At 52.7% G+C, this 70,569-nt stretch overlaps 2 protein-coding genes and 1 non-coding gene across 3 annotated transcripts; 2 read left to right on the forward strand and 1 right to left on the reverse strand.

The window, feature by feature from the left end:
- Positions 1–46,556: 46,556 nt before the first annotated feature.
- Positions 46,557–46,629, forward strand: TRNAK-CUU (transfer RNA lysine (anticodon CUU)). Its single transcript has one exon. It is a non-coding gene; the product is annotated as a tRNA-Lys (tRNA).
- A 393-nt stretch (positions 46,630–47,022) lies between these two features.
- On the reverse strand, positions 47,023–48,048 carry LOC142068874 (olfactory receptor 11A1-like). The gene has a single exon (XM_075119000.1). The coding sequence runs from the start codon at positions 48,046–48,048 to the stop codon at positions 47,023–47,025; it is 1,026 nt and encodes a 341-aa protein (XP_074975101.1).
- Positions 48,049–64,729: 16,681 nt separating this feature from the next.
- On the forward strand, positions 64,730–65,698 carry LOC142068875 (olfactory receptor 11A1-like). Its single transcript, XM_075119001.1, has one exon. The coding sequence runs from the start codon at positions 64,730–64,732 to the stop codon at positions 65,696–65,698; it is 969 nt and encodes a 322-aa protein (XP_074975102.1).
- Positions 65,699–70,569: the final 4,871 nt, after the last annotated feature.

The raw sequence follows: 70,569 nt of genomic DNA on the forward strand, positions 1-70,569 counted from the left end.
GCTGGTAAAGATAAGCTTAGGAGGTTTTTCATGCAGGTCCCCACATCTGTACCCTAGAGTTCAGAGTGGGGGAGGAACCGTGACATGGTGGCAGCGGTGGGATTAACCTGAAATCATTTGAGATCCAGTTGAGATTTTTTGAACTAGAAATACAGATTTTAAAAAGGAAATTTTTTTTTTTTTGAAAGAAAGTCCAGAAAGCAGCTTTGAAACTGAAAGCAGCTTGGTTTCTCTCTGCTTTGTGGCCAAGCAGAGACAAAAGGGGATTATCTTGTGAATTGCAGGTTTTTTTGCCTGGAGGCAGGGTACTTAACTCCTGCAGGGAAATCTTCCAATCCAGAGGTTTTTTTTTCTTTTCTTCCTAAAAGTAAATAGGGGGTGTGTGTTCTACCCATTTGCTTTTTCTTTGGGCTGGGTAAGCAGGTTTCCAAGTAGTTGGAGGTTTTTTGCTTTAAATTGGGCCCAGAGCAGAGACAAGGGAATTGTCTTTTTCTGTAGGCTGACAATCACTATCAGAGAATAGGTATTCTATTGCAGCACAGCAAAATTTTACAGCCAAGTTTTGTTTGTTTATTTCTAAACCTCAGGTGTAAAGTTAGTTAAAAACAGAGAGGTTAGAATGACCAAATCCTCAGCTCAACTACAGCTGGAATTAGCCAAATTTCAGGCTGAGGAAAGACAAAGGGAACATGAAAGACAGATAGAACTCATGCGGCTGGAGAAGGAGGTACAGGAGGCTGCCCACAAGAGGGAAATGGAGGCAAGGAAGCATGTGGAGGAGGAGAAGGAAAAAGAGAGGAAGCATGTGGAGGAGGAGAAGGAAAAAGAGAGGAAGCATGTGGAGGAGGTGGAGAGGATAAAGGCCCAGCAGAATATACCAACAAACCCTAGCAATCCTTCTCCAGGTACCACTTCCCATCCCAGAAAGTTCCCCACCTACAAGGCAGGTGATGATACTGAGGCCTTCTTAGAAAACTTTGAAAGGGCCTGCCTTGGGTACAACATCTCTACTGACCAATACATGGTAGAGCTGAGGCCGCAGCTCAGTGGACCCTTAGCTGAGGTGGCAGCTGAAATGCCTAAAGAACACATGAACAAGTATGAACTGTTTAAATCCAAGGCGAGAGTCAGAATGGGGATAACACCCGAGCAGTCTCGTCGGAGGTTCAGAGCCCTAAGGTGGAAACCAGACATGTCATTTACCCGACATGCCTACCACATTGTGAAACATTGGGATGCCTGGATATCAGGAGCAAGTGTTGAATCTCCAGTAAATTTGCCCTTCCTAATGCAAATGGAACAATTCTTAGAGGGTGTTCCTGAGGAAATAGAAAGATACATCCTAGACGGGAAGCCCAAAACTGTAATCGAGGCAGGAGAGATTGGAGCCAGATGGGTGGAGGTGGCAGAGAAGAAGAAAACTGGTCGCAGTTGGAGTGGAGACCAGAAGGGACCACCCCAGACCACACCCTATTACCGGGGGCCGCCCAAAGCCCCACCTACCTCCCAAAGAACCCTCCAGACCCCTTATCGTCCCACCACCCCGTTCTCCAGCAACCCTCCTCGCCCCAGTGACCCGTCAGCTGGACGATGTTTTAAATGTAACGAGCTGGGGCATGTAAAGGCCAACTGCCCCAAGAACCCCAACAGATTACAGTTCATTGCACCGGAATCACACCAGAGGTCCACAGGCCCAGATACCTCCCAGATACCCTTGGAGCGGAGGGAAACTGTGAGTGTGGGCGGGAAGAAGGTCATCGCGTGGAGGGACACCGGAGCACAAGTGTCAGCTATCCATGCTTCCTTAGTGGACCCCAATTTAATCAACCCAGAGATCCAAGTGACGATTCAACCCTTCAAGTCCAACTCTTTCAATTTGCCTACAGCCAAGTTGCCTGTCCAGTACAAGGGCTGGTCAGGAATGTGGACTTTTGCAGTCTATGATGATTATCCCATCCCCATGCTGTTGGGGGAAGACTTGGCCAATCATGTGAAGCAGGCCAAGAGGGTGGGAATGGTCACCCGCAGCCAGGCTAAACAAGCCGTGAGGCCTAGCTCTGTTCCGGAAACTTCTATCAGGACCCAGTCAGAGGTGATGGACCTGGACCCCAGGCCAATGTCTGCAACAGCAGTAGTGGATCCAGTCCCAGAGACCCAGACGGAACCAGTCCCAGAACCGGAACCAGCCGAACAACCAACACCAGACCCCGTGTCAGCACTGAATCCAGTACTTGCAACCTCAACAACAGAGGGCCCCACCGAACCTGAACTGGCAGCAGCCGATAACCCGACCCAAGAGGCTCAGCCGGAGCCTGAATCCCAACATAGTGCACCAGCGGAGAGCGGTTCACAGTCAACAGAAACAGCTCCATCCCCTATATCGCTTCCAGAGGGACCAAGCCTAGGTCCACAATCCCATGAGGAACTGATGTCTCCAGCATCAAGGAAACAGTTCCAGACCGAACAGGAAGCAGATGAAAGCCTCCAGAGAGCTTGGACGGCGGCACGGAGCAACCCACCGCCTCTCAGCTCTTCTAATCGATCCAGGTTTGTTATAGAAAGAGGACTTTTATACAAGGAAACTCTTTCTGGTGGACACAAGGAAGACTGGCATCCTCAGAGACAGTTGGTAGTTCCAACTAAATACCGGGCCAAGCTCTTGAGCTTAGCCCACGATCACCCTAGTGGCCATGCTGGGGTGAACAGGACCAAAGACCGTTTGGGGGGGTCATTCCACTGGGAGGGAATGGGCAAGGATGTTTCTACCTATGTCCAGTCTTGTGAGGTGTGCCAAAGAGTGGGAAAACCCCAAGACCAGGTCAAAGCCCCTCTCCAGCCACTCCCCATCATTGAAGTTCCATTTCAGCGAGTAGCTGTGGATATTCTGGGTCCTTTTCCGAAAAAGACACCCAGAGGAAAGCAGTACATACTGACTTTCATGGATTTTGCCACCCGATGGCCAGAAGCAGTAGCTCTAAGCAACACCAGGGCTAAAAGTGTGTGCCAGGCACTAGCAGACATTTTTGCCAGGGTAGGTTGGCCCTCCGACAGATGCAGGGACTAATTTCCTGGCAGGAACTATGAAAAACCTTTGGGAAGCTCATGGGGTAAATCACTTGGTTGCCACTCCTTACCACCATCAAACAAATGGCATGGTGGAGAAGTTTAATGGAACTTTGGGGGCCATGATACGTAAATTTGTAAATGAGCACTCCAATGATTGGGACCTAGTGTTGCAGCAGTTGCTCTTTGCCTACAGAGCTGTACCACATCCCAGTTTAGGGTTTTCCCCATTTGAACTTGTATATGGCCGTGAGGTTAAGGGGCCATTGCAGTTGGTGAAGCAGCAATGGGAGGGATTTACACCTTCTCCAGGAACTAGCATTCTGGACTTTGTAACCAACCTACAAAACACCCTCCGAACCTCTTTAGCCCTTGCTAGAGAAAACTTACAGGATGCTCAAAAAGAGCAAAAAGCCTGGTATGATAAACATGCCAGAGAGCGTTCCTTCAAAGTAGGAGACCAGGTCATGGTCTTAAAGGCGCTCCAGGCCCATAAAATGGAAGCATCGTGGGAAGGGCCATTCACGGTCCAGGAGCGCCTGGGAGCTGTTAATTATCTCATAGCATTCCCCACCTCCAACCGAAAGCCTAAGGTGTACCATATTAATTCTCTAAAGCCCTTTTATTCCAGAGAATTAAAGGTTTGTCAGTTTACAGCCCAGGGAGGAGACGACACTGAGTGGCCTGAAGGTGTTTACTACGAAGGGAAATGTGCTGGTGGTGTGGAAGAGGTGAACCTCTCCATGACCCTTGGGCGTATGCAGCGACAGCAGATCCAGGAGCTGTGCACTAGCTACGCGCCAACGTTCTCAGCCACCCCAGGACTGACTGAACGGGCATACCACTCCATTGACACAGGTAATGCTCACCCAATTAGGGTCCAACCTTACCGGGTGTCTCCTCAAGCTAAAACTGCTATAGAACGGGAGATCCAGGATATGTTACAGATGGGGGTGATCCGCCCCTCTGAAAGTGCATGGGCATCTCCAGTGGTTCTAGTTCCCAAACCAGATGGGGAAATACGTTTTTGCGTGGACTACCGTAAGCTAAATGCTGTAACTCGCCCAGACAACTATCCAATGCCACGCACAGATGAACTATTAGAGAAACTGGGATGGGCCCAGTTCATCTCTACCTTGGACTTAACCAAGGGGTACTGGCAGGTACCGCTAGATGAATCTGCCAAGGAAAGGTCAGCCTTCATCACACATCTCGGGCTGTATGAATTTAATGTACTCCCTTTCGGGCTGCGAAATGCACCCGCCACTTTCCAAAGACTTGTAGATGGTCTCCTAGCGGGATTAGGAGAATATGCAGTCGCCTACCTTGACGATGTGGCCATATTTTCGGATTCCTGGGCAGACCACCTGGAACATCTACAAAAAGTCCTTGAGCGCATAAGGGAGGCAGGACTAACTGTTAAGGCTAAGAAGTGTCAAATAGGCCTAAACAGAGTGACTTACCTTGGACACCAGGTGGGTCAAGGAACTATCAGCCCCCTACAGGCCAAAGTGGATGCTATCCAAAAGTGGCCTGTCCCAAAGTCAAAGAAACAGGTTCAATCCTTCTTAGGCTTGGCCGGTTATTACAGACGCTTTGTACCGCACTACAGCCAAATCGCTGCCCCACTGACAGACCTAACCAAAAAGAAACAGCCAAATGCTGTTCAGTGGACCGGAAAGTGTCAGAAGGCCTTTAACAAGCTTAAAGCGACACTCATGTCTGACCCTGTACTAAGGGCCCCAGACTTTGACAAACCGTTCCTAGTAACCACAGATGCGTCCGAGCATGGTGTGGGAGCAGTTTTAATGCAGAAAGGACCTGATCAAGAATTCCACCCTGTAGTGTTTCTCAGCAAAAAACTGTCTGAGAGGGAAAGCAACTGGTCAGTCACTGAAAAAGAATGTTACGCCATTGTCTACGCTCTGGAAAAGCTACGCCCATATGTTTGGGGACGGCGTTTCCACCTGCAAACCGACCATGCTGCACTGAAGTGGCTTCACACCGTCAAAGAAACTAACAAAAAACTTCTTCGGTGGAGTTTAGCTCTCCAAGATTTTGATTTCGACATCCAACACATCTCAGGAGCTTCTAACAAAGTGGCTGATGCACTCTCCCGTGAAAGTTTCCCAGAGTCAACTGGTTAAAATCGTCCTTGAGATGTGGAAAATATTGTTAGTCTTTATGTACTTGGTAGTATATTTAGAGATGCATGTGTCTTATTAACTCTGTTTTTCCTAGAGCTCCAGGAAGAAATCCCAGCCAGTGTTTCACCCTAGCTGAGATTTGGGGGGCGTGTCATAAATATAAAGGGAAGGGTAAACCCCTTTGAAATCCCTCCTGGCCAGGGGAAAGCTCCTCTCACCTGTAAAGGGTTAAGAAGCTAAAGGTAACCTCGCTGGCACCTGACCAAAATGACCAATGAGGAGACAAGATACTTTCAAAAGCTGGGAGCAGGGAGAGGAACAAAGGGTCTGGGTCTGTCTGTGTGCTGCTCTTGCCAGAGACAGAACAGGAATGGAGTCTTAGAACTTTTAGTAAGTAATCTAGCTAGGTATGTGTTAGATTATGATTTCTTTAAATGGCTGAGAAAAGAATTGTGCTGAATAGAATAACTATTTCTGTCTGTGTATCTTTTTTGTAACTTAAGGTTTTGCCTAGAGGGGTTCTCTATGTTTTTGAATCTAATTACCCTGTAAGATATCTACCATCCTGATTTTACAGGGGGGATTTCTTTATTTCTATTTACTGCTATTTTTATTAAAAGTCTTCTTGTAAAACACTGAATGCTTTTTCATTGTTCTCAGATCCAAGGGTTTGGGTCTGTGGTCACCTATGCAAATTGGTGAGGCTTTTTATCCAACATTTCCCAGGAAAGGGGGGGTGCAAGTGTTGGGAGGATTGTTCATTGTTCTTAAGATCCAAGGGTCTGGGTCTGTAGTCACCTAGGCAAATTGGTGAGGCTTTTTACCAAACCTTGTCCAGGAAGTGGGGTGCACGGTTTTGGGAAGTATTTTGGGGGGACAGACGCGTCCAAACAGCTCTTCCCCAGTAACCAGTAATTGTTTGGTGGTGGTAGCGGCCATTCCAAGGATAACGGGTGTAATATTTTGTACCTTGGGGAAGTTTTGACCTAAGCTGGTAAAGATAAGCTTAGGAGGTTTTTCATGCAGGTCCCCACATCTGTACCCTAGAGTTCAGAGTGGGGGAGGAACCGTGACAGGGACTATTTAGAAAAGCTGGACGTGCACAAGTCCATGGGGCCGGACGAGTTGCATCCGAGAGTGCTGAAGGAATTGGCGGCTGTGATTGCAGAGCCATTGGCCATTATCTTTGAAAACTTGTGGCGAACCGGGGAAGTCCCGGATGACTGGAAAAAGGCTAATGTAGTGCCAATCTTTAAAAAAGGGAAGAAGGAGGATCCTGGGAACTACAGGCCAGTCAGCCTCACCTCAGTCCCTGGAAAAAATCATGGAGCAGGTCCTCAAAGAATCAATCCTGAAGCACTTGCATGAGAGGAAAGTGATCAGGAACAGCCAGCATGGATTCACCAAGGGAAGGTCATGCCTGACTAATCTAATCGCCTTTTATGATGAGATTACTGGTTCTGTGGATGAAGGGAAAACAGTGGATGTATTGTTTCTTGACTTTAGCAAAGCTTTTGACACGGTCTCCCACAGTATTCTTGTCAGCAAGTTAAGGAAGTATGGGCTGGATGAATGCACTATAAGGTGGGTAGAAAGCTGGCTAGATTGTCGGGCTCAACGGGTAGTGATCAATGGCTCCATGTCTAGTTGGCAGCCGGTATCAAGTGGAGTGCCCCAAGGGTCGGTCCTGGGGCCGGTTTTGTTCAATATCTTCATAAATGATCTGGAGGATGGTGTGGATTGCACTCTCAGCAAATTTGCGGATGATACTAAACTGGGAGGAGTGGTAGATATGCTGGAGGGGAGGGATAGGATACAGAAGGACCTAGACAAATTGGAGGATTGGGCCAAAAGAAATCTGATGAGGTTCAATAAGGATAAGTGCAGGGTCCTGCACTTAGGATGGAAGAATCCAATGCACCGCTACAGACTAGGGGCCGAATGGCTAGGCAGCAGTTCTGCGGAAAAGGACCTAGGGGTGACAGTGGACGAGAAGCTGGATATGAGTCAGCAGTGTGCCCTTGTTGCCAAGAAGGCCAATGGCATTTTGGGATGTATAAGTAGGGGCATAGCGAGCAGATCGAGGGACGTGATCGTTCCCCTCTATTCGACATTGGTGAGGCCTCATCTGGAGTACTGTGACCAGTTTTGGGCCCCACACTACAAGAAGGATGTGGATAAATTGGAGAGAGTCCAGCGAAGGGCAACAAAAATGATTAGGGGTCTAGAACACATGACTTATGAGGAGAGGCTGAGGGAGCTGGGATTGTTTAGCCTGCAGAAGAGAAGAATGAGGGGGGATTTGATAGCTGCTTTCAACTACCTGAAAGGGGGTTCCAAAGAGGATGGCTCTAGACTGTTCTCAATGGTAGCAGATGACAGAACGAGGAGTAATGGTCTCAAGTTGCAGTGGGGGAGGTTTAGATTGGATATTAGGAAAAACTTTTTCACTAAGAGGGTGGTGAAACACTGGAATGCGTTACCTAGGGAGGTGGTAGAATCTCCTTCCTTAGAGGTTTTTAAGGTTAGGCTTGACAAAGCCCTGGCTGGGATGATTTAACTGGGAATTGGTCCTGCTTCGAGCAGGGGGTTGGACTAGATGACCTTCAGGGGTCCCTTCCAACCCTGATATTCTATGATTCTATGATTCTCTGCTCCCCTGTTTATACAGCCAAGGACAGCGTCAGCCCACGGCCCACCTCACTGCTCTGGGAGCTGATGTTGGGTTTCTCACCCTCTGTAGCCCCTACCCATGCTGTGATGGGGGCCATGGTCACACCCACGAGCTGCCCCGGGGAAGGGCAGGAGGGAGGTGGCACCATGGCCATGCCTGCGAAGAGGGAGTGATGCTGGCCCACAGCACAGACGGGAAAGTGACTCTGCCTCTGGCCGTGACCAGGGCACAAATCAAACCACCCTCGGGGCAGACGCACACGCAGACTCCTCTCCTTCATAGCACAGTATGACTGGTCCAGAGACACTGACACTGCTGATAACGAATTACCAGCTATGACTGTTAACTATTAATTACTGGCTGTCAGTCACTGATTGTGTTGTGTTGTGGCAGGGGATCAGGTCCTTACTGCGCTGGGTGCTGTGTAAACACCCAACAATTAGAAACAATTCCCAGTTGCTAGACGGGTCGGAGCGCGCTGGGAGGAACTGCAGGCACGGGCGGCAGGTTTGTATAATTTTTGGTGGTGCCCAGAACCCGCCTCTGTGCAAACTCCTCCCCCCACATGCCCAAGGCTCTGGGAGGGAGTTTGGGTGGGGGAGGAGGTCTGGGGTGCAGGCCGTAGGCTGGGGCAGGGGATTGGGGTGTAGGGTGCAGGTTCTAGGAGGGAGTTTGGGGATGGGAGGGGGTGCGCAGGGTGGGGGTGCCGGGGTGAGGGTTGTGGGGTGAGGCAGCAGATGAGGGGTTTGGGGTGTGGGAGGGACTCAGGGTGAGAGTAGGAATGTGGGGGGGTGAGTGCTCTGCCTAGGGTTGGGGGGTTTGGGGTGTTAGAGAGGCTCAGGGCTGGGGCAGAGGGTTGGAGTGCAGGGGGATGAGGGCTCTGGCTGGGATTGGGGATAAGGTGTTGGGGTGTTGGAGGGGCTCAGGGCTGGGGCAGAGGGTTAGGGTGCCAGGAAGGGGGTGAGAGCTCTGGCAGGGGCTGGAGATGAGGGGTTTGTGGTGTTGGAGGGGGCTCAGGAGGAGGGTTAGGGTGCAGGGGGATGAGGGCTCTGGCTGGGACTGGGGATAAGGTGTTTGGGGTGTTGGAGGGGCTCAGGGTTAGGGTAGAGGGTTGAGGGTGCGGTGGGGGGTGAAAGCTCTGGCTGGGGGTGGGGCAGGGGTGGGGCAGGGCTGAGGATGAGTTTGGGGTGCAGGCAGGCTGCTCCGGGACAGGGGCCAGAGAGGAGGACTCCCCCAAGCCCTTTCCCTGCCGGCAGCAGCGAGCTCTGGGGGAGGAGCCCCCCTTTCCCGACCTCCCCAGCAGCACACTCACCCTCCTCACTGTCACTGCATGTGCTCCTAGGGCCCCTCTCAGGGCCAGGAATCTCCCTGGCCTCCCCCGTGGTGGGTGCCGGGGGTGCTCCGGGCGCCTCCTCCCCTGCTGCTGCCCCTGACTGTAGCCTCACTGGGGGTAAGGGATGGGGCTGCCTCCTTGCCCAGCATGGGGCAGGAGCGGTGACTGTGGGTGGGGGAGCCCCCGGTGGTGGGGAGGGTCCCGCCGGAAAAGGGAAGGGTCTGAGGTGGAAAGGCAGGCTCAGAGTCAGTCTGCCCTGGCAGTCGAGAAGTGGGGCACATGGAGCTGCACAGAACGCTCTGCTCCGGGGCCCGGGACGTACGCTGGGGGGCTGGGTGCAGCAAGCGGGGGGCCGGGGAACACTCGGGGGAGGTACGGGGGGGGGTGGCAGGTGGGCCGGGGGGACACCCGGCCCCAAATATTGGTGGAGCTGGGCCCCTGGGCTCTGAATATTGCTGGTGCCAAGGCACCACGTGGAGATATAACTCGCTGCCCCGGGCGCTGCCATAGGGACCCCCTAACTCAGCCCTGCCAGCCGCTCTCTCACTGCAGCGGTGCCGGGGCCTGGGGTGGAAGATACGGGGGGAGAATGGAAAGTCTGCCTGTGCCCGGTACTCATCCGCCCCCGTTACTGCCGTGTCCGAGCTCCTCGCAATCTGTAACGTGTTGATCTTCATGCCACTCTTGTGACTTAACATTGGGAGCTTGGGTGCTTCTGAAAATCCCACTCGGTGCCTAAACACCTTTCAAAACATGATCCAAACTGACTCAAAGTCGCCCAGCAAGGCTGCGGCTGAGCAGAGAAGGGACCCCAGGTCTCCTGTCAGAGGCTGGAGCCCTAACAGCTGCGGGCCCCACGCGCTGGAGGAAATGAAGGGAGAGCAGTCAGTGCTCGGGCAAAGGTTGTGACACAGACACAGGGAGCGCTGCTTCCTGACCTGTAAGGATTCCAGTCTCCGTTCCGTGCAGTTCTAACGTACACCCCTTTCCTGGGGAAGCTCAGCACCCCCCACAAAATGCTGATACCCTCTCTGCTCCCACAGAAAGCCACGGAGGAGTCGCTCACGAAGCATCTCAGTACTGGGCCAGGAAGGTACATTGGAATCTGCCCCCTAGGAAAGGCTGGAGAGGCAGCTGAGAACCTGAAGGGCAGGGTCCCTGAGCAAACAACCAGCCGTCGGGGAGACAGAGGGGGACAGCCAGCCAGAGGGATATGAGAGCGGGGTCTCCTTTCTGATCCATCCGTGTCTCTAGCACCAAACCACAAAGCAACTGTCAAGGTTCCTCCCCCACTCTGAACTCTAGGGTACAGATGTGGGGACCTGCATGAAAAATCTCCTAAGCTTATCTTTACCAGCTTAGGTCAAAACTTCCCCAAGGTACAAAATATTCCACCCTTTGTCCTTGGATTGGCCGCTACCACCACCAAACTAATACTGGTTACTGGTAAAGAGCTGTTTGGACACGTCTTTCCCCCCAAAATACTTCCCAAAACCTTGCATCCCCCTTCCTGAACAAGGTTTGGTAAAAAGCCTCACCAATTTGCCTAGGTGACTACAGACCCAGACCCTTGGATCTTAAGGACAATGAACAATCCTCCCAACACTTGCACCCCCCCTTTCCTGGGAAATGTTGGATAAAAAGCCTCACCAATTTGCATAGGTGACCACAGACCCAAACCCTTGGATCTGAGAACAATGAAAAAGCATTCAGTTTTCTTACAAGAAGACTTTTAACAGAAGTAAAGAAATCACCTCTGTAAAATCAGGATGGTAGATACCTTACAGGGTAATTAGATTCAAAATATAGAGAACCCCTCTAGGCAAAACCTTAAGTTACAAAAAAGATACACAGACAGAAATAGTTATTCTATTCAGCACAGTTCTTTTCTCAGCCATTTAAAGAAATCATAATCTAACACGTACCTAGCTAGATTACTTACTAAAAGTTCTAAGACTCCATTCCTGTTCTGTCCCTGGCAAAAGCAGCATACAGGCAGACCCTTTGTTTCTCTCCCTCCTCCCAGCTTTTGAAAGTATCTTGTCTCCTCATTGGTCATTTTGGTCAGGTGCCAGTGAGGTGACCTTTAGCTTCTTAACCCTTTACAGTTGAGAGGAGCTTTCCCCTGGCCAGGAGGGATTTCAAAGGGGTTTACCCTTCCCTTTATATTTATGACAGCAACTGACTCTGAAGTCCTTCCTCCGGCAGAGCTCCCAGCGTGTGAGGACACTGCACGAGGGGGTGTCTCAGACCAAGGGCTGCATAGGTGTAAGGACCTGAATATCTGCCCCGAGGCTAGTGACACTCACCTTCAATCCTCAGCATGCAGCAGCGTGCTCTCCATGGCCAGGGACTGGGGCTGGTGTCAGTCAGCCTTCGTAGCTCAGTTCCTGGGCAGACCCCTGCCTGTGGCTGCTTGGACAGGCACCTCTCGCTGCCCAGGGTGATTGTTGGCATCACACTGACCGTTAGTGCCTCCTGCTCTGGGTTCTTGCCGGGTTTATCAGCGAAAGCAGCTGCCCCCTGGGCCTTGCCACTGCTGTTGGGATTTCCCTTGGGACTGCTGCCGGAGGTGCTCTGGGTTCCCTGCAGAGGGGAATTGATGCTGTGTTCCATGTTTAAACAGTGTAACTTCATAAGAACGGCCATAAGGGGTCAGACCAAAGGTCCATCTAGCTGAGTGTCCTGTCATCCAACAGTGGCTTCAATCCCTTTAATGATCAGATTGAACTCCTACATTCCACTTTCCAGACATGGGTCTCAACGTATGTTGCAAAGAGTGGCAAGTGCCCCCATCCGCATTTCACAGGTTTCATGGAGTGTGGGGGAGTCATAGAATCATAGAATCATAGAATATAAGGGTTGGAAGGGACCCCAGAAGGTCATCTAGTCCAACCCCCTGCTCGAAGCAGGACCAATTCCCAGTTAAATCATCCCAGCCAGGGCTTTGTCAAGCCTGACCTTAAAAACCTCTAAGGAAGGAGATTCTACCACCTCCCTAGGTAACGCATTCCAGTGTTTCACCACCCTCTTAGTGAAAAAGTTTTTCCTAATATCCAATCTAAACCTCCCCCACTGCAGCTTGAGACCATTACTCCTCGTTCTGTCATCTGCTACCATTGAGAACAGTCTAGAGCCATCCTCTTTGGAACCCCCTTTCAGGTAGTTGAAAGCAGCTATCAAATCCCCCCTCACTCTTCTCTTCTGCAGGCTAAACAATCCCAGCTCCCTCAGCCTCTCCTCATAACTCATGTGTTCCAGACCCCTAATCATTTTTGTTGCCCTTCGCTGGACTCTCTCCAATTTATCCACATCCTTCTTGAAGTGTGGGGCCCAAAACTGGACACAGTACTCCAGATGAGGCCTCACCAATGTCGAATAGAGGGGAACGATCACGTCCCTCGATCTGCTCGCTATGCCCCTACTTATACATCCCAAAATGCCATTGGCCTTCTTGGCAACAAGGGCACACTGCTGACTCATATCCAGCTTCTCGTCCACTGTCACCCCTAGGTCCTTTTCCGCAGAACTGCTGCCTAGCCATTCGGCCCCTAGTCTGTAGCTGTGCATTGGGTTCTTCCGTCCTAAGTGCAGGACCCTGCACTTATCCTTATTGAACCTCATCAGATTTCTTTTGGCCCAATCCTCCAATTTGTCTAGGTCCTTCTGTATCCTATCCCTCCCCTCCAGCGTATCTACCACTCCTCCCAGTTTAGTATCATCCGCAAATTTGCTGAGAGTGCAATCCACACCATCCTCCAGATCATTTATGAAGATATTGAACAAAACCGGCCCCAGGACCGACCCTTGGGGCACTCCACTTGATACCGGCTGCCAACTAGACATGGAGCCATTGATAACTACCCGTTGAGCCCGACAATCTAGCCAGCTTTCTACCCACCTTGTAGTGCATTCATCCAGCCCATACTTCCTTAACTTGCTGACAAGAATACTGTGGGAGACCGTGTCAAAAGCTTTGCTAAAGTCAAGAAACAATACATCCACTGCTTTCCCTTCATCCACAGAACCAGTAATCTCATCATAGAAGGCGATTAGATTAGTCAGGCATGACCTTCCCTTGGTGAATCCATGCTGGCTGTTCCTGATCACTTTCCTCTCATGCAAGTGCTTCAGGATTGATTCTTTGAGTCCAGGCCCTGCACCCCTCTTCCTGGGATTCACTGAGACTCTCAGCCAGCCAGTGAAATGGAAGGTTTATTGGACCACAGGAACACAGTCTCAAACAGAGCTTGTGGGTACAGCCAGGACCCCTCAGTCAAGTCCTTCTGGGGGAGCAGGGAGCTTAGACCCCAGCCCTGGGGTTCCCTGCGTCCCTCCACCCAGCACCAAACTGAAACTAACCCGCCCCAGCAGGCTCTCTCCTGCAGCCTCTGTCCACATTCCTGGGCAGAGTTGTTACCTCCCCCTCCCCTCCTGGCTCAGGTGACAGGCTCTCAGGTCTCCCATCCCCAGGGCACATTCCCAGGTCAACACTCCCCCCTCCCTGCTGCGTCACATCGTCACATCTCTCCCCCCTTCGAGACTGAACTGAGCGGGGTCACTGTGACCAGTGACCTGGGGAAGTTCGGGGCCCCCTCTCTGGGACAGCGCATCCGCTATCAGGTTGGCACTTCCCTTCACGTGGCCCACGTCCATGTCGTAATCCTGCAGGAGCAGGCTCCATCTCAGGAGCTTGGCGTTGGCTCCTTTCATCTGGTGCAGCCAGGTCAGGGGAGAGTGGTCAGTGTAGATGGTGAAGTGTCGCCCAAAGAGATAGGGCTCTAATTTCTTGAGGGCCCACACCGTGGCCAGGCACTCCTTCTCGATGGCCGGGTAGTGTTGCTCCCAGGGTAGCAACTTCTTGCTCAGGTACACGATGGGGTGTCTCTCCCCCTTTTCATCTTCCTGCATTAGCACCGCCCCCAGTCCCGTGTCTGAGGCGTCGGTGAACACCACAAAGGGCTTGTCAAAGTCTGGGTTTGCCAGAACTGAGCCACTGACCAGAGTCTCCTTCAGCGCCCAGAAAGCCTCCTGGCACTGCTCGGTCCAGACCACCTTGTCTGGCTTCCCCTTCTTGCATAGCTCAGTGATGGGGGTAGCTATGGTGCTAAAGTGGGGCACAAATCTTTGGTAGTATCCTGCCATCCCAATAAAGGCTTGGCCCTGGTTTTTGGTGTGGGGAGTGGGCCAATCTCTGATCACCTCCACCTTGGCTGGTTCCGGCTTTAGGCGGCCGCTCCCCACCCGATGGCCCAGGTAAGACACTTCAGCCATCCCCACCTTGCACTTCTCCACTTTTACAGTCAGCCCAGCCCCCTGGAGTCAGTCCAGCACTTGTCTAACCTGGGATACGTGGTCTTCCCAGGTCTGGCTAAAGACACAGATGTCATCAGTATACGCCACGGCAAAACTCTCCATCCCCCTCAGTAGCTGGTCCAGTAGGCGCTGGAAGGTGGCCGGCGCTCCCTTGAGGCCGAAAGGCAGGGTCAGGAACTCATAGAGCCCCAGAGGGGTGATAAAGGCCGATTTCAGCCGGGCATCTGCATCCAGCGACACTTGCCAGTAGCCCTTTGTAAGGTCCATGGTGGTAAGGTACCGAGCTCCTCCCAGCTTGTCTAGGAGCTCGTCAGGCCTGGGCATGGGGTAGGCATCAGATACAGTGATGACATTGAGCTTCCGATAGTCCACACAGAACCAGACCGACCCATTCTTTTTGGGGACCAGCACCACTGGCGAGGCCCAAGGGCTGGCAGATGGCTGGATCACCCCCAAAGCCAGCATGTCCCGGACCTCTCTTTCCGGGTCCTGAGCAGTTTTCCCTGTGACTCGGAAGGGGGAGCATCTTATTGGCGGGTGCGACCCTGTCTGCACCAGGTGGGCAGTCAGATTAGTGCGTCCAGGCTGGTTGGAAAACAGCTGTCGGTACGGATGCAGCACCCCCCTGACCTCAGCTTACTGGGCAGGAGTTAGCTGATCCGAGACGGGAATTGTTTCCAGGGGGGAACCAGCTCTGGTCCCAGGGAATAGATCTACTAAAGGGTCATCTCCCTGCTCCTCCCACTGTCCACACACGGCCAACACCACATTCCCCCTGGCATAATATGGCTTCATCATATTCACATGGTACACCTGGTGGTGGTGCGCCCAGTTCGACAGCTCCACCACATAGTTTACCTCATTGAGCTGCTTGACAACCTTGAAAGGGCCCTCCCAGGCGGCCTGTAGTTTGTTCTTTCTCACGGGGATGAGAACCATCACCTGATCCCCGGTGGCATAGGCACGGGCCCGCGCCGTGCGGTCATACCAGACCTTCTGCTTCTTCTGGGCTCTGGCCAGATTCTCCCTGGCCAGGCCCATGAGTTCAGCCAGTCTCTCTCGGAAGATCAGGACATACTCCACCACTGACTCTCCATCGGGAGTGGCCTTCCCCTCCCACTCGTCTCTCATCAGGTCCAGGGGGCCCCTCACCCTCCTTCCATATAACAGTTTGAAAGGCAAAAATCCGGTAGACTCCTGGGGCACCTCCCTGTACGCGAACAGCAGGTGAGGTAAGGACTTGTCCCAATCCTGCGGGTGCTGGTTCATAAAGGTTTTCAGCATCATCTTTAGCGTCCCATTGAACCTCTCCACCAGCCCATTGGACTGGGGTTGATAAGCTGAGGCCCAGTTGCGCCGGACCCCACATTTCTCCCACAAGCACCGGAGCAGGGCTGACATGAAGTTGGACCCTTGGTCTGTCAAGACTTCCTTGGGGAACCCCACCTGGCTGAAAATGGTCAGGAGCGCATCTGCCACGGTGTTTGCTTCAATGGAAGCTAAGGGCACTGCCTTGGGGTAGCGGGTGGCAAAATCTACCACCACCAGAATGTATTTCTTCCCCGACCGGGTCGTCTTGCTGAGAGGTCCCACGATGTCCATGGCCACCTTCTGGAAATGCTCCTCTATGATGGGCAAAGGTCTCAAAGTCGCTTTCCCCTTGTCCCGGGCCTTCCCCACCCTCTGACAGCGGTCACAGGATCAGCAATACTGCCGGACGGTGGTAAAGACCCCGGGCCAGTAAAAGTTCTGTAGCAACCTCTGCCGGGTGTGCCGTATTCCCTGGTGCACCGGATTCCCTGGTGCCCTGAGAGGGGAATGTCATGGGCCAGGTACAGTAGCTTGCTGCAATACTTCTGGGGGACCACCAGCTGCCTCCTGATCCCACACGTCTCTACTTCCCTTGTGGGAGCCCATTCTCGGTACAGGAACCCCTTCTCCCACAGGAACCTCTCCTGGCAACCTCTCCTCATGGTCCGTCCCACACTGAGGTTGGCCAGGTCCCTGAGCTTCCGCAAGGAGGGATCTTTCCTCAACTCGGCCTGGAACTCAGCGGCTGGGGAAGGGATGGGGACCGGTTCCCTCTCATTGGCCGGGTCTGAGGCCACAGCCTCTCTGAGGCGTGCCCCTCGGCGCTCCCTCCCCACCAGGGTAGGGTCCTGCACCTCCAGTGTGGTACCCTCCCCAAGGTCAGGGCGCAGTGCCCCTCGCTGGCTCTGGCTACGGGTCACAACCAGGGCGGTCTGGGGCTTGCTTGGCCAGTCCTCTAGGTCTCCCCCCATCAAAACCTCAGTGGGCAAATGGTGGTGTACCCCCACATCCTTGGGGCCCTCCTTGGTTCCCCATTTCAGGTGTACCCTTGCCATGGGCACCTTAAATGGGGTCCCGCCCACCCCTGTCAGGGTCAGGTAGGTGTTGGGCACCACCCGATCTGGGGCCACCGCCTCGGGCCGGGCCAGCGTCACCTCCGCGCCCGTATCCCAGTATCCATTGACCTTCCTCCCATCCACCTCCAGGGGAACAAGGCACTCTCTCCGGAGGGACAGCCCCGCGCCCACCCTGTAAACCGAGCACCCTGAGTCCAGAGCATCCAGCCCTCTGGCAGAGCTGGCCTGGGGTACTCTTCCCTCCTGAGCAGGTGGTAAACTGGCAGCCCCCCTTGCCTGGGTCGTCTGCCCCTCATCCAGCTGGGTCCCTACCCAGTTAACCCTGGGTAGGTTGGGTCTGCTCAGTCTGTCCCTGAGCCTGGGGCACTGGGTCCGTACTTGGCCTCTCTGGCCACAGTGATAGCAGCTCACGTCATGTTGGTCCCCTCGAGCGGGTCGGAGGGGCCCAATGCCAGGCGTTCCCCTTGGGAGGGGGTTCTCTCTATTTCCCGGGTGGGAGGTCCCATGGTGACTCTCTCTCTGCATCGGGGAGGGCCTGTTCTTTTGGGACTGCTCCCTGCTACCCCCTGACCGACTGTTCACAAACTCGTCGGCCAGCTGCCCTGCGTGCTGGGGGTTCTCTAGCTTTTTGTCCACCAACCATAGCCTCAGGTCGGAAGGGCACTGTTCATACAGTTGCTCCAGTACAATTAGGTCAAGCAGGTCCGCTTTAGCTTGGGCCCCAGCTGTTCACTTGCGGGCATATCCCTGCATCCGGTTGACCAGTTGTAGGTATGTGATCTCAGGTGTTTTACGCTGACTCCGGAACCTTCTCCGGTACATCTCGGGGGTCAGCCCAAACTCACGGAGCAGGGCCTGTTTGAACAGTTCATAGTCCGCTGCCTCCATCCCTGTCATTCGGCTGTATACCTCCACGGCTTTGGGGTCCAATAAGGGGGTGAGAAACTGGAGCCTGTCTGCAGGGTCAACCCTGTGCATCTCGCAGGCATTCTCAAAGGCCGTCAGGAAGCTATCTATGTCCTCCCCCTCCTTCCGCTGGGCCAGGAAGCACTTATCAAAGCTCCTTGCAGTCTTGGGTCCCCCCTCACTCTCCGCAGCCGGGGGCCCACTGCTCCTCAGCCTGACCAGCACCAGTTCATGCTATCTTTGTTTCTCCTTCTCCTGACGTTCATGTTGACGTTGTTTTTCATGATCCTCCAGCTCCCTCATTTTCATCTCCCTCTCCCATTCCAGCCGCATCCGCTCCAGGGATGGGGAGCTCCGCCAGGAGGATCCCCTGCTGGCTGCCGGGGTCAGGGTGCCCTCAGTATTTGCTGGGCTTCCCCCAACCCCTCCCCCAGGCATAGGTAGGAAGGGTCTCGGGATGTCCTTGGCAGCAATCTGACCCCTACCAGCCCGGTCAGGCCCCAGGGCCCACGCTGCATCCACCAGGCGGCTTCCCTCAGGGACAGGGATCGGGTCATCCAAGCGATCCCTCTCCTCCAACTGGGCAATCAGCTGTTCCTTGGTAGACCTCCCAATGCGCAGCCCCCTCTGCCTGCACAGCTCCACCAGGTCACTCTTAAGGTGTTTAGCGTACATCTCCCTGCTGGGCACTCGCAGGCTGAGCAGCTTTCCACAGTTTCCAGGAAAAACCCCTAGTGTGCCAGTCCTTCTTGAGGTCACCACTTCTTTGCCAGGGTCGAGCTGCAGACTCCTCCGCCCCTGGGACCGCTCGCTGCAATCCCCTGGGGGGACCCTATTACTGCAAAAGTCCTTCTCTCTGGTCACACACTCCCAGGTGTTAACCGCCCCCTGAAACTGTCTCTCTCTGAATCTTCAGCACGCCTGGTCCCCGTCAATCCCCCTTCGTTTTACTGTTCCCCAGTCACTTACTGCAGGAAGCGCCGTTCACGGGGTGCAGTACATCCCACCGCTACCACCAGTTGTCACGGAGTGTGGGGAAGTCCAGGCCCTGCACCCCTCTTCCTGGGATTCACTGAGACTCTCAGCCAGTCAGTAAAACAGAAGGTTTATTGGACCACAGGAACACAGTCTCAAACAGAGCTTGTGGGTACAGCCAGGACCCCTCAGTCAAGTCCTTCTGGGGGAGCAGGGAGCTTAGACCCCAGCCCTGGGGTTCCCTGCGTTCCTCCACCCAGCACCAAACTGAAACTAACCCCCCCCAGCAGGCTCTCTCCTGCAGCCTCTGTCCACATTCCTGGGCAGAGGTGTTACCTCCCCCTCCCCCTCCTGGCTCAGGTGACAGGCTCTCAGGTCTCCCATCCCCAGGGCACATTCCCAGGTCAACACTCCCTGCTCCCTGCTGCGTCAAATTGTCACAGCAGGCGAGACAACTGAGGCACTGAGAATGGAGGCAATTCCCAAAGGTAACCCAGCCTTGGCGTAGCTAGGAATACTTTCACCCAGCCACCAACTTGAGCATCAGGGCAACAATCCCATAGGGTGGATGTAGATTCCTTGCACATTGAGCGCTACCCGGCTCCATCCTTAGCTAGGCCCTGACATTCTCTGGCCACCCGGATCCATCTCTAGCTAGGCCCTGATGTGCTCTGGCCACGCAGATACATCCCTAGCTAGGCCCTGACGTGCTCTGGCCGCCCAGATACATCCCTAGCTAGGCCCCGATGTGCTCTGGCCGCCTGGATACATCCCTAGCTAGGCCCCGACGTGCTGTGGCTGCCCGGATCCATCTCTAGCTAGGCCCCGACGTGCTGTGGCTGCCCGGATCCATCTCTAGCTAGGCCCTGACGTGTTCTGGCCGCCCGGATCCATCTCTAGCTAGGCCCTGACGTGTTCTGGCCGCCCGGATCCATCTCTAGCTAGGCCCCGACGTGTTCTGGCCGCCCGGATCCATCTCTAGCTAGGCCCTGACGTGTTCTGGCCGCCGGGATCCATCTCTAGCTAGGCCCTGACGTGTTCTGGCCGCCCGGATCCATCTCTAGCTAGGCCCTGACTTCTGGCTGGATGTTCAGTGTATGTCCATCACTGGAGACCTTATCATGCCACTGAAGCTTTCGGTGACTGTGTGACTGCTGATCATACAGTGGCAGTGCTTGGTAAACCCCCTTCGGCATTTGTTGGTCATCCAGCCTAACAATATGTCTGTACCAAGAAAGCTGCCAGAACCGAACCGGTGCGGATGGAGGCAGTTGCTGGATTTGGCTACAAACATCCTCATTCCTGATTTCGTCCTGCCACTTGATACGGAGCAGCTGATGTATGTAAGGGGACTGTTGCCCCCTTACTGACATTCAGTGGGGGTGTTTTAGTTGTTAGCTCCCAGTACTAAAAAGGGGGAAGTGTCAATGGGGAATCAGGACCCTGAGACTGACAGCCCCCAGGAACAATGGGGAGAGGCCAATGCTCCAGGTCAGCCTGAATGACAGGGTGGGCAGGCTAATCAGGGGGTCAGGAGGCCAGGGAGGTCCCGTCCTCCATGGAAGCTGGAATTGCCTGGGTCGGACAGAGTGGGGCTGAGCTAAGGGGAAAGCAGGGGCCCAAGCTGAGCTGGGGAGCAGAGCTGTGCCAGATCCAGAGAGAGAGCAGACCCTGTCCTGCGAGCAGAGCTGCAGCCCAATGCCAGAGGCACAGCCCAGAGAGAGCAGACTTGCCCTGGGAGCAGAGCTGCAGCAACCAGAGCCAGAGGGGCCAAAGAAATCTGATGAGGTTCAACAAGGACAAGTGCAGAGTCCTGCACTTAGGATGGAAGAATCCCATGCACCGCTACAGACTAGGGACCGTATGGCTAGGCAGCAGTTCTGCGGAAAAGGACCTAGGGGTGACAGTGGACGAGAAGCTGGATATGAGTCAACAGTGTGCCCTTGTTGCCAAGAAGGCCAATGGCATTTTGGGATGTATATGTAGGGGCATAGCCAGCAGATCGAGGGCCGTGATCGTTCCCCTCTATTTGACATTGGTGAGGCCTCATCTGGAGTACTGTGTCCAGTTTTGGGCCCCACACTACAAGAAGGATGTGGAAAAATTGGAAAGAGTCCAGCGGAGGGCAAGAAAAATGATGAGGGGACTGGAACACATGAGTTATGAGAAGAGGCTGAGGGAACTGGGATTGTTTAGTCTGTGGAAGAGAAGAATGAGGGGGGATTTGATTGCTGCTTTCAACTCCCTGAAAGGGGGTTCCAAAGAGGATGGCTCTAGACTGTTCTCAGTGGTAGCTGATGACAGAACAAGGAGTAATGGTCTCAAGTTGCAGTGGGGGAGGTTTAGGTTGGATATTAGGAAAAACTTTTTCACTAGGAGGGTGGTGAAACACTAGAATGCGTTACCTAGGGAGGTGGTGGAATCTCCTTCCTTAGATATTTTTAAGGTCAGGCTTGACAAAGCCCTGGCTGGGATGATTTAGTTGGGGACTGGTCCTGCTTTGAGCAGGGGGTTGGACGAGATGACCTCCTGAGGTCCCTTCCAACCCTGATATTCTATGATTCTGTGATACTCTGGCAAAAATGTCTGCCAATGCCTGGCTTATGCTTTTAGCCCTGTTGTTGCTCAGAGCTACTGCTTCTGGCCATTGGGTGGCAAAATCTGTGAAGGTCAGTATGCACAGCTTTCCTCTGGGGGTCTTCTTAGGGAAAGGACCCAGAACTGAAATGGAACCTCAATGATGGGGAGTGGCTGGAGAGGGGCCTTGACCTGGTCTTGCGGCTTTCCAACCCTCTGGCACACCTCAGAAGACTGGACATAGGTAGAAATGTCCTTGCCCATCCCCTCCCAGTGGGATGACTTCCCCAAATGGTCCTTGGTCCTGTTCACCCCAGCATGGCCATTAGGTTGATCGTGGGCTAAGCTCAAGAGCTTTTCCCTATACTTAGTTGGAGCTACCAAGTGTCTCTAAGGATGCCAGTCCTCCTTGTGCCCACCAGAAAGGGTTTCCTTGCATAAGAGTCCTCCTTCTACAACAAACCTGGACCTACTGGAAGAGCTGAGAGGCGGTGGGTCGCTCCGTGCTACCGTCCAAGCTCTCTTGAGGCTTTCATCTGCTTCCTGCTCTGCCTGGAACTGCTCCCTTGATGCTGGAGACATTGGTTCCTCGCTGAGTTGTGGACTTGGGCTTGATCCCACCGGAAGCAATGCACGTGATGGGAGTGTTGCCCTTGACTGTGAATTGCTCTCTGCTGGTGCACTAGGTTGTATTTCCAGCTCCAGTTGAGCTTCTTGTGCCAGTTTAGCTGCTGCTTCAGGTACAGGCTCTGTGGCACCCCTTGGTGCTGGCTCCCCTGACTCTGGTGGGGTTGCAAGCACGGGCTCTGGTGCTGACTGCTCCACCAGTTTTGATTCTTGGGCTGGTTCTGGCTGGGTCCCAGCAACTGGATCGATAACTGCTGCCATAGACTCTGGTTTGGGGTCAGGTTGCTGGATCCCTGTAGGAGGCTCAGGAATGGAGTTAGGTGTGGAGGCCTGTTTAGCCTGGCTGCGGGTGACCAGCCCCACTCTTTTTGTTAGCCTCACATGGTTGGCTAAGTCTTCTCCCAGTAGCATGGGGATGGGATAATGGTCATAGATGTTAGGGGGCTTATTCCTTCACCCACTTACTTCCCTGGTCCTTCTCGCATGAACAGAGAGAAACAATACCCGAAGTCCAAAGGTGCAAACAATTCAATGTTTATTGGGGTGAACTTCCAGCAAGCATGATTCTAGTTTCCTTCCTTAGTGTCCTCCTTCCCAGCTCTGACACCACAGAGCCTTACACCTGTGTCCCTGTTCCCATTCCTGCCCTTAGCCAAACATGATTCCAATTTCCTTACCTCCATTCCCTGTTCCCATTTTCCCCTTTAGCCAAACATGATTCCAATTTCCTTACCCCCATTCCCTCTTCCCATTTCTCCCCCCACACCCCATTCCCTTCCTGATTGACTGCAGACTATATAGTAAAACTTGAGTTCTGCTTAGCTATACCTTAACCAGTCATTTCCCTGAAATTTAACTAGCCGATCCTAACGTATTGTAGCATGATTATTTATCCAATTATATCCCACCACCTTAATTAGTTTACACCCAGCAAAATTAATTATACAGCAGACAGGCACAATCACAGAACCAGACAGAGATTATACAGACAAACAATAGCAAAGTGGGAAGTATAATGACAAAACAATACAGAAGTGAGGATTTCACATCCCAGCCATTGATAAGTGAGTTCTTGCCGGACAGGATGCTATCAAACTAAGTTTCCTTTTACATCTTCTCAGCACTTCCCTTTCTCTGGAGGCAATAGGCATTATCAGGACAGGATTGTATTCCTAACAGCCCAATAGCACCTGATATCCATGTGACTGGTTTGGAATGTGAGGATGTGACCTGTCGCTTCCCAGCTTATGGCTGCCTCTGTTGCTTAGCCAAAGGCCTTAGCCTAAGAACAGGACCTCAGACTGTCACAGTAAGAGAAGGACCTTACACCGGCAGACAGTGATTTTGATTCTTTCTTTTATACCTCTAGAACTAGCTAAGTGATAAGAATACACCTAAATTCTTAGAGTACAGGCCTTTACAGACAGGCCTGAATATCTATATCCTAACAATAGACTGCAAAAGTCCATATTCATGATCAGCCCTTGTACTGGACAGGCAACCTGGCTGTAGGCAAGTTAAAAGAGTTGGCCTTAAAGGGTTGCACCATCACTTGGACCTCTGGGTCGATGAATTTGGGGTCTACTGGGGATTGGTGGATAGCTGACACCTGTGCTCCAGTGTCTCTCCACGCAATAATCTTCCTCCCTCCCACACTCACATTTTCCCTTCACTTTGGGGGAATTTGAGAGGCATCTGGGCCTGAAGGCTCTTGGTGGGACTCCGGGCAATGAGTTGCAGTCTGCTGCTGCTCTTGGGGCAGTTGGCCTTCACATGCCCCAGCTCATTATATTTAAAGCATCGCCCAGCTGACTGTGGGCTGGTGTGAGGTGGGTGGTTGGGACAAGAAGGCATCTGGGGTCTCCCTGGCTGTGTGGAGGGCTCCTCCTTGTGAGGGGGGGCCTTTGGCTGACTTTGTTGGTGGGATGCTGTTTTGGGTTGCCCCTTCTGGTATCCGCTCCAACTGCTACTCGCTTTCTTCTTCTCCGCCACCTCCACCCATTTGGCTGTGATCTCCCGCCCCCCACCCTGATTGCTGTTTTGGGCTTCCCATTTAGGATGTACCTTTCTATTCCTCAGGAACACCCTCTAAGAACTGATCGATTTTTATTAGGAGAGACAGATCTTCCAGACATTTAACATTTGCTCCTGATATCCAGTGATCCCAATTTTTTACAATGTGATATGCGTGTCAGGAAAATGCCACATCTGGTTTCCACCTTAGGGCTCTGAACTGCCGACGGGCATGCTCAGGTGTTAGTCCCATCCTAATTCTGGTCTTGTGTTTAAAAAGTTTGTCCTCATTCATGTGTTCTTTAGGCATTTCAGCTGCCACCTCTGCTAAGGGTCTACTGAGTTGTGACCTTAGCTCCACCATATACTGGTCTGTAGGGATGTTGTACCCAAGGCAGGCCCATTCAAAATTTTCTAAGAAGGCCTCTGTATCATCGTCTACCTTTTATGTGGGGAATTTTTTGGAATGGGGAGCGGTACCTGGGAACGGATTGTTAGGGCTCCCTGATTGATCCAGCTTAGCCCTTTCCAGCTCTGAGAGCTTCAGCTCCACTTCCAAGTGCTTCACCTCTCCCCTCTCCTCCGCTTCCGACTCCAAGCACTTTGCTCCGCTTCCACCTTCAAGCGCTTCATTTCCAAGCACTTTGCCTCTCTCCTCTCCTCCACTTCCACCTCCAAGCCCTTTGTCTCCGCTTCTGCCTGCCAGTACTTTGCCTTCACTTACGCCTCCAAGCGCTTGTCCTCCGCTTCCAAGTGCTTCATCTCTAGGAAGAAATTCCTTTCTGTTTCAGTTAGAACTCGGCCTGAGTTAAAGGCATCCTTCCATCCTGGCATCTGGATCTTGGGTTGGGGAGGGCTGACCCTTCTCTCCTGGGAAGTTCCTGGTCCCCCATCCCCTCCCTGCATTTCTGTCATGGAGCTGGATGTCTGGGCTTGATCTGGGTGTGTCTTCTTCATGGCGTGCTGCTTTGGGAAGACTGGTTTTTCTAGGGTTTTGGTGCCCAACCTCAATCTCATGCACAGGGATGCCCTACTCTAGCCTAGCTATTCTGTTGCCACGAAGTTAGAAAAAAAACAAAACTGCTTGTTGGACTCCCTGGCTTTGCAGGTTGAACCCTTTGCGTCCCTGTTCCCTCTTAGGCAGTAAAGAAAAGAAAAGAATGGAAAAAACCCCTCCCTGGCTTTCAAGCAGCAAAAAGGAAAAATGAGTTCTTTTAAAATCCTGAGGCCTGTGCTTCCGGTATGTCACCATGTCATTCCCCACTCTGGTTCTTCGAGTGAAGACCTCGGGGGCCTGCAAGGATTCTAAAAATTAATACTGGCCACTCCAGGCTTGTATTAAACTCCCAAGGTCACAGTTTCTCTCTGACCTTGGATGGCTAGATGCTGCCACCTCCCAAGTGCAAAAAAACCCCTTGGAACTCAGGAAGGCGCACTTGGGAATTCCTTCCTGTGGGGTACCCTCAAGCCCTTTCACCCTCCTGTCAGGGAAGGGCTGAGAAAGAAAACAAAGGTAATTAGCTGTTGCCCCCAGCTAATTAAACAACATGTGCACAAACCTCTTAGAACACCAAAAATCCAATCCTGTTCTTAAAAAAGGTAAATTTTTATTAAAAACAAAAAGAAAGAAAATACAACTGGAACTTAGGCTTTTGCTAGATTTAAAAAACCCACTTACAAAAATTAAACATCAAGAATAATCTTCTTGAGGTCCAGCTTAAAGGTTACAAGCAAAAGAAAAAGGATTTGGGGATAGCACAGGGGAGTCCACAAGCCAGTAAGAAATAAACCGAATCACGTCTTTCTAAACATTCCTGATCTATTTACATATCTGGGTTGTAAAATAAGTGGTTTGAGGTATGAATTGATGCTTTTTTGTACCTGGTTTCAAAGTTGCTTACAGCATTGCTTCTCTGTGTCTCTGCTCTCTGGAGAACAACAACTGCACACAAAGGGAAAGTTTTTTTTCCAATTTTAAAACGTTCTAGCCGTCCCACTGGGTCTTTTGGTCAGGTGACCACTCCCTTTCTTTGACCTAGCCAGGGAGACTTTTTAAGCCTTGGCTGGCTGGGTGTCCATAAAAGGGAGCTTCCCTCCCTTCATTTATCACAGACTCCAATGAAACGGCCCATTTTCTGGTGATCTCACCCCGCTGCTAAAACTCTCCTGCGGCAACACCAGCCTGATCACCCTGGTTCTTTATATATTTATCTTCCTTGATGCACTTTCCCCATTTCTATTAACCTTGACGTCCTATGTTGGTGTCATGTGCACCGTCCTGCGAATCCCATCCATCAGTGGGAGGCAAAAGGCCTTTTCCACCTGCTCCTCTCAGCTCAGCATTGTAGCCACTGGACTTCTGTGAATTAATTACTGCTTCAAGGGCAACAGCTGTGATTGATCTAGTGCAGCTCTTTTAGAAACACATCCAGACTTGATTTAAACATTTCACGTTGTTCCAATGGTTTACGACCCTCCTTGTTAAAAATATCCACTTTATTTCTAGTCTAAATTTGTCTAGCTTCAACTTCCAGCCATTGGCTATTGTTACGCCTTTGTCTGCTAGATTGAAGAGCCTTTTATGATTCAATTTCTGTTCTCCATGTACGTACTTATTGACTGTGATCCAGTCAACACTTAATCTTCTCTCTGTTAAGCTAAATAACTGATCTCCAGGAGTCTATCACTATCAGACATATTTTCCAATCCTTTAATCATTCTCGTGACTCTTCTCTGAACCCAATTTTTCAGCATAATGCTTCTGTCTGACCTTCAGGGGTTCTCAAACTGGGGGGTCAGGACCCCTCGGGGGTCATGAGGCTATTACATGGTAGATCGTGAGCTGTCAGCCTCTCCCACACACCCTACTTTGCCTCCGGGATTTATAATGGTGTTAAATATATAAAAACATGTTTTTAATTTATAAGGGGGGTCGCACTCAGAGGCTTGCTATGTGAAAGGGTTCACCAGTAAAAAAGTTTGAGAACCACTGCCTTAAACTCTCTAAAGCTATTCAAAATAAAAAAAATAGGTTTTTTTTCTTATTTTCCTATTAGTTTTTGAGCCTTCATTTTTAAAAATAAAAGTAGAAATATGTCATCAATATTTAACAATGAGGGCAATGAGCCATTGGAACAATTTAACAAAGTTTGTGGCCGGTTCTCCATCACTGACAATTTTAAAATCAACATGTGATTTGTTCTAAATCAAGATCTGCTTGGGGAATTATTTTGGGATATATAATGGCCTATATTATACAGCAGGTCAGACTGGATGACCACAATGGTCCTTCTGGCCTTGCGATCTGTTAATCATTTATCTCTCGCCAAAAGCACACCTTGCACACAACTTGCCCTTTTCTTTCTGCAGCATTTGCATTGAGAGAATGAGAGAGAGAGAGAGAGAGAGAGAGAGAGTACTGGTGTGGAGGGAGAAAGATTCAGGAGATGAATTAATACAAACAGAGATTGTGCTTAGATTTCTTTAAGAGAGGTAATTCTGTGGCCAAGACTTTCAATTATGGGAGCGCAAAGAACGGCTTCTAAACTGGAACTTTCCAAGTGACCTAAAGGAGCACTAAAGAAGAAAAATAAAAGAAAAGGGCTAGACAAAAATGAGCAAGTCAGCAAAAAGCCAGCCATACTCCTTAAAGTCCTTTGTGGTTTATATGTGTCTGCCATTGCCCAGCAAGGCAACTATGGAGCATTCTCAGAGTTCTTTCACCAGAAACCCTGAAAACATGAGACCCTGGTGTGACACACTGTACCTCAAAATAGTGCCCTGTAACCCCCGTGTTCATCATTCATAGATGGTTGTGATATTTTATACAGAGTATGCCATGTAAGATATCATATGAAAGGTCATGATCTGCTGAAACCTGTTGTTCTGTCCAAATATGTATGTCATTAGTGTGTATGAAATTATGAGATTTTCCTATATTGTTGTCACTGAAATATGTTGTAAGTTTGAGAGCCTCTACTGCCAGGTGGGTGTTAACCAACCACTAATCAACTCTATGACTCAGTTATACAAGTCCACCATAGTGGGGGTTTACTTGATCACTGTGACTCAGCAACACCCACCAGGACATATCTGGACAAGTGTCTTCTAGACACATGAGCTAAAGATATAAAACAGAGGACTAGGGCATCATGCTTGGGCTTTTCTCCTCCCTCATCTATGCTGGGAGCAACAAGAATGCTGGAGAGACAGAAGACTTCAACAGAGGAGACTGGACCCAGGCTTGAGCAAGAGGCCTGTGTATTGTGAACTGTAACATCCAGTGGGGTGAGAAAATTGCTTCTTCTAAATACTGCCTAGTGTAATAAGGTTTAAGATTTAGATTATGCACTTATCTTTTATTTTCTTTGGTAACTATGTCTGACCTTTTAAGCCTACTACTTATAATCACTTAAAATCTCTCTTTCTGTAGTTAATAAATCTGCTACGGGTCTGTGGCTAACCAGTTTGGAGTTGGAAAGTTGACTGGAAGGCAAAGTGGTGGCCGCGGTTTCTGAGGCGATGAGGCGTGGGATTTACCCAAAGGTGGTGGGCATATCTGAAATAACGGCTGGTTTTGAGAGATTGGTGTTCCCCACACTGATCCGGGGCCACTGATGGGACTCATGAGCCCATAGTTTGCCCTCATCAAGGAGCACGAATACATAAACCACAAAGCGTTTTCCTTCATTGTTATACGAGCTCAGTTTGCAGTTTTGTTTATTTACTAGGTAATCTGCTTTGATCTGTTTGCTATCACTTATAATCACTTAAAATCTATCCTTTTGTAGTTAATAACCTTATTTTATGTTTTAATCCAAACCAGTGTGCTTTTGACTGAGGTGTCTGGGGAAAGTCTCAGCTTGGTTATCACCAGTTTGCATGGTCCTCCTCACATTGAAGGAGTGGTGGACCGGGTATTAAATCCATATACTGGCCAGACTTGACCAGGGCAGGATGGTACTGCTTTGGGGTCCTAGACTGGTGGTTAGAGAGCCTGCATGTGACTGCAGCTGGGTGTGTCTCTACCTGGGTAAATGCTGGTGAAAGTGCAAACTTGGAGGGCTTTGCAACTTGTCACAGCAGTACAGTGGGAGAGGGAGCCCAGGCTGGTGCGTCAGGGGGCTCAGCGGCACCCTAGTTCCAGGTGGCACCCCAGGAAGAACCCGTCACAAATTTATAGAAGGGGGAGAATCCCTTCCTGACTCCTGCGGGTGCTTGGTGAAAACTCTGATGCATGAGCTTGTGGGAACACGAGACATAAATCAGAAGTGAGTCCCGGGGCTGCTGAGCCCTGCCCCCCACCACACACAGCCCTGTCTCACAGTTGCACTGAGAAATTTCTCCAGCTCTTTCTTAAAACTGATTCAGTTGTTTTCCCCCACCCCCAACTCCCATTGGGAGGCTACTCCAGAATCTCACCCCTCTGGTGGTTAGAAACCAACTTCACATTTCCAGGCTGAATTTGCTCATGGCCAGTTTATTTCCATTTGTTCTGGAGCCAGGGGTGAAAGTAACACAGGATACTTACTGGTATGGGGCCGGGGTGGCTCTGGCCCCTGGAAGGGGTGGGGCCTTGGGCGGGAGGGGAAGGGTTGGGGGGGTCAGCATTCCCCAGCCAACCTTCCAGGCTGCCTGGCCCGCGCTGCCCGGGGGTTCCCGTGTTGATTTAAAGGGTCCGGGGCTCCGGACGCTGCTGCTGCAGTGCTTTAATGTGGGCTGGGTATGGGCAGGTGCAGGTTCTTACCAGTACGCCGTATTGGCCCGTACCGGCTCACTTTCACCCGTCTGGAGCCAGCCTTGTCCTTTAGTTTCAATAGCTCTTCACCCCTCTCCCGGTATTTAACCTCCACCCAGTGTATTTATCCAGAGCACTCAGACCCCCTCTCTGCCTTCTTTTCACTAGACTAAACAAGACAGCCTCTTCCTGTTTCCTCTCAGAAGGTAGGCCTTCCATTCCCCCGATTGTCCTAAAAGCTGTTTTCAGCATCTGAGCATAACCAGGGGAAGGGCAGCCACCTCAGTGAAGTCCAGTAGGGACTCTGTTATGCCAGTCTGTGTCCCTGGGAGGCCTCAGATAATATCAGGATGGGCAGGCACCAGTAGAAACTGATAGACAGATGGATAGATACAGAGATGAGCTGCCAAAATCTTAACAACCGGTTCTCTCCGCACCCCACAAGGGGGTCGTGGCCTGCCCCCGCCCCCTGGGACTCCTGCCTCATCCAACTCCTTGCGTTCCTTGACACCCCTCCCCGGGACCCCTGCCCCATCCACCCCACTCCCCCGTCCCCTGACTGCCCACAGAACCGGGCAGGAGGGTCTTGTGGGCCACTGTAGTGGGTCCCCACCGTGCTCCACCCCTAAGTGTCAGAGGGACCTGTGGGGGGGCGAGGTGGGGAGTCCCAGCGGTGCTTACCTGAGGCGGCTCCCAGGAAGCATCCGGCAGGTCTCTCTGGCTCCTAGAGGTGGGGTAGCGTAGCTAGCGGGGGAGCAGGGGGAGCAGCTGCTCCCCCCACCGATCACATCAAAAGTGGCACCTTAGGCATCGACTCCCTGGATGCTCTGGGGCTGGAGCACCCACGGGAGAATTTGGTGGGTGCAGAGCACCCACTGGCAGCTCCTCGCCTGGCCCCAGCTCACCTCACCTGCGATCTGCCTGCTCCCCTGAACGTGCCACCCCACTCTGTTCTCCACTCCCCCCCGTGGTTTCCCGCGAATCAGCTGTTCGCGCAGGAAGCCAGGGAGGGCTGAGAAGCAAGCGGCGGCTTCGCGCTCAGGCCCAGGGAGGTGGAGGTTAGCTGGGGCGGGGAGCATTTCCCCTGCACGCCCCCCCCCACGGGTTACCTCCTGCTGCGCGGGCAGCCCTCCTCACACCCTCCCGCCTCAGCTCCCCTCCGCTCCGCCTCCGCGGACAACCGGTTCTAAAAGGGCTTCTAAATTTAACAACTGGTTCCAGCGAACCGAGGCAAACCGGCTCCAGCTCACCAGTGGATGGATAGACACACAATGAAGATATTGCACAATTAAATGTTGCATGGAAGCCAACAGAGAGGGGTTCTCCCAACAAAAAGCAAAATATTCACACTGGGGAGACCAGTCAGAGTTAACTAGTGCCTGATGTTTTCTCCAGTAAACAGCGACTCTCTGATGTTAGTCCCCAGTGTATTAAGAGGAGGAGGCCCATTAAATATAAGCAGGTTGTAGTGGAAATGAGAGCACGCAGGGAAGATCAGCAGTACTGCTGCCAACGCGATTCTTCGCTTAGCAAAAGGGATGAAGTAGCACAAGCGGGTCTGTTTGCTTTGTACAATAGTTTGTTTAAAACAAAACAAAAGGGTGGGGGAATATCAAGGGGGGAAATGTTCCTGCTGGCTCCTGAACATCTGGGAAGGTTAATTATGTACAAGACACATTCAGCGCCAAGGTACCATTCTTCAGCCAGTACACGGTCCCTTTGGCATTTGTCCATAGTTAAATCCTGGAATGTCTCTAACCTGCTGGCTCACTCACTGCCTCAGTCACCATGCAGAGATCAGGGACTGAACTTAGTGAGGAAAATGCACCACCTACCAAAGGGCTGATTTTGCCACTATAATTTCCCATATTCATTCTATCTATTGTGACAGGGTCGGGCCAGATGGCTATAGGAGAGTAATTTTTTTTTTTATAAAGCAGAAAAAAATTAATTTGCATAACACTCTTACACAAATCCCCAAAGAAGATAAAACAAAACTATGCAACAAAACAAAAGCAAATGCAATGTATAACACAGCAGCCTTCAGGGGAGAGAAGTGTTCAGGCTTGCCTGGGCCCAGAGCAGGGGCGCTTCCTCAACACTCATGGTCTTCCACCCTCCTGAGTTACCTGGTGGCCTAGAGCGGGGGGACTTCCTCGACGCTCATGGTCTTCAACGCCCTCGAGTTACCTAGTGCCACGCCCAGTGTTACCCACTATTCCTCTCCTGAGAGTGCCCAAGAAGATGGGGAAGGCTGCGGGATGGGCAGTTTGGGGGGGGGCGTGCACCCACGTGTGAAAGAGCTCCTCCTAGGTGATGGTGATGATGGTATCCACAGCGGCAACGGCTGGGGCTAGGGTATCTCGCTCTTCCCCTCAATCAAAGGGTCAGACAGAGGGAACCGGAAGGGATCACTGAGCAGAGAACCTCGGACAGCACCCACCGCTCCTTGAAGGCATCAAGGGAGTCGGTGGACGCCGCCCAGAGGAACTCTGCCCGGCTACGTGAGTGTACTAAGGATTGGAAAACGGCCCTACAGTCGCAGGAAGCTTCATTGGCTAACCTCCTCTCTCCGGTTTTATAGATGGCTGTTTTAGCTAGGGCTAGGAGGAGGTTAACCAGGAGATCCTGCGACTTTGTGGGGACACGGATGGGGAGTGTGTAAATGAAAAGGTGAGGGGAAAAATGCAGCCAAAAGCATATTAAAATATTTGTGAGGAGCCGGAAAAGGGGCTGCAGCCTGGCGCACACTAAATATACATGTGTCAGGGTTTCCCTCACATTGCAAAAAGGGCAAGTATCTGGGATGGGGGTGAACCATTTCAAAAACACGTCCGTGCTCACAGCTCTGTGAAGGAGCCGCCAACTGATGTCCCCAACGGGTCTCGGGACCAAGGTGGAATACAGGTTGGCCCACCGGGGCTGCTCACCCTGCAAAGGTGGAAGGAGGTCCCGCCACTTTGTATGGGGGCGGGACATCAGGGTGAGGGCGTGAAGGGTGTGAAGCGTGAGTGTGTATAGATGTTTCCTTGGCGCAGTTTGGAAGCTGACCGGCTGCAGTTCATGCAGCCGGCTCGCAGTGAAAGGGTGAGGGGTTTGTTGGGATCTATGGGGTAGGGATCCAATTGAAAGGTCCGAGACAGTAGGAACTCCACAGTCAGCCTGTCCATGCTCGGAGATTTATTGGTGGACATGCAACGGAGGGCTTCCGAGAACTCGGCCCAGGTGAGAGGCAGCTCTAGTCGGTCTCGGTCGCCAACGCTGACCGTGGGGAGTTCCTCCCAGAGCACCCTGCAAGCGCCAGGATTGGTCGGATCCGGGGAGAGAAGGCTTGTGTAGAAGTCACAGGCCCTCCCACACATCTCCACTTGATCTGTGAGGGGGGTGCCGTCTTCTGCTAGAAGGCAGGTGACGTGTTTCTTGGCCCCCCTCGTTTTCTCCAGGGCATAGAAGAAAGGGGAGCCACGATGCATCTCCCGAAGGAGGCGGATGCGGGATTGAACAAAGGCATCTCGGGCGTGATGGTCCTCGAGGGCCCGGAGCTTCTCCCGCTTCTCCCGGCATGCTCCGCAGAGGAACGGGTCCTCAGGGCTGGCGGCCAGACTCTTGGCGCACAGCTTCCCGAGATCCCACCATCGCCGCGCCGCTTCCCTAGATCCCACCATCGCCGCGCCGAGGGAAAGGCACGCCGCTGCTCTCGCCAGGCCAGCCAGAACTCCCGGAAGGACGTCACGAAGCCCTCATCCTCCAACAGGCTGTTGTTAAAGTGCCAATAGGCCGGCCCCGGCCTCTCTGCACAGAGGGAGGCTGTTATGGTGGCTAAATGATGGTCGAAAAATGGGGCCAGCCGGATGTTGGAGGATTGGGCTTGTGAAAGATGGAAACGGGATAAATAAGTATGGTCCAACCGAGAGTAGTGTGAGCGATGGGCCTCCATCCGGACAAAGGTGAACGTGGAAGTGTCATCTGGGTGGTGGTCACGCCAGACGTCTACTAGGGAGTGATGTTCGATTATTTCTCGGAGAATGTTCGCAGTGGCTGGGCTCAGCTCGGCCCCTGAGCGGTCCCGTTCCTCGAGGGTGGTGTTAAAGTCCCCTCCCAGGACTAGGCACTCGTGAGAATCTAGGGTGCTGAGGAAGTCGGACACCCGCTGATAGAATTGTGGCTGTTTCGGGCTCGTTGTCGAGGCATAGAATTAACAAAATTGACCACGAGCCCCTCCATACGGACTCGGAGATTCAGCAGGTGGCCCAGCACGGCCTCAGTGACCCTTAGCACCTCGGGCTGTAGGTTGGGGGAGAACAGGGTCGCCACTCCAGCTTGTCACATGGTGAAGTGGCTAAAGTCGACCCCGTCCCCCCACTCCAGCCGCCAGCTGTCCTCGGCGGTCAGATCCGTATGGGTCTCCTGCAGGAAAACTACAGAGTACCCCCCTTCCCGAAGGTAAGAGAGCACCTGGGACCTGCGGAGAGCCATCCTACAGCCTCTGGTGTTCAAAGTTGCGGCAATGAGAGGCGTCATGCGGAGGGCTAGGGGGGTGGGGGGTTCTTATTGGTGGGGGTGTTTGCGGCCCCTGGCGGGTTGTGCAGCAATCCGTGACCCATCCCGTAAGTGAGTAAATCATTACGGAAGCCGCGGGCCCACCCGTAGGCCGCAGCACAGCGCCTTCCTTGCCCTCTACCCTCCTTTATAAGGGCCCTTGTGGCCTGGAGGATTTGATCAAAGTCCCCCCATAGATGGAGAGCCAGCTGTACCCTGTTGCGGGCACCACGGATGTTTTGTAAAAACTTCCGCAATGCATTTCGTAGCTCATGGGGGGGTGGGGTTGCGATTTCCAGGTTGTTCCCTGGTGGGGCTCGTGATGCGGGCTCGTGGTCCGCTGAGGCGGGCAGGCAGGGTGAGGACCACCGACGGGGCGTCTGACAGGCTAACATTATTAGGTCCATCTCATGCCTTGGGGTAGAAGGGGATGGTGGAGGGAAAATTGCAGCTCCTAATGGGTCGTGGCAGGAGAATGCAAAGGCTGCTTCCTGGGGTGAATCCGCAAGAAACGGGAAAGAAATAACCCCAGGGGTGGTAATAACATCGCAGGAGGAGGTGGATTGGGCAGGGACAAGGGTGGGGGCAGGGGCATAGGCAAGGCTCTGGTCTTCGGGAGGCAAGCAGCTGAAAAGTGGTGCCTCCTGAGCAGATTTGAGGGTTGAGGTGTGGGGAGAGGGTCTCCCAGCGATGCTAGTCGCAGGCTCTGTGGTGGATTTGGCGGCCATGGCATCAGGTGGTGGACCACCTTCTGTAGGGTGCCCGCCCGGTTAGGGGGAGAGAGCATGGGGAAAGGGGGACTGGGGTGAGGTTGCCCAGATCGAGGCCAGCCGGCAGTAGGTCATCCTCTCCCTGGGTGACCGGGGTCAAACCTAGGGCCTCAATCTCCTCATACATGGAGGAGAGGTCGTCTTCTGCTACCCCGGGGCCCCCTCCTCTGGGGCCCGCCTCGACGGTCGCTTCGGGGTTCGCGGGGGGTTCGGGTGGTATCCGGGTAGAAAGGACTTCCTCAGGGGTCTCGGAGGGGAGGGTCTCCCGTGGAGGGGAGATTCTACCTTCCAATGCCATTCTGTCTTCCCCTCCCAATACCGGCGGATGGATCTGACTCATGGGCATAGCGGAAGGCTCAGTATCAGTGCCTCCCTTCCTGGTCTTCCGGGGGGCCTCCGCATTGGATGGGTGCAGCGGAGCTCGAGCCTTCCGCTTGCCTCGCTTCCCCTGGACTAGGGTCCAGCCCTCCATAGCATTGTCTGCGGGTTGGTTAGCAGGGGTCGTGTCGGGGGGCGGAGGCAATGGTTCAGGGGTTCGGGGGGGGGTAACGGTGAGGCAGCATGGGGGGCGGGGGTTCTCCTTGGGGCGGGCCCTCTCCTATACCCGGTAATATCTTTGCTGCACCCTCCTCCGTAGGCTCTGCTGGATTGTTGATAGCAAGGGTGGGACTCCCTTGCTCGTCTGGGCGTTGTAGGGGAGGTTGGGCCCGGAAGGGAGCAGCGGTGGATTGGGCAGGAGGAGAGGTGGTTTCAAGTGCTGGGCGGCCAGGGGCGTCGGCAACGATGGAGCCGACGTCGTGCCGGGTCTTGGGGGTCTCAGATGCCCCTCCCCTCTGGGTCAAAGGGCAGTCTCTTCGGACATGCCCCGCTGAGCGGCAGAGGTAGCATCGGGCTTCTCCCGTGGAGTAAAAGACCCGATAGCGGGCTCCCTCATAGGGACTAGGAAGGACCCCTCGAGTGACTCTCCGTCACGCTCTGCCGCCGGCGGTAGAAGCTGCACTTGCCGGCGGAACAAGAGGACGTGACGGATGGTGGGGTCCTTGCAGCCCAACGGGAGAGGGCTGATGACAGAAACAAGTTTCCCCAGGGTGGAGAGAGCGGGTAACAGGGCGGCATTGGGTAGAAAGGGAGGGACAGAGGTGAGGACTAGGCGAACGCCCAGGTCCTCTAGCGGCTCCAGGGGGACAAACACCACCCCCACCGCCAGGCCCCTCTCCACTGCCTCCTGGGCGGCAGCCTCCGATGCTAAGAAAAAGACGACCTTCCCGTACATTTTGGAGGCCGCCACGATAGCCGTGGGTCCTACCACCCTCGCCAATGCCTGCATGTATATCTCCACGTGGGGCGAGGCGGGGACCAGGAGGCAATGGACGCTGTGCTTCCTGGTCATGGTGGGAAAGGGGCCTTGGCCGCTATTGATGGTAGCAGAGGCGGTGGGTGGGCAAGATGAAGAGACGGCAGGCAGGGGGAGGGCTGCCACTGCCCGGGCATACATCCTGGGGGCCGGGGGAGGGACGCTCGCAGAGCTGGTGGAGGGAACAGCGGGGAGGGACGCCATGGTGGATGACGAGGCCACAGCGGCGGGGGCAACCCCTGCCATGGAGGGCCTGGTGGTTTTAGCGGGGTCCTTTCCTTTCTTCACACCCTGGCCTTTCCGGCCAACTGTGGGGGGTTTCCTAGAATCTGGGGGGGCGGTGAGCGTAGCAGCGACAGTAATCGCCCTGGTGCCTCCTGCTGCCAATGCCCCAGCGGGGGCGGTGGCAGGTGTTTTGGCAGCAGTGGTGGGGGGGGTTTGGGGGTTGGGGAGGGGGTAGGTGGGGGAGGGGAAACTGAGGTTGTTAGAGGGGTCTCACCCCTCTCATTCCCCGCCATTGTGAGCAGGGAGAGACGGGGAGATACCAGAAGGAGGAGGGGGGAGGGGGAAGCAGATTAACCACTCCTCCCTCCTGGGCTGCAGGCGGGGGGGGGGGGGGGGGTGCCAAATGGGTCGGACTGAATGGGGGGAGGAAAACCGGAATTGGGGTCCGGTAATAGGGGCAAACTGTGGGGTAAACAGTCTGGGGTGGTGGTGGGGGGGACGTGGACCCACGCGCGTTTGTGCAAAGAGTCTTGTTTGGTCGGCTGTTGAGTCTGGTCCGAAACGGCAAAATTCAAAGCAAACAGCTGAATCCAAAGGCAGATGGCAAGTTGCCAGCAGGGATGGACGGCGGGGGGGGGGGGCCGTGACGGTTGTAATTGTGTTGGGGGGGGCACCAATGGATCGGGGGGGCAGCTCCGTGCTACACCCCCTGTGCCCCTACAAATGCAATTAAGACACAGTCAAACTCCCCCCACACGAGTGTATAATTCAAAAATTACTCAGTCTTACGGCCCCCTCCACGATGGTTAGTAGCTTCCCTTGGTGATTTTTCCTGTCAGCTGTCTTCTCTTCTGGCTTTATAATATAATATAATGTTGCAGAGATAAGAAGATTCCTCTCGGCCATAAACATACAGCAGAACGGCTGGGTCTGCGGGCTTCCACTCCCCTCCTCCGGGTAGTGGGTCGGCAGTCCTCCGCCCCCCCCCCGGGGGTTTCAGCTGGAGCAAATAGCAGTGTCCGAGAGCAGGCGTCGGGGGAGGGGGGGGGAGGGCTGGCAGCAAGCTGGCAACCGACCAGCACTCAAACGGCAGCAAAAAAACAGCAAAAAACCCCCAAACAAAACGAAGAAAAAGCGTCTGGCCCAGTCGAGGGGGGAACTAAAGCAGGGTCAAAAAGTAAGAAAAATCCAGGGCAGGGGGCAAGCAAGTGAAGGACCTCCAGCAGCAAGTGAAGGAGGTCCCTTTTCCCTGGGTAAGGGAGCAGGGAAGGGTCCAGAACAATCAGGAACCTTCTGGAGACAATTAAGACAGAGAGGCTGATTAGAACACCTGCAGCCAATCAAGAAGCTGCTAGAATCAATTAAGGCAGGCTAATCAGGGCACCTGGGTTTAAAAAAGGAGCTCACTTCCGTTTGTGGTGCGTGTGTGCGGAGCTGAGAGTGAGAACGCGGACTGTTGGAGGACTGAGGTGTACAAGCATTATCAGACACCAGGAGGAAGGTCCTATAGTGAGGGTAAAGAAGGTGTTGGGAGGAGGCCATGAGGGAGTAGCCCAGGGAGTTGTAGCTGTCACACAGCTGTTCCAGGAGGCACTCTAGACAGCTGCATTCCACAGGGCCCTGGGCTGGAACCCGGAGTAGAGGGCGGGCCCGGGTTCCCCCCAAACCTCCCAACTCCTGGTCAGACACAGGAGGAGTTGACCTGCACTGTGGGTTCACGAAAACGTTCAAACTGAGGGCTACCGTGAAGCTCCAAGGCAAGCAAACCCGCCAATAAGCGGAAGACCCACCAAGGTAGAGGAGGAACTTTGTCACAAAAACCTTTTAAAATTCTGCTGTGCTTCTGGTTCAAAATGATCTCAAAATGATCCCACCTCTCTGCCACCATGTCAAGGTTCCTTCCCCACTCTGAACTCTAGGGTACAGATGTGGGGACCTGCATGAAAGACCCCCTAAGCTTATTCTTACCAGCTTAGGTTAAAAACTTCCCCAAGGTACAAACTTTGCCTTGTCCTTGAACAGTATGCTGCCACCACCAAGCGTTTTAAAAAAAGAACAGGGAAAGAGCCCACTTGGAGACGTCTTCCCCGAAAATATCCCCCCAAGCCCTACATCCCCTTTCCTGGGGAAGGCTTGATAAGAATCTTCACCAATTTGTACACGTGAACACAGACCCAAACCCTTGGATCTTAAGAACAGTGAAAAATCAATCATGTTCTTAAAAGAAGAATTTTAATTAAAGAAAAGGTAAAAGAATCACCTCTGTAAAATCAGGATGGTAAATACTTTACAGGGTAATCAGATTCAAAACATAGAGAATCCCTCTAGGCAAAACCTCAAGTTACAAAAAGACACAAAAACAGGAATATCCATTCCCTCCAGCACAGCTTTTTTTTACCAGCCATTAAACAAAAGAAAATCAAATGCATTTTCTAGCTACATTACTTACTAACTTAACAGGAGTTGGAAGGCTTGCATTTCTGATCTGTTCCCAGCAAAAGCATCACACAGACAGACAGAACCCTTTGTTCCTCACCCTTCTCCAGATTTGAAAGTATCTTTTCTCCTTATTGGTCATTTTGGGTCAGGTGCCCGTGAGGTTACCTTAGCTTCTGAACCCTTTACAGGTGAAAGGGTTTTGCCTCTGGCCAGGAGGGATTTGATAGCACTGTCTACAGAAAGGTGGTTACCCTTCCCTTTATATTTATGACAGTTCTAAACATACATGAGGACTTTTACAGACACATAAAGCTTACACCAAACACATCCAGCAATTACTGTGCAATACAGCCCTGGACTCCCCATCAAACACCTGTGCGCAAACTCACAAGTCAAACACATGTGCTTGATATTGCTTTTTGCATGGAAAATTCATACCTTTGTTATGTTATAGCTTCTTTTTTTAATGACCGAAAATAAAAATGAATTATTTAGATGGATGATGAGGTCATTGCCTTGAATGAATCTATCCCCCACGAAAGGGAAATTAACCAGAGATGATGGTATTTGAGCTAAAGAGGAATCTCCCAAGACTGTCATTTTCTGAGCAGACCTGTCTTGTTTAAAAGCAACTTTTGGAATTGCCCCAAATTAAGGGCACTGCTTTGTGACTTGCCCCCTCACTGTTCGGTTTGCGTCACTCTAAAGGTCCCAAAGGGTGTTATATGTTCTGATAGCCACCCAGGAGCATATTTAAATCCATTCACTCCCAATGGCTAGGGCCAGCTCAAAAGGGGCAGAGCTAAGGTTACTCTGCAGGGGTGGCATGTACCTTAATGCTTTGTTTCCTGCTCTTCAGAGATTGAAGTTTAGCCCCTGGAAGGGCGTGAGGCTGTGCTGGGTGCCTGAACTCTGCACCAACAAAGGTTTTGGGTGGGAATGTGGATTAGGGGAATTATTTTTTTTTAAGAGAGGGAGGTGCTCAGTAGTTCCTGTTGATAGTCCGGTTGGGTGCCTAACGCCCCTAGCTACTGTTGAAAATCCAACCCTGACATGTTCAGGATGAGTAAAGCTGGGAAAAAAATCTTGAACTATTGTTGAATAAATACATAAATAATAAACAAATAAATTATGTGTCTTCTGGGGGAATTTTCAAAAGTGTGTTAGGGAGTTAGGAGCCCTGACTTTCAAATCAACTTATGTCCCTAATTCCCTTTGGTGCTTTTGATTCTCATCCTTCCCTCAATAATTTTTGCAATTAAAATTTTCTAAGAAGTTCTATTCAGCATTCAGATTTTATTTTCACAGAAAATATCAGCTTTGCTATCCATCCACTCAGCCACTCACCCATCCAGCCCCTTACTACTGCTAGGTGGAAAATAAGAATTGAATTTTATGAAAATGTTCAGTGTTTCAAAATTTGGTTTCAGGTTGCAATTTTCAAACCTTCCTGGCAAAAGTTTAGTCAAAACTAAGGTTTAATTTAATTTTTTTTGAAGAATCAGCATTTACAAATGAAACAAACATTTTATCAAAAAATTCTGGACCTGCTGTGAACACTTTATTCACAAAGTGATCATTTGATCTCAGTCCCTTTCAATGTGTACTAACTCCTTATGCTAAACAATCAGTTCCACCTTGTACTTAGCTGTGACACTCTGAGTATTGGGCAAAGGTTGTGACACAGTCACAGGGAGCGCTGCTTCCTGATCTGTAAGGATTCCAGTCTCCATTCCGTGCATTGCTAAAGTACATCCCTTTCCTGGGGGAGCTCAGTACCACCCACAAAATGCTGATACCTCTCTGCTCCCACGGAAAGCCATGGAGGAGACGCTCAGCAGGAGACATGAAACATCTCAGCACTGGGCTGGGAAGGTGCATCGGAATCTGCCCCCCAGGAAAGGCTGGAGAGGTAGCTGAGAAACAGCTGAGAACCTGAGGGTCCCTGAGCTGGGGTGAAGACAGAGGGAGGTTTGGGGGGAGGAAGTGGTTTGAGGATGGTGGGGGATGGAGGTGTACTAGGTTTTAAGAAGTAGGTTTATTGAGGAATCGGGCTGGGGGATGGTGAGTAGTGGTGGGGAAAGGGGTTTGGGGCATGCAGGATGTGACACCCTGGCACCCCAATATTCCCCAGGATATGTTTTGTACAAAGTAGGTCTTGTGAGGTATCATTTGAAAAGTCTTGATCTGCTAGATAGTAATATCTCATTGGATTGTATGTGCTATCATTGTACGTGAAGTTACGAAGTTTAGCTATGTATATGTTACTGAAACATTGTGAGATTGAAAGCACCCACAAGCAGCATTTCAGGTACAACAGTACAAAGGACAAACAATGCTAATGGCTTACTGAGGAAATGCACACAAGCACAAGGATTACCCCAGGAACCATGTACAATAGAAAGCTCTCAGAGATAGCACTACACAATGGGAACTGTTTGACTCAGATCACAGCAAAAGAGCTTTCCAGCAAGCGGGAAGAAAATATAAAAGGGGGAAATGACATCACGCTGGGACTCGCTCTCCCTACAACAACACACGTGGAAACACAAATCAGGAACAAAGACTGAACTGAGGGAAGTGCTGGACCCAGGCTAAAGGGATTTTTAGCCTGTGAATGGAACACCCGGGGATTCCAAGCTGTAAGCAAGTGCAAATTTCCCCTGAAGAGTCTGCAGCCTGTTTGTATCATCTTTTAGGGGACGTCTACACTGGCAAAGTTACAGCACCGGCAGCTACAGCGCCGCTCAGAGAGTGCAGAAGGGAAACCGCTGTTGTGTGTTCACATTGTCAGCTGCCTGCGCAATAGCGTGTTCACACTTGTGGCACTTGCAGCGGTATTCGGAGTGGTGCATTCTGGGCAGCCATCCCACAGAGCACCTCTTTCTCTTCTGCTGCTAAGACTTGTGGGAAGGCGGAAGGGGTCGTGGGGCATCCTGGGTCCAGTCCCAATGCCCCGTGATGCATTGCTTCACATCCCAGCAATCCCTGTGCTTCTGTCCACTTTTGGTGCCATCTTTCAACAGTTTGTGTACTGCATGCCCTGCCCCTTCGGGCTGCAGGAATGGATCCCAAACTGTTGACCGGTATGCTGCTCGCTCTGACCAACATGTCACGAGTGGCAGTGGAGTTATTCCTTAAATTACAAAGGTAAGAGGAGTGCGACATTGATCTTGCCATGCGTACTAGCTACAACATGAGATTGCTTGTGGCATTCATGGAGGTGCTGATCACTGTGGAACGCCGCTTTTGGGCTGGGGGAAACAAGCACTGAGTGGTGGTAGCACATCGTCATGCACGTCTGGGATGATGAGCAGTGGCTGAAGAACTTTCGGATGAGAAAGCCACATTCATGGGGTGTGATGAGCTCACCCGGCACAAGGACAGAAGAGTGAGAGCTGCCCTGTCATTGGAGAAGCACGTGGCGATTGCACTGTGGAAGCTGGCTACTCTAAACTGCTACTGATCGGTCGCTAACCAGTTTGGAGTAGGAAAGTCGACCACTGGACTCGTGTTGATGGAAGTGTGCAGGGCCATTAATCACATCCTGCTCCAAAAGACCGTGACTCTGAGCAGCATGCATGACATTGTGGATAGCTTTGCAGAACGTGCATAACTTTGCATAACACTGGCCTGTTCAGGAAGATGCAAGCTGGGACTTTCTTCCTGGACCAGAAGATCACCCAAGGGGAAGTCAAAATGATGATTGTGATCCTGGGAGACCCCACCTACCCCTTAATGCCATGGCTTATGAAGCCATACATGGGGCAACTTGACAGCAGCAAGGAGCAGTTCAACAACAGGCTGAGCAAGTGCAGAATGACTGAGTGTACTTTTGGCCATTTAAAAGCCCACTGGTGATGCCTCTATGGGAAGCTGGACCTGGCCGATGACAATATTCCTATGCTTAAAGCCGCACGCTGCATGCTCCATAATATTTGTGAAAGGAAGGGTGAAAGCTTCACTCAGGGCTGGACCGCAGAGGCTCAGCGCCTGGAGGCTGAGTTTGAACAGCCAGAGACCAGGGCTATTAGAGGGGTGCAGCGTGGGGCCATAAGGATCAGGGATGCCTTGAGGTAGCGATTTGAAGCTGAAAGCCGCTAATATGTGTTGCTATGCTCGGGAGTGCAGTGCTTGTAATGCTAGGAGGTGATTGGTGCACATGATGCAATAAGGGGGTTTAACACAATTGTATGTTGCTTTGCAGTGCTCTTTTTGCTTTCAATTAATAGAATAAAGATTGCTTTAAAACCAACACAATTCTTTTATTAAAAGACAACAACCAGAGGAGAGAGTCAAATGAAAAAAATACATCAGCAGGGAGGGGAACGGGAAGGTCCCAGGAGGAGGAGGGGTCCCAGGACAGCTAAAGATTTGTGTATGTTTAAATGCAACATTTACAGAAGCAGTATTGTTTGCAACACAGACAGCACTGATTCAGTGCTTTAAAACACAGGAAGTACTCACACACCTGTCACTAACTGTCTGACCCTAGGCAAGCGCACATGAGCCACAAGACCCCCCAAATGGTGAGTAACCACAGGGGCAGGGTAAATCACTCTTCCTGGAGCCTGCTGTACACTGGGCATGTGGCTCTTGGGGAGAGCCAGCACTGTAGGGGGGGCCTGATAATCATTCCTGTCCTCACACTTTACACAGGGGGTGATCATTATAGAAGATATCTCACTGCTGAGGGTGAGCAGGGAATCAAGGGAGGGTCTTCTCCAAGCCTGTGGCTTCCGCCCAGGCCCCATGCGGCTCACCTGTGTGCAGCAATGGTCCCCCCCATCTATGATGGCACAGTGGCGTGGGAAAGTTACCATTAATGGGGCAAGAAACAAAGCAGCTCTGCCGAAGAACCTGCGGCAGCGGATTGCCCAGTATCACCACGGGAGTTTCCTGGAGATCGCTGAGGGAGATTCCCGTGAAGTGAGGAAGTCAATCAACAGCCTGTTCCACCGCTCAGGATAGGCATGAGATGGGAGACCAGGCTGCTTTCTTCCAACCTCCTACCTCCAGCAACTTGCTTCGGCGATTCCCAAAATCAGATACTCTTATCAGGGGCCTCCTCTCCTGTTTCCGCTTCACCAAGCTCTGACAGCTGTGACTGGCTAGCCTCCTCCGGGGTAGAAAAGAGCTCCTGGCTGCATGCATCTCCAGCCTCCGAGTCATCCTCTCCCTCTGGGTCCCCCTGCCCCTCCCCCCCACAGCCTCTTCCAAGATTTCCTCCTTCTGGCTTGGTCCACTCTCAGCTGGCATGCGAGCCAACAAAGCATCCACAGGGGCCTTTGCAGTGGAGGTGGGGTTGCCTCCGAGTATCGTGTCCAGCTCTTTGTAGAACCAGCAGTTCATGGGCACAGCACTGGAGTTGCCTCCTGCGTCTTGTGGTAGGCGTTCTGCAGCTCCTTCACTTTGACCCTGCACTGCAGAGGGGCCAGGACCAGGACACATTGTGTCATGCATCGTGAAATCTGTCCGAAGGTATCATAATTCCTATGGCTGGTGCACAGCTGGGACTGCACAGCCTCCTCTCCCCAAATGCCGATGAGGTCCAGCAGCTCGGCATTACTCCAAGCGGGGGATCGCCTGGTCCATGGAGCAGTCATGGCCACCTGAAAAGATGCACTGAGACCACTGCATGCGTCACCGAGCAAACAGGAAGGGGACTTTCAAATTTCCAAAGGAATTTAGGGAGTGGGGATGACGGTTGGTCACCTGAGGGCAGGGCAGTAGAGTTCAAACCGATGACCAGAGAGGTGAGCACAGGCATTGTGGGACACCTCCCGGAGGCCAATCACAGCGCTGTAGTCGACCAGGGTGCCTACACTGGCACCGTGGCGCTGTAGCCCCGGTGTTGAAAGCTGTACGCCTCTCGTCGGGGTGGTGTTTTTAAAGTGCTACAACTGTGTGCAGTTTCTGCGCACTAAGTGGCTTGGCCGTGTGTACACCTTGGGAGTTACAGAGCAGCAAGCTGCTTTACTGGGCAGAAACTTTCCAGTGTAGACAGGGCCTAAGGGTGAGAATCTGCCTAATCACATCAGCCACGCTATCAGAGGCTCGTTCACCTGCACATCCACCGATGTGATATATGCCATCATGTGCCAGCAATGCCCCTCTGCCATGTACATTGGCCAAACTGGACAGTCTCTACGTAAAAGAATAAATGGACACACATCAGACGTCAAGAATTATAACATTCAAAAACCAGTCGGAGAACACTTCAGTCTCTCTGGTCACTCAATTACAGACCTAAAAGTGACAATTCTTCAACAGAAAAACTTCAGAAACAGACTCCAACGAGAGACTGCTGAATTGGAAGTAATTTGCAAACTGGATACAATTAACTTAGGCTTGAATAGAGAGTGGGAGTAGATGGGTCATTACACAAAGTAAAACTATTTCCCCACGTTTATTTCCCCCCCCCCCCCCCACTGTTCCTCAGACGTTCTTGTCAACTGCTGGAAATGACCCACCTTGATTATCACTACAAAAGGTTTTCTCCCCCACCCCTGGTCCAACTCTCCCGCTGGTAATAGCTCATCTTAAGTGATCAGTCTACTTACAGTGTGTATGGTAACACCCATTGTTTCATGTTCTCTGTGTATATAAATGTCCCCACTGTATTTTCCACTGAATGCATCTGATGAAGAGAGCTCTACCTCACGAAAGCTTATGCTCAAATAAATTCGTTAGGCTCCAAGGTGCCACAAGTCCTCCTTTGCTTTTTGCTAATACAGACTAACACGGCTGCTACTCTGAAACCTGCCATTTAAAAAATTGCAATCCACACTCGTTGGGCATCACAACCTGAAAGAAATCTTTCCTGAATCCCCACGTCTGGCTTTCAAACAACCCCCTCACTTCTCCAACCTCATCAGCAGAGCCAGCTCCCTACAGACTCAAAGCGACCACCAGACCCGGCCAGAACCAACTCAAAGTGACGCCAGACCCGGCCAGAACAACAGCAGCAGCCATATCTCCACTGCTACAATGATCAACACCCACCACAACATACCTGTCAAGATCTATGGATCCTACACAAGCCTATCACAACATGTGGTGTACTTCATGCCGTGCACTAAATGTCCCAATAGGAATTATGTGGATGAAACCAGACAATCACTGTGCTCTCAAATGAAGACACTGAAAATGATAAAAGACAAAAACACCCCATCACCTGATGTGAACACTTTTTTCATAAAGTGATCACTTGATATCAGTCCTTTTCAATATGTTCTAACTACTTATGCTAAACAATCTGTTCCACCTGTGACACTCTGAGTATGTTCCCCAGACCTGAAGAAGAGCTCTTCTGTATAAACTTGAAAGCTTGTGTCTTTCACCAGTAGAAGATGGTCCATTAAAAGGTATTAACTCACCCCTCTTATCTCTGTAACATCTGGGGTTAAACACAATCACAACAGTGCGTGGCATTATTTTTGACAGTTTCCATCTGAGCAGTCTATTATAAGCAGCCCGGCTAGCTCAGTTGGTAGAGCATGAGGCTCTTAATCTCTGAGTCGTGGGTTCAAGCCCCATGTTGAGCAAAGCAAGTAACTTTGGGGGGGGGAGGTGGTGGAGGGATATCTCAGTGGTTTGAGCATTAGCCTCCTAAACCCAGGGTTATGAGTTCAATGCTTGAGGGGGCCATTTAGAGTTCTGGGCCAAAAATTGGGGAGTGGCCCTGCTTTGAGCAGGGGGTTGGACTAGATGACCTCCTGAAATCCCTTCCAACCCTGATATTCTATGAAGGTTTTCAGATGTCAATTGCCAAAAAGCAAAATTTTTCAGGTTTCAGTTGTTTTAATGAAAAGTCAAAATCTTCTCCCGCACCTTTCCTCTGCAAAATCCCAACTATCTGTCTCCCTCTTATTTTGTGTGTGTGTGTGTGTGTGTGCACAAACATCTCTTGAATACTGCATTTCTGTATCCGGGCTCACTTAGACCCTCCTTCTTTCACAATAGGACCCAGACTGACTGATCTTCATTTCATTCAACTCGTCTGGATTCTTTGTGAGGGTCACAGCCCTCCTGACAGTGTTTCTCAGGGCCTCCTTGACCTCTCTGTTTCTCAGGCTGTAGATGAGCGGATTGGCCAGGGGCGTCAGGACTGTGTAGCAGACGGAGAACACTTTGTTCAGGACTCTCCAGGTACCAGATTTCGGTAGCATGTAGACAATCATTATGGTCCCATAGAAAAGTGCCACCACAATGAGGTGAGAGGAGCAGGTGGAAAAGGCCTTTTGCCTCCCGGTGGTGGATGGGATTCCCAGGATGGTTGCAATGATACAAATATAGGAAGCCAGGGTTAAGAGAAAAGGGCAAACTGCATCTAAGAAGGAAAATATATAAATAAGTGGGGTGATCTGGCTGGCGTCGCTGCAGGAGAGTTGAATCAGTGAGGTGAAATCACAAAAGAAATGGTCAATTTCATTAGGGCCACAGAAAATTAACTGTGATGTAACACATGTGAATATTGTACAAATTAGAAACCCACTAATCCAAGACCCAGCTGCTAGCTGGAGGCACAGCTGGACATTCATAAGGGTTCCATAGTGCAGAGGTTTGCATATGGCTAAATACCGATCATAAGACATGGCTGCCAGGAGAGAGCACTCTGTTGTTGCTAGAGAACCAAAGAAATGAAACTGCGTGATGCAGCCGGGAACAGAAATGGTTCTGTCCCCAGTCAGGAGACTGGCCAGCACCCTGGGCAGGACGGTGGAGGAGTAGCAGGTCTCCAAGCAGGACAAGTTCCCCAGAAAGAAGTACATGGGGGTGTGAAGGTGCTGATCAGCCACAACTAGTGCAACGATGAGGATGTTCCCAGCCATGGTCGCAATGTAGATCACCAGGAAAATGAGGACGAGAAGGGTCTGCAGTTCAGGGAGATCCCCGAACCCCAGGAGGATGAATTCCATGATGGCTGTTTCATTTTTCCCTTCTCCTTTCTCCATGAGCTGCATGCTGTGATAGTGAAAGTGTAATGAGCATCGAAAGATTTGGCTGTACCATGAAATTGCATTGATTTCCATCACTTGATCCCCTAAGAGTTCCCACTGCAAACAGAGAGCTGGGTTTATATTCTCTCAGATCAGAGAAACTGCTTCACTTCCACCTCAGGGCACTGCCGCCCAGTTAATTTGCCACTCTTCTGTCCCACACCCCAACATTTCTCATTCACAGATTCTTAGATTTAAGACCAAAAGGGACCATTGGATCATCCAGGCTGAGCCCCTATGTAAGAAAAGGCACAGAATTTCCCCACTTACTCTGCACTGATCTCAATAAGTTGTTTTTGGCTGAGACAGACCTTCCAGAAAGGCAGCCAGTCTTGATCTGGAGATATGAGGAGCTGAAAATCCACCTCTTCCCTTGCCAGTTTTTTCCCATGGATAATCATGCTCACCAGGAAAAATAAACAAAGTGTGCACCTTATTTCCCATTGAAATGTGCCTTGCTTTAGCTTCCAGCCCTTGGCTCTGCCTGTGCCTGTCCCTGGTCAATGAAAGAACCCTTTGGTAACCAGGGTTTTCTCCCCATGAAGGTGCTGAGATGCTGTAATCAAGTCACTTCTCCTTCATACACCGAACAGACCCAGCTCTTTAAGTCTCTCACTGGAAGGTATTTCCTCTAGCCCACACATCATTTGCGTGGCTTTTTTTCTGAACCCTCCCCAATCTCTCCACATCTGTTTTACACCGTGGCCCCAGCCCTGCACACGGTATTCCAGCATCGGCGTCACCAGTCTGGAGAGGTGAAACCCCCTCCCTGCTCCTATTCTCTGCTCCCCTGTTTATACAGCCAAGGACAGCGTCAGCCCACGGCCCACAGCACCACACTGGGAGCTGATGCTGGGTTTCTCGCCCTCTGTAGCCCCTACCCATGCTGTGATGGGGGCCATGGTCACACCCACGAGCTGCCCCGGGGAAGGGCAGGAGGGAGGTGGCACCATGGCCATGCCTGCGAAGAGGGAGTGATGCTGACCCACAGCACAGACGGGAAAGTGACTCTGGCTCTGGCCGTGACCAGGGCACAAATCAAACCACCCTCGGGGCAGACGCACACACAGACTCCTCTCCTTCATAGCACAGTATGACTGGTCCAGAGATACTGACACTGCTGATAACGAATTACCAGCTATGACTGTTAATTACTGGCTGTCAGTCACTGATTGTGTTGTGGCAATGGCAGGGGATCAGGTCCTTACTGCGCTGGGTGCTGTGTAAACACCCAACAATTAGAAACAATTCCCAGTTGCTAGACGGGTCGGAGCGCGCTGGGAGGAACTGCAGGCACGGGCGGCAGGTTTGTATAATTTTTGGTGGTGCCCAGAACCCGCCTCTGCCCAAACTCCTCCCTCCACCAGCCCAAGGCTCTGGGAGGGAGTTTGGGTGGGGGAGGAGGTCTGGGGTGCAGGCCGTAGGCTGGGGCAGGGGATTGGGGTGTAGGGTGCAGGCTCTGGGAGGGAGTTTGGGGATGGGAGGGGTGCGGAGGAAGGGGGTGCAGGTTCTGGGAGGGAGTTTGGGGATGGGAGGGGGTGCGCAGGGTGGGGGTGCCGGGGTGAGGGTTGTGGGGTGAGGCTGCAGATGAGGGGTTTGGGGTGTGGCAGGGACTCGGGTGAGAGTAGGAATGTGGGGGGTGAGGGCTCTGTCTAGGGTTGGGGGGTTTGGGGTGTTAGAGAGGCTCAGGGCTGGGGCAGAGGGTTGGAGTGCAGGGGGATGAGGGCTCTGGCTGGGATTGGGGATAAGGTGTTGGGGTGTTGGAGGGGCTCAGGGCTGGGGCAGAGGGTTAGGGTGCCAGGAGGGGGGTGAGAGCTCTGGCAGGGGCTGGAGATGAGGGGTTTGTGGTGTTGGAGGGGGCTCAGGGCTCAGGAGGAGGGTTAGGGTGCAGGGGGATGAGGGCTCTGGCTGGGACTGGGGATAAGGTGTTTGGGGTGTTGGAGGGGCTCAGGGTTAGGGTAGAGGGTTGAGGGTGCGGTGGGGAGTGGTGAAAGCTCTGGCTGGGGGTGTGGGCTCTAGGGTGGGGCAGGGCTGAGGATGAGTTTGGGGTGCAGGCAGGCTGCTCCGGGACAGGGGCCAGAGAGGAGGACTCCCCCAAGGCCTTTCCCTGCCGGCAGCAGCGAGCTCTGGGAGAGAAGCCCCCCTTTCCCGACCTCCCCAGCAGCACACTCACCCTCCTCACTGTCACTGCATGTGCTCCTAGGGCCCCTCTCAGGGCCAGGAATCTCCCTGGCCTCCCCCGTGGTGGGTGCCGGGGGTGCTCCGGGCGCCTCCTCCCCTGTTGCTGCCTCTGACTGTAGCCTCACTGGGGGTAAGGGATGGGGCTGCCTCCTTGCCCAGCATGGGGCAGGAGCGGTGACTGCGGGTGGGGGAGCCCCCGGTGGTGGGGAGGGTCCCGCCGGAAAAGGGAAGGGTCTGAGGTGGAAAGGCAGGCTCAGAGTCAGTCTGCCCTGGCAGTCGAGAAGTGGGGCACATGGAGCTGCACAGAACGCTCTGCTCCGGGGCCCGGGACGTACGCTGGGGGGCTGGGTGCAGCAAGCGGGGGGCCGGGGGACACTCGGGGGAGGCACGGGGGGGTGGCAGGTGGGCCGGGGGGACACCCGGCCCCAAATATTGGTGGAGCTGGGCCCCTGGGCTCTGAATATTGCTGGTGCCAAGGCACCATGTGGAGATATAACTCGCCGCCCCGGGCGCTGCCATAGGGACCCCCTAACTCAGCCCTGCCAGCCGCTCTCTCACTGCAGTGGTGCCGGGGCCTGGGGTGGGAGATACGGGGGGAGAATGGAAAGTCTGCCTGTGCCCGGTACTCATCCGCCCCCGTTACTGCCGTGTCCGAGCTCCTCGCAATCTGTAACCTGTTGATCTTCAAACCACTCTTGTGACTTAACATTGGGACCTTGGGTGCTTCTGAAAATCCCACTCGGTGCCTAAATACCTTTCAAAACATGATCCAAAATGACTCAAAGTCGCCCAGCAAGGCTGCGGCTGAGCAGAGAAGGGACCCCAGGTCTCCCGTCACAGGCTGGGGCCCTAACAGCTGCGGGCCCCACGCGCTGGAGGAAATGAAGGGAGAGCAGTCAGTGCTCGGGCAAAGGTTGTGACACAGACACAGGGAGCGCTGCTTCCTGACCTGTAAGGATTCCAGTCTCCGTTCTGTGCAGTTCTAACGTACACCCCTTTCCTGGGGAAGCTCAGCACCCCCCACAAAATGCTGATACCCTCTCTGCTCCCACGGAAAGCCACGGAGGAGTCGCTCACGAAGCATCTCAGTACTGGGCCAGGAAGGTGCATTGGAATCTGCCCCCCAGGAAAGGCTGGAGAGGCAGCTGAGAACCTGATGTGCAGGGTCCCTGAGCAAACAACCAGCCGTCGGGGAGACAGAGGGGGACAGCCAGCCAGAGGGATACGAGAGCTGGGTCTCCTTTCTGATCCACCCGAGTCTCTAGCACCAAACCACAAAGCAACTGATTCTGAAGTCCTTCCTCCGGCAGAGCTCCCAGCGTGTGAGGACACTGCACGAGGGGGTGTCTCAGACCAAGGGCTGCATAGGCATAAGGACCTGAAGATCTGCCCCGAGGCTAGTGACACTCACCTTCTATGCTCAGCATGCAGCAGCGTGCTCTCCGTGGCCAGGGACTGGGGCTGGTGTCGGTCAGCCTTTGTAGCTCAGTTCCTAGGCAGACCCCTGCCTGTGGCTGCTCGGACAGGCACCTCTCGCTGCCCAGGGTGATTGTTGGCATCACACAGACCGTTAGTGCCTCCTGCTCTGGGTTCTTGCCGGGTTTATCAGCGAAAGCAGCTGCCCCCTGGGCCTTGCCACTGCTGTTGGGATTTCCCTTGGGACTGCTGCCGGAGGTGCTCTGGGTTCCCTGCAGAGGGGAATTGATGCTTTGTTCCATGTTTAAACAGTGTAACTTCGTAAGAACGGCCATACGGGGTCAGACCAAAGGTCCATCTAGCTCAGTGTCCTGTCATCCAACAGTGGCTTCAATCCCTTTAATGATCAGATTGAACTCCTACATACCACTTTCCAGACATGGGTCTCAACGTATGTTGCAAAGAGTGGCAAGTGCCCCCATCCGCATTTCAGAGGTGTCACGGAGTGTGGGGGAGTCCAGGCCCTGCACCCCTCTTCCTGGGATTCACTGAGACTCTCAGCCAGCCAGTGAAATGGAAGGTTTATTGGACCACAGGAACACAGTCTCAAACAGAGCTTGTGGGTACAGCCAGGACCCCTCAGTCAAGTCCTTCTGGGGGAGCAGGGAGCTTAGACCCCAGCCCTGGGGTTCCCTGCGTCCCTCCACCCAGCACCAAACTGAAACTAACCCCCCCCAGCAGGCTCTCTCCTGCAGCCTCTGTCCACATTCCTGGGCAGAGGTGTTACCTCCCCCTCCCCCTCCTGGCTCAGGTGACAGGCTCTCAGGTGTCCCATCCCCAGGGCACATTCCCAGGTCAACACTCCCCCCTCCCTGCTGCGTCACATCGTCACATCTCTCCCCCCTTCGAGATTGAACTGAGCGGGGTCACTGTGACCAGTGACCTGGGGAAGTTCGGGGCTCCCTCTCTGGGACAGCGCATCCACTATCAGGTTGGCACTTCCCTTCACGTGGCCCACGTCCATGTCGTAATCCTCCAGGAGCAGGCTCCATCTCAGGAGCTTGGCGTTGGCTCCTTTCATCTGGTGCAGCCAGGTCAGGGGAGAGTGGTTAGTGTAGACGGTGAAGTGTCGCCCGAAGAGATAGGGCTCTAATTTCTTGAGGGCCCACACCATGGCCAGGCACTCCTTCTCGATGGCTGGGTAGTGTTGCTCCCAGGGTAGCAACTTCTTGCTCAGGTACACGATGGGGTGTCTCTACCCCTTTTAATCTTCCTGCGTTAACACCGCCCCCAGTCCCGTGTCTGAGGCGTCGGTGAACACCACAAAGGGCTTGTCAAAGTCTGGGTTTGCCAGAACTGAGCCACTGACCAGAGTCTCCTTCAGTGCCCAGAAAGCCTCCTGGCACTGCTCGGTCCAGACCACCTTGTCTGGATTCCCCTTCTTGCATAGCTCAGTGATGGGGGTAGCTATGGCGCTAAAGTGGGGCTCAAATCGTCGGTAGTATCCTGCCATCCCAATAAAGGCTTGGCCCTGGTTTTTGGTGTGGGGAGCGGGCCAGTCTCTGATCACCTCCACCTTGGCTGGTTCCGGCTTTAGGCGGCCGCTCCCCACCCGATGGCCCAGGTAAGACACTTCAGCCACCCCCACCTTGCACTTCTCCGCTTTTACAGTCAGTCCAGCCCCCTGGAGTCAGTCCAGCACTTGTCTAACCTGGGATACGTGGTCTTCCCAGGTCTGGCTAAAGACACAGATGTCATCAATATACGTCACGGCAAAACTCTCCACCCCCCTCAGTAGCTGGTCCACTAGGCGCTGGAAGGTGGCCGGCGCTCCCTTGAGGCCGAAAGGCAGGGTCAGGAACTCATAGAGCCCCAGAGGGGTGATAAAGGCCGATTTCAGCCGGGCATCTGCATCCAGCGGCACTTGCCAGTAGCCCTTTGTAAGGTCCATGGTGGTAAGGTACCGAGCTCCTCCCAGCTTGTCTAGGAGCTCGTCAGGCCTGGGCATGGGGTAGGCATCAGATACAGTGATGACATTGAACTTCCGATAGTCCACACAGAACCAGACCGACCCATCCTTTTTGGGGACCAGCACCACTGGCGAGGCCCAAGGGCTGGCAGATGGCTGGATCACCCCCAAAGCCAGCATGTCCCGGACCTCTCTTTCCGGGTCCTGAGCAGTTTTCCCTGTGACTCGGAAGGGGGAGCATCTTATTGGCGGGTGCAACCCTGTCTGCACCAGGTGGGCAGTCAGATTAGTGCGTCCAGGCTGGTTGGAAAACAGCTGTCGGTACGGATGCAGCACCCCCCTGACCTCAGCTTGCTGGGCAGGGGTTAGCTGATCTGAGACGGGAATTGTTTCCAGGGGGGAACCAGCTCTGGTCCCAGGGAATAGATCTACTAAAGGGTCATCTCCCTGCTCCTCCCACTGTCCACACACGGCCAACACCACATTCCCCCTGGCATAATATGGCTTCATCTTATTCACATGGTACACCCGGCGGTGGTGCGCCCGGTTCGACAGCTCCACCACATAGTTTACCTCATTGAGCTGCTTGACAACCTTGAAAGGGCCCTCCCAGGTGGCCTGTAGTTTGTTCTTTCTCACGGGGATGAGAACCATCACCTGATCCCCGGTGGCATAGGTACAGGCCCGCGCCGTGCGGTCATACCAGACCTTCTGCTTCTTCTGGGCTCTGGCCAGATTCTCCCTGGCCAGGCCCATGAGTTCAGCCAGTCTCTCTCGGAAGATCAGGACGTACTCCACCACTGACTCTCCATCGGGAGTGGCCTTCCCCTCCCACTCATCTCTCATCAGGTCCAGGGGGCCCCTCACCCTCCTTCCATATAACAGTTTGAAAGGCAAAAATCCGGTAGACTCCTGGGGCACCTCCCTGTACGAGAACAGCAGGTGAGGTAAGGACTTGTCCCAATCCTGCAGGTGCTGGTTCATAAAGGTTTTCAGCATCATCTTTAGCGTCCCATTGAACCTCTCCACCAGCCCATTGGACTGGGGGTGATAAGTTGAGGCCCAGTTGTGCCGGACCCCACATTTCTCCCACAAGCACCGGAGCAGGGCTGACATGAAGTTGGACCCTTGGTCTGTCAAGACTTCCTTGGGGAACCCCACCTGGCTGAAAATGGTCAGGAGCGCATCTGCCACCGTGTCTGCTTCAATGGAAGCTAAGGGCACGGCCTCGGGGTAGCGGGTGGCAAAATCTACCACCACCAGAATGTATTTCTTCCCCGACCGGGTCGTCTTGCTGAGAGGCCCCACGATGTCCATGGCCACCTTCTGGAAATGCTCCTCTATGATGGGCAAAGGGCTCAAAGCCACTTTCCCCTTGTCCCGGGCCTTCCCCACCCTCTGACAGCGGTCACAGGATCGGCAATACTGCCGGACGGTGGTAAAGACCCCGGGCCAGTAAACGTTCTGTAGCAACCTCTGCCGGGTGCGCCGGATTCCCTGGTGCCCTGAGAGGGGGATGTCATGGGCCAGGTACAGTAGTTTGCTGCAATACTTCTGGGGGACCACCAGCTACCTCCTGATCCCACAGGACTCTACTTCCTTGTGGGAGCCCATTCTCGGTACAGGAACCCCTTCTCCCACAGGAACCTCTCCTGGCAACCTCTCCTCATGGTCCGTCCCACACTGAGGTCGGCCAGGTCCCTGAGCTTCCGCAAGGAGGGATCTTTCCTCAACTCGGCCTGGAACTCAGCGGCTGGGGAAGGGATGGGGACCGGTTCCCTCTCATTGGCCGGGTCTGAGGCCACAGCCTCTCTGAGGCGTGCCCCTCGGCGCTCCCTCCCCACCAGGGTAGGGTCCTGCATCTCCAGTGTGGTACCCTCCCCAAGGTCAGGGCGCAGTGCCCCTCGCCGGCTCTGGCTACGGGTCACAACCAGGGCGGTCTGGGGCTTGCTTGGCCAGTCCTCTAGGTCTCCCCCCATCAAAACCTCAGTGGGCAAATGGTGGTGTACTCCCACATCCTTGGGGCCCTCCTTGGTTGCCCATTTCAGGTGTACCCTTGCCACGGGCACCTTAAATGGGGTCCCGCCCACCCCTGTCAGGGTCAGGTAGGTGTTGGGCACCACCCGATCTGGGGCCACCACCTCGGGCCGGGCCAGCGTCATCTCCGCGCCCGTATCCCAGTATCCATTGACCTTCCTCCCATCCACCTCCAGGGGAACAAGGCACTCTCTCCGGAGGGACAGCCCTGCGCCCACCCTGTAAACCGAGCACCCTGAGTCCAGAGCATCCAGCCCTCTGGCGGAGCTGGCCTGGGGTACTCTTCCCTCCTGAGCAGGTGGTAAACTGGCAGCCCCCCTTGCCTGAGTCGTCTGCTCCTCGTCCAGCTGGGTCCCTACTCAGTTAACCCTGGGTAGGTTGGGTCTGCTCAGTCTGTCCCTTAGCCTGGGGCACTGGGTCCGTACGTGGCCTCTCTGGCCACAGTGATAGCAGCTCAGGTCACGTTGGTCCCCTCGAGCGGGTCGGAGGGGCCCAATGCCAGGCGTTCCCCTTGGGAGGGGGTTCTCCCTATTTCCCCGCTGGGAGAAATGGTGACTCTCATGGTGACTCTCTCTCTGCATCGGGGGGGGGGGATGTTCTTTTGGGACTCCTCCCTGCTATCCCCTGACCAACTGTTCACAAACTCATCGGCCAGCTGCCCTGCGTGCTGGGGGTTCTCTAGCTTTTTGTCCACCAACCATAGCCTCAGGTCGGAAGGGCACTGTTCATACAGTTGCTCCAGTACAATTAGGTCAAGCAGGTCCTCTTTAGCTTGGGCCCCAGCTGTTCACTTGCGGGCATATCCCTGCATCCGGTTGACCAGTTGTAGGTATGTGACCTCAGGCGTTTTACGCTGACTCCGGAACCTTCTCCGGTACATCTCGGGGGTCAGCCCAAACTCACGGAGCAGGGCCTGTTTGAACAGTTCATAGTCCACTGCCTCCACCCCTGTCATTCGGCTGTACACCTCCATGGCTTTGGGGTCCAGTAAGGGGGTGAGAAACTGGAGCCTGTCTGCAGGGTCAACCCTGTGCATCTCGCAGGCATTCTCAAAGGCCGTCAGGAAGCTATCTATGTCCTCCCCCTCCTTCCGCTGGGCCAGGAAGCACTTATCAAAGCTCCTTGCAGTCTTGGGTCCCCCCTCACTCTCCGCAGCTGGGGGCCCACTGCTCCTCAGCCTGGTCAGCGCCAGTTCATGCTGTCTTTGTTTCTCCTTCTCCTGACGTTCATGTTGACGTTGTTTTTCATGATCCTCCAGCTCCCTCATTTTCATCTCCCTCTCCCATTCCAGCCGCATCCGCTCCAGGGATGGGGAGCTCCGCCGGGAGGATCCCCTGCTGGCTGCCGGGGTCAGGGTGCCCTCAGTATTCGCTGGGCTTCCCCCAACCCCTCCCACAGGCATAGGTAGGAAGGGTCTCAGGATGTCCTCGGCAGCAGTCTGACCCCTACCAGCGCGGTCAGGCCCCAGGGCCTACACTGCATCCACCAGGCGGCTTCCCTCAGGGACAGGGATCGGGTCATCCAAGCGATCCCTCTCCTCCAACTGGGCAATCAGCTGTTCCTTAGTAGACCTCCCAATGCGCAGCCCCCTCTGCCTGCACAGCTCCTGGCTCAGGTGACAGGCTCTCAGGTCTCCCATCCCCAGGGCACATTCCCAGGTCAACACTCCCCACTCCCTGTTGCGTCAAATTGTCACAACAGGCTAGACAACTAAGGCACTGAGAATGGAGGCAATTCCCAAAGGTAACCCAGCCTTGGCGTAGCTAGGAATACTTTCACCCAGCCACCAACTTGAGCATCAGGGCAACAATCCCATAGAGTGGATTTAGATTCCTTGCCCATTGAGCGCTACCCGGCTCCATCCTTAGCTAGGCCCTGACATTCTCTGGCCACCCAGATACATTCCTAGCTAGGCCCTGACGTGCTCTGGCCGCCTGGATCCATCCCTAGCTAGGCCCTGATGCACTCTGGCTGCCCGGATCCATCTCTAGCTAGGCCCTGACGTGCTCTGACCAGCCAGATACATCCCTAGCTAGGCCCTGATGTGCTCTGGGTGCCTGGATCCATCCCTTGCTAGGCCCTGACGTGCTCTGGCTGCCCGGATACATCCCTAGCTAGGCCCTGATGGGCTCTGGCTGCCCGGATATATCCCTAGCTAGGCCCTGATGTGCTCTGGCTGACCGGGTCCATCTCTAGCTAGGCCCTGACTTCTGGCTGGATGTTCAGTGTATGTCCATCACTGGAGACCTTATCATGCCACTGAAGCTTTCGGTGACTGTGTGACTGCTGATCATACAGTGGCAGTGCTTGGTAAACCCCCTTCGGCATTTGTTGGTCATCCAGCCTAACAATATGTCTGTACCAAGAAAGCTGCCAGAACCGAACCGGTGCGGATGGAGGCAGTTGCTGGATTTGGCTACAAACATCCTCATTCCTGATTTCGTCCTGCCACTTGATACGGAGCAGCTGACGTATGTCAGGGGACTGTTGCCCCCTTACTAACATTCAGTGGGGGTGTTTTAGTTGTTAGCTCCCAGTACTAAAAAGGGGGAAGGGTCGATGGGGAATCAGAACCCTGAGACTGACAGCCCCCAGGAACAATGGGGAGAGGCCAATGCTCCAGGTCAGCCTGAATGACAGGGCAGGCAGGCTAATCAGGGGGTCAGGAGGCCAGGGAGGTCCTGTCCTCCATGGAAGCTGGAATTGCCTGTGTCGGACAGAGTGGGGCTGAGCTAAGGGGAAAGCAGGGGCCCAAGCTGAGCTGGGGAGCAGAGCTGTGCCAGATCCAGAGAGAGCAGACCCTGTCCTGGGAGCAGAGCTGCAGCCCAATGCCAGAGGCACAGCCCAGAGAGAGCAGACTTGCCCTGGGAGCAGAGCTGCAGCAATCAGAGCCAGAGGGGCCAAAGAAATCTGATGAGGTTCAACAAGGATAAGTGCAGGGTCCTGCATTTAGGACGGAAGAATCCAATGCACTGCTACAGACTAGGGACCGAATGGCTAGGCAGCAGTTCTGCGGAAAAGGACCTAGGGGTGACAGTGGACGAGAAGCTGGATATGAGTCAACAGTGTACCCTTGTTGCCAAGAAGGCCAATGGCATTTTGGGATGTATAAGTAGGGGCATAGCCAGCAGATCGAGGGACGTGATCGTTCCCCTCTATTCGACATTGGTGAGGCCTCATCTGGAGTACTGTGACCAGTTTTGGGCCCCACACTACAAGAAGGATGTGGATAAATTGGAGAGAGTCCAGCAAAGGGCAACAAAAATGATTAGGGGTCTGGAACACATGATTTATGAGGAGAGGCTGAGGGAACTGGGATTGTTTAATCTGCAGAAGAGAAGAATGAGGGGGGATTTGATAGCTGCTTTCAGCTACCTGAGAGGTGGTTCCAAAGAGGATGGTTCTAGAGTATTCTCAGTGGTAGAAGATGACAGGACAAGGAGTAATGGTCTCAAGTTGCAGTGGGGGAGGTTTAGGTTGGATATTAGGAAAAACTTTTTCACTAGGAGGGTGGTGAAACAGTGGAATGCATTACCTAGGGAGGTGGTAGAATCTCCTTCCTTAGAAGTTTTTAAGGTCAGGCTTGACAAAGCCCTGGCTGGGATGATTTAATTGGGGATTGGTCCTGCTTTGAGCAGGGGGTTGGACTAGATGACCTCCTGAGGTCCCCTCCAACCCTGATATTCTATGATTCTATGATTCTAAGCAGCCCAGGAGCTGGAGGCAGAGCAGCAGCAGCCATGCAGAGACCGAGTGGTGGAGCTGGGGCTGGAGCAGTCCGGAGCTGGGTGCGGTGAGCAGCTGGGGAGAGCGAGGGGGACCCTGGGCAGCGGGCCCAGCACAGGGAGACGCCTCAGCCAAGGGGCTGTGCAGGCCAGACTTGGATCGTAACCCCGACAGGGCGGGGGCGACGCTAGGAAGAAGGATCCTACCACTTAGAGCCTGAGAGCACGTGGCCACCAGCAGAGCAAGTGTCCAACCCACGGCATCCCTGCAGCACAGCCAGGGTCTGAGAAGAAGGCCTGGGACTTACAAGGGACAGACTGTGAACGGCCCTGACGTTCCAGAGACACTTTTTGTGATGTTCCCTGCCACAGAGCGGGCTGATGTGTTTCCTTTAACCTTTCCCATTTTCTCTTATTCTTTTTAAAATTAATTGTTGATGAAATAACTTGCATTTGCTTTATCTTGTATGTAATGGTCAGTGGGTCAGAGAAGTGCCCAGTGCAGAGAGAGTACCCCAAAGTGGGGATACCCTAGCCCCTGTCCTAGGTGACCACAGCAGGGTTGGGGGTCGAGCCCCCCAGAAATCCTTGGCCCAGCCTTGTTGGGGTTACAAGGACTCTGCCAGACAGGAGAGAAGAAGGGGAGTCCTCAAGGGCAGGGAAGCCACTGGGTAAAGGAAGTGGGAGCGAGGACTCAGATCCTTTAGCTAGCCCACTTCACCGGGGTCGTGCAGAAGCCAGGAAAGTTCCCCACAATAGTGGGACTATTCCCCCGCTTAAACGTAGACAACGAGAAACAAAAACCATTTTTCCGCCACTTCTCAGCCTGCCCCAGAGCCCTGGTTTCACAGTGGTACAGCAGAGTTGGTGTAACCGCGGCTCTATATATCTCTAGCTATGCCAGAAGCTGGATGTCATAACGTCCGCACGGATATCACTGAGATGCCCAGAACATGGCAGCAGCCGCTGATGTATGAGAGAGCGTCCACATCTTTTGAGCATCTTCCAGCCCCATCTCTGATGACAGCTGCTCCCTGCTAAATGTCCGGTCCACACAGGTTAATAGTGAGGTGCTTGTGATCTGGAGCTGGAGGGTGCTTGATGGTAACAGTAATGAAGTTTACTTTTATCCACCCACCCTGCCACAGCTGCACCCTGTCCCTGATATGGGCCTTATTGGCACCCTCCGGCTGGCTCAGAATGGACTGAACTAAAATCCCAAAGCAGAACCTCAGCCCCTCTGAAACTGGTGCTATGAAGTCTGATGGAAAATGGTTCCACTGGCCATTATCTGAGCCATTCTGCTGTAGAAGGCAGTGGGGCCAGATTCTGAGCTCAGCTACCCAGCCACCCCCGTGTCATTCTGCGGACATCCCGTTGTCACTTGGATTGACAGTCTCATCACGTTCGGTAACACAGGTTAAAATCCTATCAGCTGGTCAAATTTCAACATAACCCAACCAATCCAGCGTGTCTGGACAGACCCCCATGTAGACAACAAGGTTGTATGGGAGGGGGTCTCAAGGAACCTTAAGACCCCAAGTCCCCCATTAACTTTCAATAGGGCTGGGATTTTAATTGGATTTGGGTGTCTAACTCCCTTAGGCTGGAGGGTCTCACAGTTCATTGCTAACTGGGGCTGGGGTGGCCGCAGGGCCGGGGTGAGACTGCTGTCTAGACCTGTCCTTGAGGGCCTGGGCGTGGGGTGCTCAGACACCCCTCTAGTGTGAGGAGAGCAACACACGTCCCATTGACTCTCACCCGGCACGTATGGGTTCCATTTCGAAGGATTTTTTAAATTTAAAAATATCATTATGTATTTTTTTATTTTATGCTTTTAAATGTTGTTTTATATTCTTTTAATTGATTTTTAATTTATAAAAAGAAAAGGAGGACTTGTGGCACCTTAGAGACTAACCAATTTATTTGAGCATAAGCTTTCGTGAGCTACAGTGCTCAAATAAATTGGTTAGTCTCTAAGGTGCCACAAGTACTCCTTTTCTTTTTGCAAATACAGACTAACACGGCTGTTACTCTGAAACCTTTTAATTTATATTTATTTTATACTCTGGCCAGCTCCCTCCAACCTGGGCCCCTCACCCCCACCCCAACTCAGGCCAGCTCCCTCCAACCTGGGCCCCTCACCCCCACCCCCATTCTGGCCAGCTCCCTCCAGCCTGGGCCCCTCACCCCCGCCCCAGCTCTGGCCAGCTCCCTCCAGCCAAAGCGAGTGTCAATCTAAGTGATGGGGGTGACCTCAGAAGGATGCCGGGGGTGGCTGGCTGGCCACAGTGACTGTACAGCAAGCAGAGTTGCTCGGAAAATTGTCACTGGAACAATTGTTCATCTGCCTTCCCAGCCCCAGCTTCAGAGGGGATGGGACCCAGTTCAGTCCATTCTGGGCCAGCCAGACGATGCCAAGCAGGGCCCATGTTGGGGACAATGTGAAGCTGCCAAATTGTGGCTAGATTGCATCGTTGGAGCCCTCTGTGGCTCACCTGGTCCGCACACTGGTGCAGAGGAAGCCACAAAACCATGGAGCAAGTGGTGGTTCTCCCCCCTCTGGGCAACCAGCAAGGAGCAGACCCTGTGATCTTCAGGTCTCCTGAACTTTACCCCCTTGGGGTAACACTGCCGAGACCATCCGGAGTCTGACCTCAGGCAGACAAACAACGCACAGTCAACCTGTGGAACTCATTGCCAGCGGATGTTGTGAAGGCCAAAAGTATAACAGGGTTGAAATAAGGACTAGGTAAGTTCATGGACGGTGGATCCATCAATGGCTATTAGCCAAGAGGGTCAGGGACACAACCCCATGCTGTGGGTGTCCCTGAATTTCTGACTGCCAGGAGCTGGGACTGGATGACAGGGGATGGATCACTTGCAACTGCCCTGGTCTGTTCATTTCCTTTGAAGCACCTGGCACTGGCCACTGTTGGGTGACAGGACATTGAGCTAGATGGACCTTTGGTGTGACCCCGTATGGCTGTTCTTATGATGTTACACTGTTTAAACATGGAACAAAGCATCAATTCCCCTCTGCAGGGAACCCAGAGCATCGCCAGCAGCAGTCCCAGGGGAGATCCCAACAGCAGTGGCAAGGCCCAGGGGGGAGCTTCTTTCGCTGATAAACCCGGCAAGAACCCAGAGCAGGAGGCACTAAGGGTCTGTGTGATGCCAGCAATCACCCTGGGCAGTGAGAGGTTCCCGTCCCAGCAGCCACAGGTAGGGGGCTGCCAGGAACTGAGCTACGAAGGCTGACTGACACCAGCCCCAATCCCTGGCCACGGAGAGCACGCTGCTTCATGCTGAGGATTGAAGGTGAGTGTCACTAGCCTCGGGGCAGATTTCAGGTCCTTACGCCTATGCAGCCCTTGGTCTGAGACACCCCCTTGTGCAGTGTCCTCACATGCTGGGAGCTCTGCCGGAGGAAGGACTTCAGAGTTGATTGCTTTGTGGTTTGCACCTAGAGACACGGATGGATCATAAGGAGACCCAGCTCTCATCTCTGCCCTTAGACATCCCTCTGTCTCTCCTCCCCGCACCCGCTTGCGCTCTGGCTGGCTGTCCCCTCTCTCCTCTGGACAGCTCATTTTTTGCTCAGGGACCCTCAGGTTCTCAGCTGCTTCTCAGCTGCCTCTCCAGCCTTTCCTGGGGGGACAGATTCCGATGCACCTTCCCAGCCCAGTACTGAGATGTTTCGTGTCTCCTGCTGAGAGTCTCCTCCGTGGCTTTCCGTGGGAGCAGAGAGGGTATCAGCATTTTGTGGGGGGTGCTGAGCTTCCCCAGGAAAGGGGTGTACGTTAGAACTGCACAGAACGGAGACTGGAATCCTTACAGGTCAGGAAGCAGCGCTCCCTGTGTCTGTGTCACAACCTTTGCCCGAGCACTGACTGCTCTCCCTTCATGTCCCCCAGCGCGTGGGGCCCGCAGCTGTTAGGGCCCCAGCCTGTGACGGGAGACCTGGGGTCCCTTCTCTGCTCAGCCGCAGCCTTGCTGGGCGACTTTGAGTCATTTTGGATCATGTTTTGAAAGGTATTTAGGCACCGAGTGGGATTTTCAGAAGCACCCAAGCTCCCAATGTTAAGTCACAAGAATGGCGTGAAGATCAACAGGTTACAGATTGCGAGGAACTCGGACACGGCAGTAACGGGGGCGGATGAGTACCAGGCACAGGCAGACTTTCCATTCTCCCCCCGTATCTCCCACCCCAGGCCCCGGTACTGCTGCAGTGAGAGAGCGGCTGGCAGGGCTCAGTTAGGGGGTCCCTGTGGCAGCTGGGATACGGCACCAACTCTGCCTGCAGTTCAACACAGCGCCCTCCGAGCCGGGAATTGTTACTAATTGTTGGGTGTTTACACAGCACCCAGCGCAGTAAGGACCTGATCCCCTGCCATTGCCACAACACAATCAGTGACGGACAGCCAGTAATTAATAGTTAACAGTCATAGCTGGTAATTCGTTGTCAGCAGCGTCAGTATCTCTGGACCAGTCATACTGTGCTATGAAGGAGAGGAGCCTGCGTGTGCGACTGCCCCGAGGGTGGTTTGATTTGTGCCTGGTCATGGCTGGAGGCAGAGTCACTTTCCCGTCTGTGCTGTGGGTCAGCAACACTCCCTCTTCTCAGGCATGGCCATGGTGCCACCTCCCTCCTGCCCTTCCCCGGGGCAGCTCGTGGGTGTGACCATGGCCCCCATCACAGCACGGGTAGGGGCTACAAAGGGCGAGAAACCCAGCATCAGCTCCCAGTGTGGTGCTGTGGGCCTTGGGCTGATGCTGTCCTTGGCTGTATAAAGAGGGGAGCAGAGAACAGGAGCAGGGGGCGGGTTTCATCTGCAGAGAGCCCTGGTGACACCGATGCTGGAATACCGTGTGCAGGGCTGGGGCCATGGTGTAAAACAGACGTGGAGAGGTTGGGGAGGCTGCAGAATAGAGCCAAAAAACCAGTTTTGTGGAGACGTGACTTGAGTAGAGGTCTCAATATCTCCGTGGCGAGAAACCACTGGTTCCCAAAGGGCTCTTCCATTTCCCAGGGACAGGCACAGCTAAAACCAAGGGCTGGGCGCTAGACCGAGACACACGACAATGGGAAATAAGGCGCAGTCTGCTGCCAGGGCGGGTGATTATCTATTGGAACAAAGCACCAAGGGAAGTGGTGGAGTCTCCAGCTCCTGAAGCATTTTCTCTGGTGTGAGAGAATATAAACCCAGCTCTCCATTTGCAGTGGGAACTCTTAGGGGATCAAATGATGGCTATCGACTGAATTTCCTGGTACAGCCAAATCTTTCGATGCTCATTACTTTTTCCCTGTCACAGGATGCACCTCATGGAGAAAGGAGAAGGGGAAAATCAAACGTCCGTCACGGAATTCATCCTCCTGGGGTTTGGGGATCTCCCCGAGCTGCAGATCCTTCTCTTTCTGCTTTTTCTAGTGATCTACATTGTGACCATGGCTGGGAACATCCTCATTGTTGCGCTAGTTGTGGCTTATCAGCACCTTTACATCCCCATGTACTTCTTTCTGGGGAACTTGTCCTGCTTGGAGACCTGCTACATCTCCACCATCCTGCCTAGGATGCTGGCCAGTCTCCTGACTGGGGACAGAACCGTTTCTGTGGAGGGCTGCATGATACAATTGGTTTTATTTGGTTCTCTGGTAACTACAGAGTGTTATCTCCTGACAGTGATGTCTTATGATAGGTATTTAGCCATATGCAAACCGCTACACTATGGCACCCTTATGAATGGCAGGCTGTGTCTCCAGCTAGCAGCTGGGTCTTGGATAAGTGGATTTGTAGTTTGTAGAATATTCATGTGTCTTATGCCACAGTTAATTTTCTGTGGCCCTAATGAAATTGACCATTTCTTTTGTGATCTCACCTCACTGATTCAACTCTCCTGCAGCGACACCAGCCAGATCACCCCACTTATTTATATATTTTCCTTCCTAGATGCAGTTTCCCCTTTTCTCTTAACCCTGGCTTCCTATATTTGTATCATTGTGACCATCCTGGGAATCCCATCCACCACCGGGAGGCAAAAGGCCTTTTCCACCTGCTCCTCTCACCTCATTATGGTGGCACTTTTCTATGGGACCATAATGATTGTCTACATGCTACCGAAATCTGGTACCTGGACAGCCCTGAACAAAGTGTTCTCCATCGGCCACACAGTCGTGACTCCCCTGGCCAATCCGCTCATCTACAGCCTGAGAAACAGAGAGGTCAAGGAGGCCCTGAGAAACGCTGTGAGGAGAGCTGTGACACTTACAAAGAATCCAGACTAGTTGAATGAAATGAGGGTCAATCCATTGGGTTTCTGTTGTCAAAGCAGCAGGGCCAAATGACCCTGATACAAACGTGCTGTATGAAAGACATGCTTGTGCACATACCTATTTGTAAAGAACAGAGACGTTTGAAAATATATTTGGGGGGGAGGGGTTGGCAGAAGATTTTGACTTTTCATTAAGGACCCAAAAACCTGGAAAATGAAAAAGTTTTGTTTTTTGGCAGGCAAAATTTAAAACTTTCCAGCTGGAAACTGGAAAAAATAATTGGCTGTGGTGTTTTCAGGTTCCTGGCCAAAAGAAAAAAAATCAACATCTGCGAGGGAAGGAAACATTTCCCATGAAAAAATTGTTTAAGCAAAATTCAATTTTGTCTGGGAATTTGCTGTTACTGAAAAGCTGTCACCAGCTCTGATAAATAGTAAGTGAACGGACCAGGAGCCAGGAGCTGGTGCTCAAGAATCTGTATAGTTGTTCATGGGCTTTGTAGGACCAATGCGAGTTGCTGTTGCACACTGCAGACGGCCTTCCTCTGTTCAGCTCTGTATGTGGAGTTCTTAACCAGCCCCTTCTCTGTCGCACTGTAGACTCCCTGCCGACGTTTGAGGTTTATGGTTTATTACTAGCTTCAGAGGAACAGCCGTGTTAGTCTGTATTCGCAAAAAGAAAAGGAGGACTTGTGGCAAAAGGTGCCACAAGTACTCCTTTTCTTATTACTAGCTTGTCGCTCTTTCCAGAGAGGAATGGTCCATGCCCCAAGGAGATCACTGTGGTTTTCACTGTGCTCTTTTCTTCTCAGCTGAGCAGGGGACAGGAGAGAGAGAGGGGGCCCTGGACTCCCAATCCCCCCCACGCCACGTACACACCTTCTCTCCACCCTGCAAGAGTCATGCTTTCCTGTTAACCCATTCTTCCTGAGGGGAGGGGAGCTTGGAGATTCATAGCTTTTAAGGTGAAAAAAGTCCATTCTGGTCATTTTAGTCTGATCTCCTGCTCAGCAGAGGCCAGAGCAGGCCAGCCACGGATTGCTCCCTTAGAGCCAGCGCCCTGTGGGGGCTGGTGAAGATCTCCTTTGGGGGAGGTCAGTAAAACTGCCGGGTCCTGCTCTCGCTGTTTCTACCCTGGCTTGGTGCAGAGATGAGGCACCAGCGAGGGGAAAGGGGGGTTGGAGAGCCAGACTGCCCCCCGCTCAGTGTCCTGTGGGGCTGGGCCCAGCTTTCTGCTCCGGCCCGTTGGCTCTCATCGCTCACAGATTTGCTGTGGGGGCTTTTCTGAGTGAGTGGGGCTGAGCCGTCCGACCATCCCAAGGGGACAAGGAAGGGGAGGGCTAAGGAGGTGAATGGTCCCCAGCCCCAGATACAGTGAAGGTGTGATGCTGGTGCCAGGGTAAAGGGGTGAGGAGGCCTGCGGGGAGTTCCGGGGTGAGCCCCAGGGGACAGGAGCGTCTGAAGAAGTGAGGGGGGGGGTCGGTAAAGCCAGCAGTTGGGGGCATTTGGGCTGATGTGTGGCGTAGATGGACCTGGGTATTGGGGCCAGCATAAGAGCCCAGGGGGGAGTAAGGGTTGTGGGGCAGTGTGTGTGGGTGCTTGGGTGAAGACGGAGGAAGGTTTGGGGGGTGGAAGTGGTATGAGGATGGTGGGGGACGGAGGTGTAGGTGGTTTTAAGAAGTGTGTTTATTGAGGAATTGGGATGGGGGATGGAGAGTAGTGGGGGAGGAAGGGTTTTGGGGCATGCAGGGTGTGACACCCTGGCACCCCAATATTCCCCAGGATATGTTTTGTACAAAGTAGGCCTTGTGAGGTATCATTCTAAAAGTCTAGATCTGCTCGACAGTAATATCTCATTGGATTGTATGTGCTATCGTCTTATGTGAAGTTATGACATTTGCTATGTATGTGTGACTGAAAATGTGAATTTTAATTGAAGAAAAAGTAAAAGAATCACCTCTGTAAAATCAGGATGGTAAATACCTTACAGGGTAATCAGATTCAAAACATAGAGAATCCCTTTAGGCAAAACCTTAAGTTACAAAAAGACACAAAACCAGGAATATCCATTCCATTCAGCACAGCTTATTTCATCAGCCATTTAAACAAAACAGAATCTAACGCATATCTAGCTAGATTACTTAGTAAGTTCTAAGACTCCATTCCTTTCTGTTCCTGGCAAAAGCAACCCACAGACAGAGAGAACCTTTGTTTCTCCCCCTTCCAGTTTGATGGTAATTTGTCTCCTCATTGGTCATTTTGGTCAGGTGCCAGCGAGGTTCTCCTAGCTTCTTAACCCTTTACAGGTGAAAGGGTTTTTCCTCTGGCCAGGAGGGATTTTAAAGATGTTTACCCTTCCTTTTATATTTATGACAAAAGCTCTCAGAGATAGCACTACACCAGGGGAACTCTTTGACTCAGGTGACAACAAAAGAGCTTTCCAGCAAGTGGGAAGAAGATATAAAAGGGGGAAATGACATCACACTGGGACTCACTCTCCCTACGACAACACACTTGGAAATACCTGAGGAACAAAGGCTGAACAGGGGGGAAGTGCTGGACCCAGGCTAAAGGGATTTTTAGCCTGTGAATGGAACACCCGGGGATTCGAAGCTGTAAGCAAAAAGAAAAGGAGGACTTGTGGCGCCTTAGAGACTAACACATTTATTTGAGCATAAGCTTTCGTGAGCTACAGCTCACTTCATCGGATGCATTCAGTGGAAAATAGAGTGGGGAGATTTTATATACACAGAGACCATGAAACAATGGGTGTTACCATACACACTGTAACGAGAGTGATCAGGTAAGGTGAGCTATTACCAGCAGGAGAGAAAAAAAACCCTTTTGTAGTGATAATCAAGGTGGGCCATTTCCAGCAGTTGACAAGAACGTGTGAGGAACAGTAGGGGGGGGAAAATAAACATGGGGAAATAGTTTTACTTTGTGTAATGACACATCCACTCCTAGTCTCTATTCAAGCCTAATGTAATGGTGTCCAGTTTGCAAATTAATTCCAATTCACCAGTCTCTCGTTGGAGTCTGTTTCTGAAGTTTTTTTGTTGAAGAATTGCAACTTTTAGGTCTGTAATCGAGTGACCAAAGAGATTGACGTGTTCTCCAACTGGTTTTTGAATGTTATAATTCTTGACGTCTGATTTGTGTCCATTTATTCTTTTACGTAGAGACTGTTCAGTTTGGCCAATGTATATGGCAGAGGGCCATTGCTGGCACATGATGGCATATATCACATTGGTAGATGTGCAGGTGAACGAGCCTCTGATAGTGTGGCTGATGTGATTAGGCCCTAGGATGGTGTCCCCTGAATAGATATGTTGGCAACAGGCTTTGTTGCAAGGATAGGTTCCTGGGTTAGTGTTTTTGTTGTGTGGTGTGTGGTTGCTGGTGAGTATTTGCTTCAGGTTGGGGGACTGTCTGTAAGCAAGGGCTGGCCTGTCTCCCAAGATCTGTGAGAGTGATGGGTCGTCCTTCAGGATAGGTTGTAGATTCTTGATGATGCGTTGGAGAGGTTTTAGTTGGGGGCTGAAGGTGATGGCTAGTGGCGTTCTGTTATTTTCTTTGTTGGGCGTGTCCTGTAGTAGGTAACTTCTGGGTACTCTTCTGGCTCTATCAATCTGTTTCTTCACTCCAGCAGGTGGGTATTGTAGTCTCCAGCAGGTGGGTATTGTAGTCTCTACAACCTATCCTGAAGGACGACCCATCACTCTCACAGATCTTGGGAGACAGGCCAGTCCTTGCTTACAGACAGGCTGGAGGGCTTTGTAGCTTGTCACAGCAGTATAGTGTAGGAGGGAGCCCAGGCTGGTGGGTCAGCAGGGCTCAGTGGTACCCCAGTTCCAAGTGGCACCCTGGGGGAACCCATCACAAAGGGTATGGGCAGGGTGATGTTTTCTGGGCGGGGGGGTTTATTAGGGGACTTTGTGGCATGAGTTTTTTTGGCGAGATAGGGGTTGGTGTGGCAGGGAGGTGGGATGGGCGGGGGGCCCTGGCAGGAGGTTCTGTTGGGGTGGGGTTTATTTGGGGTGGGGTGTGGGAGGGGTGGGTTAATTCTGTTGGGGTGGGTTAATTCGGGGATGGGGCAGCAAGAGGTTAGATGGGTGGATCTGAATTAATTGATTCCTAGATTTTAAATAATGAAGGAGTCATTCGGATTCCAGGTCTCCTGCATCCCAGGGAGCACTTGGTCTTCCAGGCTACAGAGCCCTTTTCGTATTTGCTGTCTCTGGGCCAAGGCCTCTTTCATTATTTATGCCAAGAGGAACAGCTTCAATGGGAGAGACTGTGGCAGTCCTTCTCCCACCAATATCGCCAATAACTCCAGTGGTTAGTGCACTTACCTGAGGGATGGCAAATCCCTTCTCCACTCTGGGGCAGGGGGAATTGAACCCAGGGTGTGACGCCGGCATAGCCTAAACATTGGACTCCAAGCTAGGAGGCGTCTGTGTCTAACTCAAAGAGAGGGGCTGAGAGTCCCAAGCAGAGCAAGGCTTCCCCCTCCAGCCCAGATTTAGGTGCTGAACTTCTTGAGAGGGGTGGTGCTGAGGACACCCCCCTCTCCTCATCGTCTCCCATTAGCTAGCTCAGGCGTCTCTCAGCTGAGTGTGCTGTCCTTCTATGGATCCCATTCTTAGGTGCTGATCTCTCCTCCTTCGTTGTGGGGGCACCACACAGGCTTAGTGGAGCCCTGTGATTTTTCTAGGCACCAAAAAGATAGGAGTTGCGACACTCAATGCCCAAGTCCCTTTGTGAATGCACAGACCCACCTCCCCACTGACAGTACCCCTGACTAGAAAACCCCAGCGCCCTGCTCCTACCACAGCGGACACAATTCTGTGTTGGAATGGGCATTGTCAGAAGTGAGGTGGG

The sequence above is a fragment of the Caretta caretta genome, chromosome 13 (genome assembly GCF_965140235.1).
Source record: "Caretta caretta isolate rCarCar2 chromosome 13, rCarCar1.hap1, whole genome shotgun sequence".
NCBI classification, from domain to species: domain Eukaryota; kingdom Metazoa; phylum Chordata; order Testudines; family Cheloniidae; genus Caretta; species Caretta caretta.

What these genes read in the sequence shown, in the direction of transcription:
- LOC142068875 (XM_075119001.1), top strand. Translation starts at nt 64,730, where the DNA reads ATGCACCTCATGGAGAAAGGAGAAGGGGAAAATCAAACGTCCGTCACG.
- LOC142068874 (XM_075119000.1), bottom strand. Translation starts at nt 48,048, where the DNA reads ATGCAGCTCATGGAGAAAGGAGAAGGGAAAAATGAAACAGCCATCATG.